At 29.7% G+C, this 72,089-nt stretch overlaps 1 protein-coding gene across 1 annotated transcript; it reads left to right on the top strand.

Moving 5' to 3' along the window:
- Window positions 1-28,211: 28,211 nt before the first annotated feature.
- LOC149515632 (uncharacterized) lies at window positions 28,212-59,086 on the top strand. The gene is made up of 5 exons (XM_089741763.1): window positions 28,212-28,245; window positions 28,418-28,522; window positions 56,866-57,785; window positions 57,916-58,051; window positions 58,971-59,086. The coding sequence occupies exons 1-5, from the start codon at window positions 28,212-28,214 to the stop codon at window positions 59,084-59,086; spliced, it is 1,311 nt and encodes a 436-aa protein (XP_089597889.1).
- The last annotated feature ends 13,003 nt before the right edge of the window (window positions 59,087-72,089 follow it).

The following is a 72,089-nucleotide window of genomic DNA, read 5'->3' as shown; positions in this document are numbered from 1 at the left end:
TCCATTATCAAGAAATTATGATCCCAATGGTAAATGTGCTTATCACATAAGGGCAATTGAAGAAAAAGGTTGATTATCTCATCGAGAAAGGTATTTTAACTTTGAAACTCATAAAGCAATGGAGATTAGTTTTGTTCAGTCAGAACTAGTGGCTATGATAAATTGAATAATAGGAGAGTCAAGGACCAAAATTCAAAGGATGGGGTAAGTTTTTTTTTTTTTTAAGTTTGTATATCTTTGAGAGTGTCAAAGGGGATTTGAATGTTTGCACTGAATAAATAGACTTTGAATTTCAGTTATGATGCATTGCATTATCTCATGAATTTTTGAATTATTGTCATTTAAAGGTTTTAGTTTCTTTTAAAATTTTGGATTTTTAGGATTTTTTCCAAAAATATATAAAAAGAAGAATTGTTGGACTTCAAATAAAACCCACATAATTAATTTCCAAAGTCATAAAAAAAAAAAAGAGAAGAGAAAGAAAATACATTGAAAAAAAAAAAGGAAAAAAATAAAAAAGAAAGAAGTTTTCATTTATAATAAAAGGTGAATGGAGTCTCAAAAAAGTTAACGATCTCTATTAGAAATAAACTTAACAAATACCTTCATACCTTTTTTAAATAACTCAATTGATTTCACTCGTTAGTCATAACCCTTCAAGAGATACGAGCTTGAATTCATGAACCTTGCTTTTGCGGAAAAATATTGTGATATAAAATAGTGGTATTTTTTTTCCAGGTAATAAACAATTAGACAACTAATTTCAAAAAGAAAAAAAATTAGGATTCCTAGAAAATCAGGTAAGCATGATATTTTTTTTCTTAAGAATTTGGATGTGGTAATTTGATAAATGTCAAGGCTACGTTAGAACTCCAAAAAAAAAAAAAAATTAAAGCCACCCAAACCCATTTAAATGACCACAAACATACCAATCTCCTAGTTCTCCACCCTGAAATTTATCCTTATCCAGTGTCTTGGGGCAAATTAGCCAAAAAGAAAAACTTCATTACCCTTAAGACAACCTGAATTGTGATCAACTCTTATAGTGGAGTAACATGGATTCCTTGACACCTTAAATGAGTTCACTTTACATGACCTTTTTTCTTACATTAACCTTCATCAAGGGTGGTTTGCCAAAACATGATACCTTTCTCAAACGGTGGTGAGGGCATGCAAAAAAAAAAAATAGAGGCAAAAAAAATAAAAAAAAGAAAAAATTTTGGTTATAACGTCATGTACTTGAGACATTCAAATAAATCAAAAAACAAAAAGGTTAAGGTTTTAACAAATTTATGAAAAAAACCAATGAGAGAAAACTAGAGAGTTCAAAATCAAGTTTAAAAAAAATGAAAAAAAACCTTCATTCAAACCTTTTTTTTTTTTTTAAGAATTACTTTCTAAATTTGGTAATTGTGCTTGAAATTATAAATGGCCATCTTTCATCATCCATTCACAAATGTAAAAATTTATCTCTTACTACCCCTTTAAGCTTGATGAAATTCTTCCAAAATGAACTTTAACCAAGGATCACCCTCCATAATAAGGGATAAAAAAGAATGCACCTAAAGGTTCAAGTATGACAAAATCCAAGAAAGTGACCTCATATTCTAAAGGTAAATGTCAGATAAAAAGCTTCTAAATTTTTGAATCCACTTAAAGGACAAGGAAAAAAAATTAAAAAAAAAAAGAAGAAGAAATGAATGATTGAATGAAAAATATAAAAAAATAAAAAGATATATGCCTTAAAGTGAATCCTTCAAATGAAAGAATGACCCTTGGTTTAAATTACCTTTAAAAACTCATTTTGGACCTATCTATCCCTTTCTTTGGCAACCTCTAACCTTAGCTTACGTTACGTCCTTAAAAAAGTTCATATTTGATCAAACATGGATACTTAAAGTTAAAGAATTTTTTTGAGGAATGGCCATAAAACCTATGAGCCTTTTTTGCTTTCCTTTGCTATTTAATTACTTGTTTGGACCTTTAATCCATTTTGGATAAGTTTGAATTATTAAGTGCATGGTATAAATAATAAAAAAAAAACAACAAAAAAATTGATAATAAATAATGAATGTGGCTTTAGGGTGAAAACCTTGCAAAAAAGTAGTTGAGAGCAAATCTTAAAGGCTTCAAAGCCAATCTTGATATTAACCAAATGTAACCCAAACCCCTTTAAAAGAACTAAAGATGCCAAGGTTCTTAAAGATATGAAATGCATAAAAATGTTGATTTTAAAATTTTGAACCTTCTTTTCTCATGACTTTCTAAAATTTTAAACCCACTACAACTGAACCTAACATTTATTAAAATGCCACATTCATATACTAAAGAAAGTACCTAACTTATTTGGTTTTCACATGATTCATGCTTTAAAGAAAATTTTGTGTCTCATTTGTGAGATTGGATGGAAATGTGTATACCCCTTCTATTTCCTTCAACTAGTGAAGTCTCTTTGAATAAACTGAAGCCTTCACATGCTAAACCATCCAATCCAGTTAAATAAAAAACTGCCACACTTTCATTGCTATTAGGGAATGCCAATTTTCAAGAGACTCCCAAAGGCACATTTATTCAGATATTTCACTTTCTTTTATTATGAAATTTAATTATGTAGGGAAAATTTTTATTGATCATTTTAAAAAATTTTGAATAACTAATCACATTTTGTGAAAAACAATAAAAAACATGTTTGGTATAAAAGAAAATCATTGAATTGTGAATCATTAGGCCAATTTAGATTTAAAGAAGAAAATTATTTTTCACTAAAAGAACCATGTTACTAAAAAGAAAAGAAAAAAAATGTCTTTTTTAAAAATGATGATGTGTTTTCTTGTTTTTATATCAAGTCCAAAATGCATGTTAATTATTGTGTGTTACATGTTGCATGTTGTACAAAAGGATGTTGAAAATGAGAGAAAACTCAAAAGAGTCTATTTAAAAGTAAAAAAGGTAGAAGTTGGTGAAGAAACAAGAAAGAATAAGCAAAGGAATAAAAGAGGATATGAAAAAAATGGAAGAGAGGACCTTTATGAGAATTAGTTAAAAAGCTAATTTGCTAAGTAAAGAGAAATTAGCAAAAATGATAATTGAAAAATGGAAAGAAAAAAGGAATCCTAGCACTTGCATCTTTATAAAGGCATTTCCATCATTAAAAAAGAATGTACATTTTCATCATGGTAAGGAATTTTGCATGCGCATTATCACATTTGCATCATGAAAAAGGTATTGACACTTGCAAAACATCTATATCACTAGGATTAGAAATTTGTATCACATGAAACATTTGCAACATAAAAAGGACATTTGCATGGTTAACAAGAATTTTTACACTGGCATTTATTTGCATTATCATTTTGAAAAAAAATGCATGCATCATGATTACACGTGACAATCTTGTAAATATTGAAGAAAAAAGGTAAAGAGAATTTGAATGGTTGGAATAAAAAAACAAAAAAATTGAGGAAAAGAAAAAAAGAAAAGGAAAAAGAAGAAAAATTGAGAAAATTAAGAATGGATACAAAAACAGTGAACAACATTTCTTAGAAAAATATGTCAAGATATGCTTATGATAATACCATTTTTTATTCAATCCCTCAGTGTTGATATCTGAGTTTTCTACATGTTTCATTCTATTAGTGGTGATATATAAGTTTTTGCATGTTTTATGATGATTTGTGGAATTTGTTCAAAACCCCTCGGTGGTGATATCCGAGCTTTTTCAAATCTTGGTGGTAATATCCAAGTTTCAAGCTTCAAGTTTTCAAATCTCAGTGGTTTCATCCAAATATTTAAAACTCCTCGATGGTGATATTTGAGCTTTTTCAAATCTCGGTGGTGATATTAAAGTGTTCAAATCCCAACTTTTTCAAATCTTGGTGGCAAAATCTAACTTTTCATTAAAACTTTCTTGATAATGATATCCAAGCATTCAAGTTTTAATTTTATCAAAATTTTCTTAGGGGTTAAATCTGACCTTTTATCAAAAATTTGTTGGTGGTGAAATCCAACTTTTCTCAAAATTCTCTCGGTGGAAAAATCTGACTTTTTTTGAAACTTTTTTGGTAGAGATATTCGAGCTTTTACAAAATTTTTTAGTAGTGATATCTGAGCTTTTCTCAAAACTTTCTCGATGGTGATACCCAAGCTTTTACAAAATTTCTCGATGGTGATATCCAAGTCCTTTTAGGTGGTGATATCATAAACTCCTTTTGTTTTCACTCGATAGTGATATTCGAAGTTGTTTGTTTTGCACTCGATGGTGATATCTGAGTTCTCTTCAGTGGTGATATCTAAAGCCATTTGTTTTTACTCAGTGGTAATATCCATGAATCTAAGTCTAAATTTACATCTTTTCTTCGATGGTGATATATGATTATATTTACATCTACTCGATGCTGATATCTAGGTCCCCTTCAGTAGTGATATCTAAAGTCATCTCATTTTTCGATGATATTATTCAAGTTTTCATTCATATTTCTTTAAAAAAAAAGTAACAAGAAAAATAAAAAAAAAATCTAAATTAGACTTTCAGAATTATTTCAAAATGAAAATTTTCTTTAAAAAGTCCATTGCCTATATTTATAAGAGCCTTTTTCAAAAAAAAAAAAAAAAAAAAACCTCCCCTAACATGAAAACAAACAAACAACACAAACAAAACCTTCTCAGCCCTTGCTCCCAGACAAGATTGATGTTTTTAGTATTTGTATTATTTTTTATTCTCAGAATTATGCAAAGAGGGGCAATTGTAGTACCTAATTTTGTCCAGATAAAATTCCAGTCATTTGTAAAACGCTTAGAATTTCAACATGTTAAAATCCAACATTCTTTTAATTTTGACAAGGTTCTAAAATTGACATTCAACCAATTTAACCAAAATGCCCCAATAGTTAACTTTGGTCAAATCGATCAAAATTGGTCAACAAAGTTAAAATTAGACAAACTTGGTCAAAAATGGATAGAATCCACATTAACCCCCAAATTCACAACCAAATTGAAATCAAAGTGGTTTTAAAATTGAAATTGTAATTTTTAAAACACTTTGTATTTAAAGAAGTGTAGAATTATCCAAATGCCTTTAGGTGTATTTTTGTAATTTAGCTTGCTTGATGTCAAATTTTTGTGAAAACGTTTAGATCATAATTGAATTTTTTTTAATGATCATTAATGCATTAAAATCCCAGATCACACCTTGGGAGGTGTGACATTACTAAAAAATACCTCGTAGGTGTACTTTTGTAATTTAAACTTTTCAAGGTTGAAGTTTCATGAAACACTCTAGATCAAGGTTTGATATTATTTGATGATTTTTAGAATTTTGAAAACCTTGATTGTATCTTGAGATGTGTGAAATTACAAAAATGCCCCATAATGGTATTTTCATAATTTGACCTTCTTGAGGTTGATTTTTTTCAAAACTATCCAAATCATGATTTTATAATACTTGATATTTTTTATGCATTAAAAATCATAACAATACCTTGGAATGTGTGAAATTACAAAAATACCATTTAAGGGTATTTTTGTAATTTTACCTTTTTTAGTTCAAATTTTTACAAAAATTTTTAGATCTTAATTTCATAATATTTCATGATTTTTGGTGCTTTAATATCCCAAAAATGGATATGAAAATATTGACTTTTAATAAAATAGCCTAAATACCAAAAACTTTGTCTTAAAGCAAAATGGTCTTTTCATTTGGTTTAGGGACTGTAAAAATCCAACATTTACAATGAACAATGTAGATAATTAGATCTTATAAGGAATCTTGATCCAATGGTTAAAGATTGCTCCTTGCATTAAAAATAAAGGAAAAATTTTGGTTCTTGAATAAGATTTGATCCTAAGGCCTTGATTTAATCTTGAATAGATATTTTGGTAGCTTTCTTCTTCACAAGAGAGAGGTCTTTAGCATAAAAAAACCAAAGGGGAATAATTTGAAAATTAGAGGAAAAAAGAATGAAAAAAATGTGAGGAAAAAAAACTTTGGTACTTTTGCTTGAAGGTATTCGTCTCAACATTTATCTTTTGCATTTTTAGCATTTCCATCTCATTTCAGATTACATTTTCATTATATCTCATTCATTTCTTACTAGATTTTCTTAAAGGTTTTTAATTTGAATCAATTTTCATCAAACTAATCAGTAGTTGGTTTAAAGTTGAAATCCAAACAAAAACAATAAAATCCACTATTGAGAAAACCAAGTTGGAAACCAAGTTGGAGGTTTAGCCATGGTGTCCCTCTTGTTGGTCGAACCTCCTCTTAGTTACTTTAAGAGTTTCTTTGTTTTTCAAACTTATTTGTGATGTGTAAATGAATAGTTTGCTTGATTTTTTGTATAAATTTTGTTTGGTTAATGAAATATGTTAGTGTTTGGTTCATGTTTAACTCTAACATATTTTCTTTAGTCTTTTTAGCTTACTTCATGTTAGATAAATGTTTCATTGTGATTCCAATTTGTTGTATGATGAATGAGTAAATAAATGGTGTTTGTTTGGAAAGAATTGAATGAAATCATGCTTAAGGTAACATCATAGGAGGTTCGATCCTTGTGCTTTTTTCCCTGGCCGAATCATATGCTTGGCTTGATGATCATCTCTTGTTTGATTCATGGTTAATAGATGATGTTTTAGTTATAAATTTCAAGTTTCCATTTCTAATGAATAATTTGTGTTGTTTGGTTTATGTTCTTGTTCATAAGATTTTCAAGTTATATTAGTTCGTTTTGCGTTTGATAGAATAGTTTCAATGATTTTCAAGTGAATCACGCATGTTTTGGGTGAAATGGGATAAAGAAAATGCTCAAGAAATAGATTAGATAGGTTTGGCCATAGTGTCTTTATGTTTGGCCAAGCCTTGCTTCTTGCTTGAATGAATATTTGATGCTTTGATTCATGCTTTACATTATGTTTTTATAATGTTTAGCAAGTTTCAAACATGTTTGAATAAAAGTTTCACAAAAAAAAGTGTTGTTTAAAGGTTGTTTTTAGTCAATTTTTGAAGTTTTTTTGTTGTGTTTAATGATGAACAATAGTAGAACACTCAAACTAAGATTTAAAGTTTTCTATATTTGATTCATTTTAGTCTTGAAATTTCATGCATTTCATATTTGTGATATTAAATTTGAAAATACCTTAATTTATAATTATTTTTTAAGGTCATATTTTTGGCACGTGCATTCATTATATTTTTGTAATTTCCATTCATTGAATGTCCATTTCCATAAAACCCAAAAAAGAAATTTGAAAACCTAAACTTGAAACCCCAAAGTTAAATCAATCTCAAACCCTAAACCCTAGCCCTAAATTTAAAACCCTAAATCGAAACCACAACCCTAACTTTAAACCCTAAAACCTAAGTTTAAAATCTTAAACGCTAACATATACCTCAAACCAACCCAAACTTTAAAATCATTCATACATTAAAAAAAATATTTTAAAATACAATAATATCTGAAGTAAATATAGTAATCACAATCTTGCCTAACTATAGGAGTACTCTCAATAATTATTATTTTATAAAAGGTGTTATCTTAATTTTTGTGAGACAATTTAAAAACCTTTAAATTATGAATATTTTTGAAGTTCTACCTAGTTATAGGAGAGTGAAAGAAGTGTGTTTGCTTTTTGATCAAAAAACTAAAAGAAAAAAAGAGTTTGGTTTTAAATTTGATTTGTTTTTGTTTCAAAAAAAAAAAAAAAAGAAAAGAAAAAAAGACTTAATTTTAAACATTAAGTAAAATAGAACCATTTAAAATTAAAGGATAACATGCAATTGGTATTGCTTTTGACGAGTGTTGTAGGGTAGTAATCATTCCTTATACATAACCAACTCTTGGATTCAACTCTGATTTCGTAGACCGCAAATTTATTCTTTTTTAAAAACATTTTAAATTTGTTTTAAAATGTTTTGTTAAAAAGATAAAAATTTTTAAGTGACCAATCACACCTTAAAAAAGATTGATAACGACTCTGTTTTGTTTTTATTAAAAATATTTTTAATCCCTGTTTTTCTAAATTTTTCCTATTCGTCCAACTTTTGAATCAACCTACCCCCAAGTCTAAGTTGTCGCCACAAAAGTGTGTCCCAAAACATGGTGATGAATCTCTAAAAGAAAAGAAGATGAATCGAGGTCTCAATGCACTCTCATAGAGAGGATATTGCTCAAGTCATTAATATACCATTTTATAGTGGCATAACTTTTAAATAAGTTACATCAAGAGCTAAGATAGTGTCATGTAGACAATAAGGATTATGCCGTGTGTTTTGATCTCAATAGTTGGAATTCAATCTTTAACACTTTTTTTTTAAAAAGTATCTTTTTAAAAAATTCATTTTCAAAGGTACTTTTATAAAAATTTCCATAAATTTTTCTTACTTAAAGATTGTTAAAGTCTATACTGCAATCAAATTATATGTATTGTAGAACAAAAGTTTCTCATTAAATTCCTACAAATAAATATAAAAATGTTAGAGTATTTGTAAAAGGTTCGTACTTGAGTAGCTCATTTTACATTTCGTCGTAGTATTTTTTTCAAAATAATTTTAATTAAAAAATCATAAATTTTGAAATTCATTATAAATAAATGATCCAAAAATAAATTTATTGCAAATAATTTATTGAAAAATATTTAAAAAATGCTTTATCAATTGTTAACTCAAATTTAAGGAAATTAATTTTTTATTTAGTATCATCATATATTTTTTTAAAATTCATTATTTCAAAATTAATATATATTTTTGTACTTTATATTCACTTGCGAAAAAGAATTTGAAAGGTTCTGTGAGTAGAACAAAAAAATCTTTTTTTTAATTATATATTTCCATCCATTATTAATTATTTACCATATTTCATTTATTTTTTTTATTCTTTATAAATTTAACTAATTTTCATATTGAAAATTTTAAGACTTTTTTAACATTTTGATAGAGTTAGTTAAAATCTACTAATCTTAAAATTTTATTTTAAAAAACTATGAATTTATTTAATTCTTATTTTGAAAATTTCTGAGACAGGATTCAATAAAATTCTTATCATTTGAAAATTTAATTTAGAAAATTGTTAATATTTTTAATCAACTTTCATCATTGGAAGTTTAAATAAACAACTTATTGTATATTTTAATATATTTTTAACTTGATTTTTCAAAATTTAATTCAATAAATTAAAATAATAGCAAAATAAATTAATAGAAAAATATAAAAAAATATAATTCAAAGAATTTTTTTTAAAAAAAATATTTTCCTTTGGTGGATTAATTTGGACTTATCTTGAACTTGGAGTTGATTGGGTTGAATGACATTTGAATGAGGCCTAAAATAGGAGACTCATTTATCTGATTACTTGTCTAAAAGGTAAAATGGTAATTCTTTATATTTGACATGTGTCAAACAAAGAACTATTAAGAGATTCTTTTAATATATAGTTATAGGTTATAGATATCACTTTTATAATTTTGTTGTTTATTTTATTTAGATGATTTTATCTTTTAACATTATTTTTATTCAATTCTTTTTTTATTGTCACAGATCTCTTAATCGATATTTTCTTTTTATTTTTTGAATATTTTGATCAAAATCATAATTTAGTAAGGTATATCAATACTTTTTTTATTATGTAATTGATCATTCAATAATATATTTTTATGTTCTTCGGCCTTTTTCTCTGTATCTAATATCTTTTAATTTTTTTCATATTTTTTAGCATTTTGATTAAGAGTATAAAAATCTATAATTATATCGAAAAAAAAGTCTCCAAATTCACTGTTCATAAATTTGTGCCATTTGTCATCTGTAAATTGGTTGTCTCATACATTTTAATTTATTTATTATATTTATAATAATATAAAATGAGCTACACTATCCACTGTTCATCTATTGCTATCTTTTACTTGACACTTGTCCAAGGAAGGCAAATGGATTTTATTAAATATCTAAAGTTATTTTGTCTAAATAATATATATATATATATATAGAGAGAGAGAGAGAGAGAATGAGAGAGAAGGAATAGAGAAAAGAGAAGGAGAGAGAATAGGGCCAACAATGAAAGAGGCTAACGTTGAAGGGATGAGGGTGAACACAAGATGATAGGTGGCACATGGATGAAAAACCATCAATAGAAATAGCAATGAACAAAGAGAGAGAAATAAAAAGCAAGAAGATAAGAAAGAAAGGGGCGTTGATCTGGCTTCTAACCACCATTACGTCGCTGCAAGAGATTAATACTCCTTTTCATTGGCCAAGCAACCTTTGTTGAACGAAAATGGAAGAAAGAAGAAGAAATGAAAAAGGCAAAAAATAGTTCTCAACTCTTTGGCTTAGTGGTTAAGAAGGTTTTAAGAGTACGTAGAAGGTTTAGTTTCGAACTAAAACTTCTTCGTCTTTTTTCATGGGCTATTCCTATCCTATGTACAAATAATAATAATAATAATAATAAAAGAGAAGCTAAAGACCAAAAAAAATAGAAAAAATAAAAATAAGTAAAAATATTAATATTTTTTTAAAAAAATATTAATATTTTTTTAAAAAAATAATACTAAAACTAACTATATAAATTAATAGGAAAAAGGAAAATAGAAAGAAAAAAAATTATATTGATAAAATTAATTAAAGATTAACAATATAACATCTCATTAAATTTAAAGAAAAAAAAAAAGAAAGACAAAAAAAAGTTGGAAAATAAAGAAAACAATGAGAGAAATAGAAAAAAAAAAGTTTAAAGGATAAAGAAATTAAACAATTAGCCATATACAAATAAGATAAAAATAATATGTTTGATACTAACAAATAATATAAAAAGGAAAATGAAAAATGAAAAATATAAGAAAAATAATTATAGTTGAATTTTTTAAAACAAATAAGTTTAATATAATATTGATGTATTATCTTATCAATTTAATTTAATTTTTTCCTCTATTCGCCGTATTCCCTTTTTCTAAATACTCTCTTGTATAATTTAAACATGTAACATATATGGTATTAATTTATACTTTTGAATTCACAAAATAAAAGAAAAGAAAAATAAATGAAGAAGAAAAGGTTTGAAAAAGATAAGAAAAAACACAAAATAATAAGTAGGCAAGTAGGGAAAAATCTTTAATATAAGATGCAATTCAAAAATAAAGAAAAAAAAGTAATTTTCCCTTTATTTTAAATGTCTTTTCATTTTTCAAATTTTAACTATTTATCTTTTTTAATAAAAGTTTTTAAAGGATTATGCTAAACATTGTTTTATGACATTTGAACAAATATTATACTTACTTAAAATACGGTAAAATTGTTAAATCATTTAATTTTTTTATGACAAGTTATGCAAACTATATAACTTTGAAAATATTATCAAATAATAAAAACATTAACAATCAACATGAATAATACTATAATTTTATTAAAAATTTATATTTTAGAATGGAAATAAAATGATGATTTTTCTAGCAAAGTTTAATTTGCTTATCCATAAGATAAATTTTATAAATGCACCAAGCATGTGACTTTTCATTGGAAGTGCCACGTAACTGTTTTATGGTTTTCCTCTTTTCTTTTCTTTTTTTGCTTTTTTCTTTTTTTTTAGCTCTCAACAATTGGTTTCTTTTTTTATAATTGATGTTTATAAAAACAAATTTACAAATACAGAGCACAAAACTTTGCATTGGGAGTGTCACGTGGCTATTTTACGGTTTTTCTTTTTCTTTTTTTTCTTTTTGGTTTTTTTAGCTCTCAGCAATTGGTTCCTTTTTGTATAGTTGATGTTTATAAAAAAATCAATTTACAAAAACTATGTTTATAAAAGAATAAACGTATTCATTGATTAAAAAATATACAAAAAATTAGGTTTTTCAAATTAAAAACGCAGTGTTTAGTTGGCAAACACTAAAGAATAAACGTATTCATTGATTAAAAAATATACAAAAAATTAGGTTTTCCAAATTAAAAATGCAGTGTTTAGTTGGCAAACACTAAAGAATAAAATTACAAACATAGTTTTTAGCTTTGCATGATGTGTTTACAGAAGGGTGAAGCTACTATTAATGGGTCCAAATAGTCATAAGGACGAGGGAAGCACACGTGAAGAACAACAAATGAAATGATTTAGATAGGACTAATGGGAGTAGGTGAACTATAAATCATTCCATTTTTAAAATTTTTTTTGTGTCATATAGGTCATATAAATTTTATAAATATTTATATAAAATCTTGTCTTAATTTTTAAAGAAATATATTAATTTATAATTAAGTTATAATTTTTATTAAAATGTAAATACACTTATAATATTTATATATTATCATTTATTAAAACTTGATATAAGAGTTTTTATTTTTTTTGTATTTAAAATATAATTTAAAAATAAATAAAAAAATACTCAAAACAAAGTATAGTTCTAATTTTAGTCCACCCATCTATTCAATAAATCTATCTATAAGATAAAATTTACAATACTTTTCAATAGGAGTGCCAAGCAGCGTTTTCATGATTTTTCTTTTTTTTTTTTGCTTTTCTTTTTTTTTTATTTGCAAGATGGAAAAATATTATATTAACAAGAATATGACGAAGGTAGGTGACTTAGTAAAAAAAATCTGCAACTCTTTTTTTTGTTTCTATAGACACATTTCTTCATGTGATTTTTTTATATAATTTACATCAACACTACCCTCTCTCCCATTATTTTTCATTCTCTTTCAACAAATTTCTCCCCTTTGATTTCTTCTATCACGCAACATTTTGATTTAAAATTAAAGAAAAAAAATAGTAGATGAAAGCTTTCATTTTTCTTTCCTTTTTCCCTGCTCTTTATCTCTTTTGCTCTTTGTTTCACTTCCAATTTTTTCCAATTCTTGCCAAACCACAACAATTTAGCTTGTTTTTTCAATAGCCACCATTATTGTAGCCAACAATATTGTCATTAGATGTTCTTCCTTTCTTTTTTTCTCCTTGGGTTTTGACAAAAAATTTTAAAATGTGAAAAAAGGAAGAGACTTGGTTAAAATATTGTAATTTTTAAAATTTTATTGCTGATTTTGTTAGATGTTAGCTTTTTTTTTTTTAATTTTAAAAAAAATTAGTTGAATCTTCGCTTGAGCATTGTATTTATGGGTTATTATTTGTTTTACAAAATATTTTTGTTTTTGCCAAAATCTATTTTTTTCACTTCAAATTTTTACAAAATTCATTGTTGTTCGATCATTTTTATGTTTTTTTAAATAATTTGTATTTTCATTTTTATTTCTTGATTCAACTAAGTCTTTAATTACTTGCATATTTTGGTTCTTCATTGAATATTAACATGTTATTTTCTTATTTATGTTTTTTTATAGATTAGGATATTTGGGAGCGAATTTTATAATTTTAATTACTTTCTTTTTCTATGCAAAATTCTTTCTTTGTGTTATTTTATGAAAATTTTTATTGTACGATTCTTTTATTGTATAATTTTAATCATATTGATTTATTTTTTCTTAATAAAAATATGTATTGATGTTGCTTTTAGGTCTTGCAGGTGTGATTTTATTTTGTTACTTCCTATTTCTAACTTTTGGGTTTTCTTGTTATTATTTCAAATTGTTGCTTAATTGTGTTTAGAGTTTTTCCTGATTGTTTCATTAGATTTGCATTTTTTTTCTTTTTAATTGTTGATACTATATAATTGATGGATTTTTCTTTCTTGGGATATATTTGTTAGGAAAATAGGGTCCAGCCTTATGTAAGTGGTTTTGGACCAAGTAAAGGCCATGGGCCTTGATCTTTCATTTTACACAGAGCCTTAGCTACTTAATAAAAAAGATGTGGATTATTTTAAGTGTGTGTCGAAAACCAAGTAGAGAAAGAAGAAAAGCCAAAACAAGTAGAGAGAAAAAGAGAATGGAAAGTTGGTTGTACGAAAGTTGATCCGTGGTCCGATTGAGTTAGAACTTTGTCAGGAGGTTTATGATTCAGAGTTTTACATTTTTGAACGGTAAAGATCGGATTTGAAGCTCTCTAGGAACAAATTCAGGGTGTATTTGTTGAGTCACTTATTTGGTGAGATTTCTCCAATTATTTTTCTAGTTGTTGATTAGCTCTAGTTTTAGCTAGAGAAGAACTTTGTATACCTATTATTTGATAGTGAAGATTTTTCTGATGGTCTGTGATTTTTTCCCTCTACACTGGAGGGTTTTTCACGTAAATCTTGACGTGTTTTATTTTTTTTACGTTTTTTATTATTGATTATTGTCTATTGTTTCTGTATTGTTGTGATTATTGATTTCGGTGTAACAAATGGTATCAGAGCGATGGTTATTTTGAGACATCGATACAGAAGTAACCTAGGATATAAGTAAATTCTGTTTGAGATCATAGAGGGTGATACAAGTTCCATGATAAAATCGACAGCACCGAATTATTCAATTTGAAAGCCTATGATAGAGGATCATCTATACTGCAAAGATTTGTATGAGCCAGTATTGGGTGATTCGACTAAGTCAATAGATATGAAAGATGAAAGCTAAAAGAAGCTGGCTGCAATAAAAAAATAGGTTGATATCAGCATGTTCCATCATGTAGCGCAGGAGTCAGATGCTCACATTATTTGAGAAAAATTGGCAGCATTGTATGAGAGAAAAATAGGTATGAATAAAGTTATGCTTGTTAAAAAGCTTGCAACTTTATAGTATAGGGATGGACGATCTGTTACAGAGCACTTGAGTGATTTTCAAGATATATTTAATCGGATAACTACTATAGAGCTTAAGATGGATGATGAAATAAAGGTATTATTTCTTTTGGATTCATTGCCAGACAGCTGAAATACTCTAGTTGTGATTGTTCTTAATTTAGCTCCTGATTATAAGGTGACATTAGAGATGGTAAAGGATAATATGCTTAATGAAGAAGCAAGGTGAAAAGATGTAGACCCTAGGAATCAAGCTTTGGTCACAAAGAACAGGGGTAGAAACATCGACAAAAATCAAGACTCAAAAGGCCGCAGTAAGTCTAAACATAGATCCAAGTTTAGAGGTAAAGTAAAGTGTTTCTATTGTGGTAAGGCGGGTCATATAAAACGAAACTGTAAAATCTTGAAGTAAGAGCAAAAAAATGAGAAAAGTAAGAGTTCAGATGATGGTAATGTTACAGTAGTGAATTCAGATAGTAATTCAGTTACTTTGATTTGTACACATGGTGATTGTAATCATGTTAGTGATCCCGAAATTGAGTGGATAGTTGATACATGAGCGACATATCATTGTGTTCCTAAGAGAGAGTTGTTTACAACTTACAAAGCAGAAGACTTTAGTTGTACCAAGATGAGAAACAAGAATGTGTCACAGATTATTGGGATTGGTGATATTATTATACAAACTAGTACAGACTGCATATTGACTTTGAGGGATGTCAAACACATTTCAGATATAAGAATAAACTTGCTTACTATTAATGTCCTTGATAAAGAAGGATATGAAAGTCGAAAAAAAAATGGACAGTGAAAGCTTCTCAAAAGATCTATGGTAGTTGTAAAAGGAAAACTATGCTGCACAATGTATAAGACATGGATGCAATTGAACGGTAACCATGTAAATGCCGTTAAAAATGATGCTTCAACAAACTTGTGACATAAGAGGCTGACACACATGAGTGAAAAGGGGTTACAGGTTTTGACAAGATAGTCCCTTATTCCCTTGACCAAAGGTATGTCTCTCATTCATGTGATTATTATTTGCTTGGTAAGCATCATAGAGTTTCTTTTCGTAAAAGTTCTCAGAGAAAAGAAAATAGATTGGAATTAATTTATTCTGACGTATGTGGTCCCATTGAGGTTGAGTCATTAGGTGGTAGCAGATATTTTGTTACTTTTATTGATGATGCTTCACATAAGACTTGGATGTATATGTTGAAATATAAAAGTCAGATACTACAGTATTTTTAAAAATTTTATGCCATGATTGAAAGGATGACAGGGTTACCTTTGAAGTGTATTCAAACTGATAATGGTGGGGAATACACATTTAAAGGCTTTGAAGAATATTGTTCAAAGCATGAGATCAAGCATAAGATAACAGAACCTAAAACACCGTAGCATAATGGTATAGCTGAAAGAATAAATCGTACAATTATGGAAAAAGTCAGATGTATGTTAAGGATGGTAAAATTACCAAAGCCATTCTAGGGTGAAGCAGTCAACACAGCTTGTCATTTACTTAACAGGTCAGCATCAGTTTCTTTGAGCTTTGACATTCCAGAAAGAGTGTGGACAAGGGAAGATACTTCATATTCTCACTTGAAAGTTTTTGGGTGTAAAGCATTCATGCATATGCTGAAATAACAGAGATCAAAGCTTGACAATAAAGCCACACAGTGTGTGTTTGTAAGATATGGTGATGAAGAGTTTGGTTACAGGGTATGGGATCCAGTAAAAAAAAAGACAATCAGAAGCAAAGATATGATCTTTCATAAAAAAAAAACCATAGCAGACCTTGAGAAAAATGAGAAGACTACACGAGTTACTATTGAGTGTGATGTTTCAACATCGATAGGGATTCCACAAGAAAAGAGCCACAGATGGTGGAAATGAGTAAAAAATAGAACTTGGGGATATGAATGAGCCAGCCACAGTAGGTAATGAGCCAAATGCAATTAGTTTTGAGCAGAGGGAGCAATTCTCTCTACCTGAAAATGTTGAGTAGGGGGAGCTATCTTCGGCATCAAGTGATGTAGAGTCTCAGCCTAGGAGATCTACTAGAGAGCGTAAGTCATCTACCAGGTATCAAAGTTTAGATTTTATTTTAGCTACCAGTGAAGGGGAGCCAAAAAGCTTTCAAGATGTACAGGCTACTCCGGATAGAGAGTACTGGTTAAAAGTAATAAAAAAAGAGATGGAGTCATTACGAAAGAATAGTACTTATGATCTTGTTAAACTTCCAACAGGAAAGAGGCCATTAAAGAATAAATGAGTGTTCAAGTTGAAAAAAGATGGTGACAAACTAGTGAGGTACAAAGCTCGATTGGTAGTAAAAGGTTTTTCTCAGAAACCAAGCATCGATTTTGATGAGATTTTTGCTCTAATTGTAAAGATGAGTTCTATTCGAGTGGTACTGGGATTGGCAGCTAGTTTGAATCTTGAGCTTGAGCAACTTGATGTTAAAACTGTATTTTTGCAAGGTGATTTATAGGAAGACATTGATATGAATCAGCCTGAGGGTTTTGAAGTGAAAGGGAAAGAGCACTTAGTTTGTAAATTGAAAAAAAAGTTGTATGGCTTGAAATAAGCTCCGCGATAGTGGTACAAGAAGTTTGATTCTTTTACGGTGAGTCATAACTATAAAAGAATAGCAGCAGATTCTTGTGTGTATGTTAAACAATTCCCTAATGGTAACTTCATTATCCTATTATTATATATTGACGATATATTGATTGTAGGACAAGATGCTAGTATGGTTTACAGATTGAAAGAACAATTATTTAAGTCATTTGATATGAAAGATTTAGGTCCAGCAAAGCAGATTCTTGGTATGGACATTATCTGGGATAGGAGAGCTGGAAAGCTGTGGTTGTCACAGGAAAAGTATGTTGAATGAGTGCTTGGTAGATTCAACATGTAACATGCTAAATCAGTTAGCAGTTCACTTGCCAACCATTTTCATCTAAGTAAAAAATCTTATCCAGTGTCTAAAGAAGAGTAACTAGCTATGTCTAGTATTCCTTATTCTTCTGTAGTCAATTTTTTAATGTATCTTATGGTTTGTACAAGGCTTAACATTGCTCATGCAGTTGGTGTAGTAAGCAGATTTCTTTCTAATCTGGGGAAGATTCACTAGGAAACAGTGAAATGGATTTTTAGATATTTGAGGGGTACCTAAAAAATATGCTTGACTTATGAAGTTTCATAACCAGTTCTAGAAGGGTTTACTGATGCTGACATGACAGGCGATCTTGATGGTATGAAATCTACTTTAGGGTATTTGTTCACTTTTACACGAGGAGCTGTATCTTAGCAATCTAAGTTACAAAAGTGTGTTGCTTTGTCAACTACAGAGGCTGAGTATATTGCAACAACCGAAGCATGTAAAAAAATGCTTTGAATGAAACGTTTTCTTTTTTAATTGGGGTTGAATCAGAAAGAGTATGTGATATTTTGTAATAGCCAGAGTACTTTAGATTTAAGTAAGAATGTCATGTACCATGCTAGAACAAAACACATTGATGTTAAATATCATTAGTTACGTTTGGTGATTGAAGAACAGCAGATGTTATTAAAGAAAGTTCATACTGATAAGAATGTAGTAGATATGTTGACTAAGAAACTTCTTAGGGAAAAGCTTGAGCTTTGTAGTAACTTGGTTGGAATGAGTTCCCTGGCCAAGGTAAATTCCAAATGAAACTGCTATGGTGATGAATCTCCTCCTAATGGGGTTGGAGGGAGAAATTGTTAGGAAAATAAGGTCCAACCTCATGTAAGTGGTTTTGGATCAAGTAAAGGCCATGGGCCTTGATCTTTCATTTTACACAGAGCCCTAGCTACTTAATAAAAAAGAGGTGGGGTTGTTTTAAGTGTGTGTCGAAAATCAAGTAGAGAAAGAAGAAAAGCCAAAAAAAGTAGAGAGAAAAAAGAGAAAGGAGAGTTGGTTGAACGAAAGTCAATCTGTGGTCCGATTGAGTTGGAACCTTGTCAGGAGGTTTATGATTCAGAGTTCTACATTCTGAACGGTGAAGATCGGGTTTGAAGCTCTCTAGGAACAAATCCATGGTGTATTTGTTGAGTCACTTATTTGGTGAGATTTCTCCAATTGTTTCTCTAGTTGTTGATTAGCTCTAGTTTTAGCTAGAGAAGAACTTTGTGTACCTATTATTTGATAGTGAAGATTTTTCTGGTGGTCCGTGGTTTTTTCCCTCTATACTGGAGGGTTTTTCACGTAAATCTTAACGTGTTTTATTTTTTCTACATTTTTTATTATTGATTATTATCTATTGCTTCTGTATTGTTGTGATTATTGATTCAGGCGCAACAATATTGACATCAACTTTTCATTTTTCTATTAAGTTGGCAAGTATTTCTTTTTCTTTTTTAGTTTATATATGCTTATTGTTTTTATGTTGATTTCTTTTTGTTTGGTTATACCATCTCTATTACTAGTCTTTTTATTATATATGTTTATTGCTTTTATATTTATTTTTTTATGTTTATCATTTTTTATTACTTTTTTAAATAATAAAATGTGAAAAGAAATTTTAGGGATTGGTAATGAAAAACAAAAAAAAAAAAGAGAAAAAAACCAAAACAATCTTTTTTACTTTGATAAGTGTTTCATTTACATGGTCATTTTCAGTTGACTGCATGAACTTCATGGGTTTATGAATGATTCTCTTAAGTAAAAACATAGCATACTAAGATTCTAAGTAGATTTTTTATGACATTATTAAATACATACATCATTTTGAGAAATTAGGTTACCAGTTTTACAAATTTATGCTACTCTGTTTGAAAACAATTATATAAATCTCTATCTTACTCACTGAAAGAGAAAAATATAACTTTCTTGAAAGTTACTTTGTCCAAAATGTTATACTCATTCAAAAATATAAACTTAATTACATATTTAGTATCTTATTATAGTGAATTTTTTATTTGGTTAATTACCTCATGATAACTCTATTGCATATCTTTTAAATTTGAAGTTAATATCTTTGAAATTTTAGATAATTTTTTACTTCCCTATCCAACATTGAATTGGTAAATAAGAGTCATTGGAAAGCATCATTTGTTTAGTTTCAAACAAATCAAATCATGTTGTCTTTGGACCATTTTACAAAAATTTAAGGGTGATTAAATAAAATTTAGTTAGCCAATTCAAAATTTTGTTTTAATGTAAGCTAGCATGATTTTCTAAAAGGTAGTAATTCTATCTTGGTTTAATTTATTTTCTTTTTATGCTATGACTCATGAAACTTATATCTTAGCTAATTGATCTTTTTGTTTACAAACATTAAAATTTTTATATGGTTACATATTTACATTAATAAAGAGTTATATAGTTTCTTATTCTAGATGTTTATGACTTGATATTTATCTTTTGATCATGGTTTGTTTTTATCCAATCAATATGAGTTACCATCTTTTTATGGAGTAAATCAAGATACATCTTTTTGTTTTTCTTTAAGTTTTTACTAAAATTATATTTTATGTCCATAATTACACCTTACATTTATATTATATATTAATAATTACACCTTAATTTGCTTGCTAAGCTATTAGCTTGTTTTGCTTATTTTTTAATCTTGGATGATTGATCTTTAGATTTATTGTGGTTGTAAGTAGTGTATGAATTGTGACTTGGGATTTGGTACAAATGATAACCTTATTTTTTTCATCTTATCATGGGTTATATGGGGTTTGAACTTTTTTTAAAATTTTTTACTATATTTTTTAGTTTTATATGGATTTTGAATTGGTGATTTATTATAGATTATCTATTTCTTCTTTTATTTAATAATAGTAATAGTAATAACAATTTCATGCTATGCATCTCATATGTAAGTTCAAAAACTTCATGCTATGATACAATTCTTAATAAACAATTCCCATTTGCTGTAGGTTAAGAGTTTGATTTTATAAGTCAAATTATGTGCATTGCACAAAATTTCTTAATAAATAATTAGAGCACTTCCTCTGTTATATAAATTTAAATATATATATATATATATATCCTAAACTTTGCTAGGCAGTTCATTTAGTGTTATATATATGATCTATTTCAATTTATGATAAGTTGATGCATTTTTGTAGTGCATCAGCCTATAGTGCTATGGTGTACATTATTTTAAAATCCATTGTTTTTACTTTTTTATCTATTGAAATTTTTATTTTTTTTGTTGGATTTATTTTATCACCCGTAGGAATAAAGGATTTCAAATAATTTATTTTCATTAAGATAGTTTATTATTGATGTTTGCTTTATTTGTATTATTTAACGGTTAATACTGAATACTAACTATTAGTATTTCCTTTTCCTAATATTATTGTTTGCAATTGGTGAATAGACACCAACGAACTTGAGAATCATTCACGTGTATATGTTTATATTTGTGCATCATATTTCTTTTTAATGCATCCATATATGTATGTGTGCAATATAAGTGCTTATGCAATTTTTTTTTAATCTAAATGCCTCTATTTTTATTTTTTTATTCTTTTTTACCCATTATTTTTAGAAGTTGGAGCATGAAAGTTATTTTACTTGCAAGAACAAATTAATCAAAGGTAACATTGTAATAATTTAATTGATTTTAGCAAATTAATAGATTATAAGAATTTTTATTTGTCTATTTCAAAATTGCCAATTATCTTCAATTGCTAATTGTATCCCTACAAGGTTGATAAATATCATAAATTTTGATTCTTCATTTTTTAATTGTTTAGGACTTTCTTAACTAATATGATCTGAATGATTTTGAAGATTAAAGGTAATAATGGCAAACTTGAACCAAGTTCTATGTTAATCCTAAACCTTTGAAATTAAACTAATTTGTGAAAACCTTTGAACTCTTTTATTAGCTGGAGAAAAATGGCAACTTGAGGTGATCAATTCTCCGCATCTATCATTCCTTTTTATTTTTCTCTATTGCATGTTCTAGATATCTAGCCATTCCAAATAAGTAACTTCTGGATTATTAGACTTTCATCTATTGTTTGTGAGTTTTAATGCACTAATAATTTGATTTCTTATTTTCAACTTACTTGAATTTTTATGCACAGATTTTCTTTTTCTTGATGCTAATTATTTTAATATAATTATTCCTGTGAATAGAAAGAAAAAAAGTAAAACTTATAGACACAAATGGTAAATGACTAACTTACTTATCTTTTATGGTTTAAATATTTAGATTCTTATGTTATAGAAATTGTTGCAATCATTAAAGTTGCACATCATCATGAAAATGTATGCTTAAGTTATGTATTACTTATAGTTTTAGTAAATTTTTTAACTTTTTATCTTATGCCTGTCCAGTGTTGATTACTATTTATTATTAAAAATAGTTAAGATACTTCCTATAAGTTGTAAGATTTTTGTTCAATTCTAATTATTAGAAAACATAGATTTGTTGACTTCACCTTTGATACACAATTTAAGATCACTTGATAGCTAATAAATACCAATATGTATATAAATTTAATAATTAGATTAGCTAAATTTAAACTAAAATTTTCAATATTGCAAGAAAAAATATTTACTTGTATAGAATTGCAAAAAAAATATAAACTTGGAGCAAAATGCAAGTATTTTTCTAATGACATATTAATTTGATATACTTATATTTTATATATCATAAAATTTTAAAGACTTAAATATAGTTGTGAGGAAAATATTAATTTATGAGTGAATACATAATTAAATAAATAAAATTAATCCATACATCTAATGGGTCATAAATTAGTTTTTTTTTTGTATATTTCATATTGCTTTTGGCCTTTGGCCAATTTTTTTCTTTATAATATTTTTCGTTTTACTTTTTTTTTTACATATTTATTTTGATTAGGGAATCAAAATTCCTTATACTTTCTCTTAATTGCTATAAGGCTATAATTAATTGATTAAAGTCAAATTATATGATCAATCCCTACCTTTTGATCAAATGGTGGAATTAGTCTCACTACTATAATCCATTCAAATTGAATCTTATAACATCAATATGTTGTCGAATTTAGTAAAATCATTAACGGGATTAACTTTTTTCATTTAAAATGCCAATGTGCCATTTTACTTTTCTTACGTTGCTTTTTTTTTTTCTTTTTGTATATGAAGTGATTGTTAACTTTACATATGTGATGAAACATTTTTGTCTATTATGTTAGAAAATGTTGATGTGTCACCTTGGCTTTTTTCTTTCTTTTTTTCATTTGCTTTTTTCGATTTCTTCTGACATTAGTAGAGTCAATAGCATTAAAATTTAATTTTGATGACAAAGAATTCTACCCATCTTAAACACTAAAAATATCAATGCCAATGGTAAATTAAACACTGAAAATTTTAGATGAGCAGAAATGTTTTTTCATTCAAGAGTCAATCCCAAATCTTTGTTAACAAATCAGAGCATGACCCTAAAATGGTTAATTTTTCACACACCATTAACAGAAGAAAGTTATACATATAATCAAATTCAATCTAACAAACGCAGTACACATTGCTTCACAGCATAGCTTGGTTTTTTTTTTTTCATCCCTTTTTTTTTTACAATTATTTGGCTTCATAATTGTATGGGAAATTCTCAGATTTAGATAGGTTTTGAGGGGAGCCTGGTTCAAGGAAAAGAAGAAAGGAAAAGTGGTTATCTTTTTATGTTGAAAACAATGACGGCGGCAATAGTGTTGAGAGGCGACGAAAGGTGACCAGGGGATTTTAGTAATTCGAACAATGAAAAAAACGAGCAAAGAGAGGGGAAAAACATATTTTAATTACAATCAATTTTGACAATGGCAAGGAGGTTTTCGGTGGCTTGCAGTTTTGGGTTAAAATTTTAGATTTAGCAAACTTCAAGGGTTTTCTATAAAATCCATTTTGGTAGGAGGATAAAAGAGGTGACGAGGAATCATTGGGTGAAATTTGGATTAATTTCGATGTCGACGAGGGATTGAGGGGACAGCAGTCAAAAGGCCACCTCAACAAGAAAAAAAAAAAACTTACTAGAAAAGTCAATGATCAAGTCATCATTTTAACGTTAAAAGTTTGATTTATTAATAATTTAACTAAATTTAACCATTAATTGATACGAAGAGACTCAGTTTGAACAAATTAAGGTAGGGGGACACCATTTGACAAAAGTACAAGGATGACAGTACAATTTGACCATTAATTAATTATTAAACAAAATAAAACAAGTAGGAAAGATCAAATGAAACAGCAGCACATAAAAAAGCAACAACACGTAAAGAAGCAACGATGAGCTACAGCAACTCCAACTCTCCCAATTTTCTCGTTTAGTTTTACTTTTTGTTAACTCTTTAAAGCTCTAAGAAATAGAGAGAGCGACCATACAATGTGCTGTAGAAAAAATAAACGTTATCTTTTCTTTGAAATCGAATTTCTTAACAACGAAACATACAATTTTTTCTTCCTTTTCTCTCTAATTTCTTAACTCTTTTTCCTTCTTTAGTTATGTTTTACATTATTTTTTGAATCCCTAGATTCTCTTACTTTTCTTTTTAATTTTTCTCTTGCTAAAAAATGATAGAAATGAAATTACTAATTTGATTGCCTCTCAATTTTTTCTTAACTTTCTTGATTTAATCTAAGTTTTTTCTTTTTTTTATTTTACTTTATTATTATTTTAAAATTTCAAAATAATTTTATTCTTTCTACAAATGGTTTTTTAAAAAATTGAAAATGTAAAAGAGGAAATAATCCTAAGGTTTTGGACCTTTTGGTTTGTTTATGAAAAAAATAATAATAAAAAAACCTATTAAAATCCTATTATTTAATGTTTGCCTAAAATTGAAATTCTAAGTTTAAGTCATTTAAAGATATAAATTGCTTTTGTATCTAAATATACTTTTTTTATTTTTTATTTTTGGAAGCAAAATATGCAGAACAAGTATTAACAAAGGGAAAAAATGTTTAAGTTGCTTAGAATAAATAATAAATATATGATAAATTTAAGAAATGTTAAGTACTCATATGCTCTTTCTACTATACACTTTTTATTAGTTTAGTATCTAAAGAAATAAAATTGTAAGTTTGATACTCTAACTTTTATTCTACCATCCACTTTACTCCCTCGGACTAATATCATTAGTTAACTTGCTAACGTTGTATGAATCTTACATAAATATGTAAAAGTCAAAGCTTCTGACAAAAATAGAAAAAATCCTATGCAGACGATTTAAAATGTTGATATGTGGACGGTCTTAAAAATTGTCACTTGATATCTAATAAATGTATTTTATTTTATTTAGTACATTTTTAATTTAAAAATAATTTAAAAAATTAAATTGATTTATATTTATATTTATATTATTAACTTTAAATCACTCTCAATTCAATTCATATTAAAATATTAAAAATTTAAAAATTTCTTAATTTGACAAATTAAATCAATCACTATATAATTAATAAATTAATCAATACTATAATTATAATTATATAATAGTTGATTCTCTAAGCAATTATTTGATACATTTATATTTGATTAAATATAGTATCCAGTAATTGATGTATTTCATGTATAAATATTTAAAGCAAATATAATTCAAAAAATTAAATTGATTATATTTATGCTTTTATTATTGATTTTAAATCACTCTCAATTCAATTCATATTAAAAATATTAGAATTTTAAAAATTTCTCAATTTAACAAATTAAATCAATCAATATATAATTAATAAATTAATAAATATAACAATTACAATTATAAAATAGTTGATTCTCTAATTAATTATTTGATACATTTATATTTGACTAAATATAATATCCATTTGAGTAATTGATGTATTTCATGATATATTTCATGTGTAAATATATAAAGTAAATATATCAAATTAATTCTCCATAATTAAATTAATGGAATAAAATATTTTTTTAATTTATATTTGATTGATAGATTTATATTTTATTAAATATGGTTTCATTTGATTTCATTTGGTAAAACATTAATGCACATTTGATTAAATATTAATACACTTGGATTTCAGTTGTAATGTTTTATAATTTTAAAATCTAGATATTCATGCATGTTGATTTAATTAAAATTTAATTTGATTTATTTCTATTATTAAATACAATAAATTTAATTTGTTTTATTATTTTAAATTAAGGGATTTTTAAATGTTAATTGTAGAATAGAATATTTCAATATCAATCAACTTGCCATTTTAGACCATTATTCACTCACAATTTTTATTATTTCAATATTAACTTTCATAATTTAAAATTATCTTATTAATTAACCTACAATACACCTTTTTGTATAAGTAACTCTAGATTAAACATAATGTATCTTTAATCACTTTCATTAATTTTATATCTTTTGATCATTAATCAACTCTACTCTAATTTTCTCTCTAATTTTCACTTTGCATCGTTTCTTGGTTTGTATTGCTCAAAGGTTATTCTCCTTTTATACTTATATTTTTATATTTCTTTAACTATGATATTAGCTTTCTTTTTTTAATATTTTTTGTTGATGATTGATTTAAAAATGGTTGGTTATATACAGGGAAACTCTTTCATCAATACAGTCACTATCATGAAAGTTGTACCACTTTTGTTTGATATTATATATCATGTGGGTTTAATAAAAAACTATCTAAAATTGATGAAAAATTTCAACGTTGTTCCTGCAATATTGATGTCTCTAATCCAACTCAAAAGTAATTAGTATTTATATTTTATATTTGATATATACAAAATTATTATTCCATGATGATAATAAAAGTATTTTAATATTATTTAATATTAAAATTAATTGAATGATATATTTATCTCATGATTTAGGAAAATGGAGATTATAAAATTCAAGAGATATTTGAAGATCTTAAAGGTAAAATTTATGTGTTCGAGACGAGGACAGCTAAGTATAATCTTGGAATAAGTAGTATTAAACTTACAGTGAATAAGGTATATTATTTTGATGCTAAGTTTGAATGTCAAAAATTATTAGAAGAGGTATGTATAAGCTTATTATAATAATTATGTTTGTTATAAGTTATCTAATTTAGATTATAACTTAACTGTTGTTAAATTACAAATTACTATTTTATCTATCTCTTCACTTCTATCTGTGAAATCTATTAGCTTATCTAGTAAAATAACACATACTTCAAAGATAACAAGAAATACTAGAGAATCAATTGCTGCATCTTCACTTCAATAACAATTGATGGAAGAATCTTTCATGAAAAAAGTTTGTACGTGAAATTGATTTTAAGGATGAATTTTTTAATTTCTTGAAATAAAAAATATTATTGTCTTTTGTTTAGAGATTATTTGGATTTAATAAATTATAATTGAGTTTTCTTTAGAGCTGATGATAATTGCATAAGTATATTTAACATGTAATTAATTTATTTTATTATATTAAAATACATAAATTTAAGTAAAACTGATTTATATAAGTTATGAATTGTTCATAAACTTCATAACTTATATTATCGTTTAAAAAAATTTATATTTATATATATGATTTTATTGATATATGAATATATTTTCATACATTACATGAGTTTAAAACTAGTATCCAATAAAATGTTGATACAGGTCAAAAAAGTTTAGTCAACGTCACATTATCAAATGTCATGTTAGTATTAAAAGAATATTTAAAAAATTATAAAAATTAAGAAAATTAAAAAAATCTAAAAATTTTAATAGAAAATCTAAAAAAATTCAAAAAAATAAAAATTTTAATAAACATAAGAATTTCTTAAATTAAAAAAAAATTCACAAAACCTTAAATGCTGAAAATTAAAAAAGAATAAAATTTTTTGAAAAAAATCTTTGAAAAATTAAAAATTGCAAAAAAACTTTGAAACATTATAAAGAAATTATAAAAGATTATAAAATTTTCTAAAAAATAAAAAATCCAAAAAATTCAAAAAATATATAAAAAATAAAAATAAAAAATTTTCAGAATTTTAAAAAATTTTTTAGAATTTTTTAGAAATTTTAGATTTTTTCAAAAATTTTAAACTTTTTAATTTTCAATTTTTAAAGCTTTTGCAAATTTTTTTGAATTTTAAAAAAATTATTTTTTTATTTTTCAGAATTGTTTTTGAATTTTTTTCATTTAAATTAATATTTTCAAATTTTGAAAATTTCCAGTTGTTTAAAAATTTTAGAATTTAAAAATATTTCAATATTTTATAATATTTTATATATTTTTTAAATATTTAATGTTTTTTCAAAATTTTTTATAATTATTTTAGAAAATTTCTTTTAATATTAACTGACTAAATGATAATGCAATATTAATTAAAATTTTAACATATGCAAATATTTTACTTGATGTTATGTTATTGATGATATTAGTTTCGATTTTAATTAATGAAAATTGAAGAATTACACTAAATTTTAATTTAATAATGGAAGTGACAAAAAAAAAATGGAAGAAAGATTAAAGAATGACAGTAGCTAAGGAATCTCGTCTTGAGTTGGGGCAGAGATAAATTGACGCTTAACTATGAACTGAATTTTTATTTATAGCTTTCATCCCCGAAGTACGCAGATATTTGTTTGCTTGATTAGACAATTTTCACTCTGATGGCTGGCTACCAGTGGAGAGTTGGGAGTGCTGGCGATAAGTAGTTTTCTTTTGCTGAGTTTAGGAATCTTCATTTATTTATTTTTCAAATTTAAGTTTATATGATTGGAATTTGGAAGTCTTAACGTTCAAGTGATTTTTCTAATTTTGAATTACTATCTTCTTATGCTCTCTTATGTTTACATAATATATTATCTCAGGTAAGAGGCTTCATGGGCTCAAAAAGCAGCATTTCGTAAGCCTTCTATTGATGCATCTAACCGACAGTATCGTTGCCGTTCTCCTGTCAGCAGGTTATCTTCATCTGAAGGTTGGTTTTGTGTAAGTACTTGGTGGTTCTTCTTGAACCTAATTCTTTGTTTAATTTGCGCCTTTCCACTCTCTCAAAATCCTACTCTTTCATAAGTGGAAGGAAAACACATTTAGCCAAAATTAATACCATCTCTTTTACAAAAAGGAGGGAAAACCAAATTTCATTCCTTTCCTTATTTTTTTCTTCCTTCCCACCAAACAAAGTTTATATTTTTTGTTTAATGGGAGAAATAAGTAGGGCTTCTTGGTTGGTTTAGAAAGGAAAAGACTCAGTTTCAAGGGTAAATATAAAATTAAGAAAAAGAAAAGAAAATGGACAGTAATTCAAGGTTAGTTTGAAGCTTGAAGGATGCTTTCTTATGGATTTGGTTTGGGTTTGCTGACTGTTCTAGGGTTTTTAAAAGGGAATGAATGGTTATAATACCCCAATACTCCTCACACAAACATAAACTAAGTCCTAATATGTGGCCAAAAAAAACCTAAGACTTGATAAGAAGAATTATCAAACACCTCTATGAAATTTAGACTTAATAAGATTTACCATAATACGCTCGACCCAATCATAAAATTTGGACTTAACAATGTGCCTTATAGCTTCAATAATGACCTAATTAATGAAGACCGCATTTCCTATTCTGCTAGGAAATTTATCGTGACTTCCTCAACCACTTTGTTTTATGCCTCATATCATTTCTGTTCTAATGGTTCTCTTCCTTTCCATGTTGTTCCACACATTTCTCTACGCATGTGGTAAATTCACATCAGTACACTTCTGCTGTCAATTTATCACTCTGATGTTTGTTCATTTTGCAAAAGCAGTTGATTTGATATGGTTTTTTATAGTTCATAAGAATATAATTATTGTTCTTTCAAGGGTGCTGTCGATATTGAGCGGCCTTTGCTGCTGATTATATATGGGTTGAGTCAGAATTTGAGATAAACAAATCTGTCTGTACTGTTTGGTTGTCGCGCTTTAGTATTTTGGCTAGTATATTTAAGTGTAATGATACAAACCTTAAAAATTTAGATATATTCAAAGCTGTAGATATTCATTTGTGTTCGGATCCAATTAAATCTATTTGTGTTCGGACTCAATTAGGTTCATTTGTGTTCAGATAATCGGACCGATTTTATTTATATTTTTATTATTACAATATATGGTATCATTATTAATGTCACTATTATTACTATATGATTGTAAAATAATAATAAGAATTATAATAATAATAATAATTATTATTATTATTATTATTTTCCTTTTCTTTTTTTAGTATTTTTGTATATAGTATTGATGCCATTATTATATATTATAATATATTATATTATATTTTATTTTTATTTTTATTTTTCCCGTTCTTTTACTTTCTTTTCTCCTTTTCTTTTCTGTTCCAATTCACACGTGCACAAAAAATGGAATCGGAATCAGAATCCCATGGTCAATGCCTTTAATGCAAAATGAACCAGAATCGAATCAAAGACCTAGGATTATGCCCTGATAGAATCAATCCCAAGATTCAAGCCGGACTAATTCTATTCGTTTCCTAAAAATCATCCTAAGACTACCTATAAATTGGATTGAAAATCAAAAGACAGACACAGAAAAATTATTGGAAAAAAAAGTTTGAGAAATGTTGGATAGAAAGGGTTCTGGGAGTTTAATTCTAGGATTTTGGGTTCAATTTGAAATTGTGAGTTTGATTTTAGCTTTCTGGGTTAGAATTAAGGTTTAAGACGAGTAATTAGGATAAAATTTAGGAAAATTTTGAAAATATTTGAAGAAACCTAGATTTTTCTGAAAATTTTTGGGTTTTTCTAGGTTTGGATGAACTTTTCGGTGAAAGTTTGAATTTTACGGTGAAGTTTCTGGTGATTGGTTGAATTTTTCAACCATATTCTGACCAACTTTCCAGAAACCGATGGGTTTCTAGATTCCGATTGAATTTTTCGGTGACTTTTTTAGAAACTAGTGGAATTCCTAGTTTTTAGTTAAAGTTTTTGGTGGATTTCTAGGAGAATTCTAGCGAGAAGGTAGAGCTTCTCGATCTAGAGAAAGAGGGAGTAGGGGAAATTCTAAAGCAAAAATGCTGAAGGTGGCTTATATAGTGGCCTCGAAACGATGTTGTTTTGAATAACTCAGGATCCATGCATTGACCCATTGACTCGCGTACTGACCAACGCTCTAACTTGACCCAATCGTAAGTTTTCCCTTTTTCATTTTATTTTTACTTTCTGATTTTATTTTATTTTATTTTACTTTTTAACCCATTTTTTAATTATTTTCTAGTTTTATTTTTTTAAAAAAAGAAAAAAGTTATTTCTGCCACTTTTATTTCTAAAAGTAAAAAAAATGGTTTAGTAAAAAAGAACTTTTCAAAGAAAAATAAAAAATATTTTTTTCAAATAAGAAATTAAAAAAATAAAAAAATAAAAAAAAATCTTTTTCAAACAAAAAAATCTTTATAAAATAAATTTGTGGAATCTTCCAAACTATTGAAAATTTTCATAAATTAGTTTTCAGAAACAATAATAATAAAATAAAAATAATTTTTATCCTATAAACTATAGGATGATTGCTTCAAAATAAGTCTTACCAAACTATTAGGAGATTTATTAACTTTTTTGAAATATGATAAATTAATAAATTCGACAATGAAACCTCTTTAGAATGGGACACTAGTCTCTATGAATATTCCTGAGGTGAAAAAATTATCTTAAATTGCTACCAAACTATTGGGATAATTTTAAGATACATTTTCAATATTAAATTATTTGGTAAATCATAAAATGATCAAGGCTTGGATAATTCAAAATCTAATCGGTATTGTCCTTCGAATGGCATTGTGGGGGTGCTATAACCTTTTCCACGCATAACCAACTTTCGAGCCTAAATTTTGATTTCGCAGATCAAAAGCTAATAAGGTGGCCAAATCACACCTATAGAAAAAAAGATTGGTGGTAACTTCTTTTCATCCATGTCTAGCAGTAGGTCCACGAATTTATACGTTATGATAATTTGGAGACTCCATTGGGGAAATTGAAAGTCAAGCTAGTAAATGACTTTTTATTGTCCAAGCCTTGCTTAATAAATTTGGAATTATTCCCTTTCATTGCTTATATCTGCTTTATTATTTATTTTCCTTTTCATTGTGTATACTTGTCTAATTATTCATTTGTTTTTCTTCATTGCTTATATTTGCTTAATTGTCTATTTATTGTATATATATCTGTCATTCATTTACATATGCATAACATAAACCTTTCACCCGGGCTCTACCTTTAAGAGTGAGTGAAGTACCTATGCCCTTGTGAGATTTCATGTCTCCGCATGAGCCTACGAAACACTCCCACTCAGATTGAACCTTTTTAACTTAAAACCTATGATAGGTAAGGATTGGGATGCCTTACTAGTCTATAATGGATCATGATGTAGGAAACAATTTGGAAACTTTTTAGAATTAACCTAAACCGCATATAGTCAACCTTAACAGCCTAACCATAGAGAGAGCCTTGTATTCTCACCATTTGTAGATAATCCAAAATTCAAGGTTATGTTGTTATCTTACTTGCTATGTGATGTTTACTCTATGTTTTATTGAAGTGACTAACTAATCTCTTTGTCTTCTTTTATTTCTTTTTATGCACATTCATAAACATCTTTATAGATTGCATAGTGTTTTAACCTCAAAGTTGTTTCAACAAAAGCTCTTATGGATTCCACAAAACATCAGGTTTGCGTCTCATCTATGCTTTTCAAATGTGATTCACCTACAGATATGAAGTTAGAATAAAAAAAAAGGCAGCGAGAAGAGGGAGATTACTTACCATCTGGTCATGTATTTACACTATCAGAAAAAGTTTGCCTACTCCTTAACAAAATGATCTGAAAGACCTATAAGATATATGGCATAGTATGACTCCCTCAAGGCAGGAGATTTTTTGTGAGAAGTTTAGATAAATTGCATATCTCTTATCAGTGGAGGTTGACTGTTCACTTATCAAGGCGATGCTATAGTTTTGGGATCCTTCCTAACGATATTTCATCTTTAATGAGGTTGATCTAGTACTAATATTAGAAGAGTACTCAACTCTAGTAGGTATGCATCTACTGTATCCAGATAAAATATACACAAGAAACATAAATCAAAAAGTTACAAGAAACTGGGTCAAATTCTAGGAGTGGGAAAGGAGGTCATAAATTCATATTGTCATAACGTATAGATTCGAAAATCTATAGCTAGATTTAATAAATGAATGGAGTCGCCACCAATCTTTTTTACTAGGTGTGATTGGTCACCTAAAGAATCTATCCTCTTAGGGAACTCCTAAGCTTGACTAAGGGTCCTTAAAAAGATTAGTTTTAGGTCTACTAACCCAAAACAAGGTTCGAGAGTTGGTTAAATATGAGGAAGGTTATAGCACCCCCACATGCCCATCCAAATGATGGTACCATATTATTTCGAATTTATCCTAAGATCTTAAGTCTAATGGTTTCAAATTTTAACGTCAAATATTGGAAATAATTCATAAGATTTTTCCATCAATCTGGTAGATCTCTTAAAAAATATTTTCTCACCTTAAGAGTATTCAAGAATTCAATTTGGGTATCTTGAAGAGGCTCCGTCGTTAGAAAAAAATTTATTTATTATTTTTTATTATTACCATTTTTGTTGAAAATAAATCTAATTATTCCACCATTTGGGCCAAATTAGAAATATTTTCTCTTTTGAATTTCTAAAATTTTCACCATTTGGGTCTATTTAGAAATTTCCTTTTTCTCTTTTTTCCTTGGAAAGAAAATAATATGACAATTATTTTTATTGAAATTTCATCTAAATTATTCCACCATTTAGGTCAAATTTAGAAAAAATTTCTCACCTAGAGATTTCTTCAAAATTTACCATTTGAAATTTCTAAGAATCTCATCTTTAGATAATTATCAAATATTTTCAATCCAAATTTGTATTTGGAAAAGAATTCAATTACTTGTATTGAAATTTCATCTAAATCATTCCACCATTTGGGCCAAATTTAGAGGAAATTTCTCACATAGAGATTTCTTAGAAATTTACCATTTGAAATTTCTAAGAATCTCATCCTTGGGTAATTTGTATTTAATTCCAAAAATTTTATATTTTTATGCTTTTTATGTTTTTATTTTTTTATTTGAAAATAAATATTAATTATTGTTATTGAAAATTTATCTATGTTATTCCACCATTTGAGACAAATTTAGATAAAATTTCTCACTTAGGAATTTTATAAAAATTTACCATTTCAAATTTTTATAAATTCCATCATTGAATAATTAATATTCATTCCTAAAATTTTTATTTTTACTTTATTTTACTTTATTTTAATTTAATAATTAAAAAAAAACAAAAAAATAAAATACTTAAATAAAATAAATAAGAAAATACTAAAAAAATTTTGAAAACGGCTCGGCTCAAGACATAAATCACGACTCAAACACGCGGCTCGGAGTCTCGACTCGGTTGGAACCCAGGCGAAGAAGCGGTTCGTTGGTTTGCGTGCACTACGGGTCGGGTCAGATCTTGGCAAAATGCGTTAATCCTCTGGGTTTACAAACGCAAAAATGACGTCATTTTAGCAAGGTATAAAAGACTCCAACCTTTGTTTTTTGCAAATTGCCTCCTTCTCCCTCTCTCTCCTTTCCTTATTTTCTCTTTCTTCTCTTTCAACAATCCCAGATTCTGGTTGAATTTCTACCAGAATCTGAAAAAAGCTATCAAAATCTTCAAATCTGATAAAAAAACTAGTTGAAAAATTCAAAGTTCGTCGAAAAATTTTGTCGAATTCTGAAAAATTTTCAAAAATTTTTCAAAAAAAAACTCCAAAAATTCAAAAAAAACTTCTAAAAATCCTATACTACCTCTAAACATTTTTTGCTTCTATTTCACCTCTTTGTTTCTTTTCCCTCTGATCCCTTTCTAATTTTTTCTCTTTTATGATTCCTGTTTGAGTCTCTATTTATAAGCATTGATCAGAAACAATTTCTGATCAATTCCTACTCTTTTTCTGACTGGGATTCAATCTTTGAATCCTAGTCCAACTTTACCAGAAACTACTCTAGAAAGAACAAAAATTAAAGCATAATTTTCGGATCAAGACACCAAAATAAAAATAAAAAATAAAAATGATGAAAATAATAAAATTAAAAATTAAAAACTAAAATTGGGCCAGAGCTGAACTAAGCCCAATGGGCTTAAGCCCCTATTGAATCAGGCCCAATAGGCCCGACCTAGGCCCGAACAAATTAAGGTGTCTACAACTTCCCCTCTTTACACATTTTCTATGAAACAGAAATTGTGTAAAGAGGTAGACACCCATTCAAGACTCCACTCAACATTTTTTTTTTAAAAAAAGTAAGCAAAGCTCTTCTAAATTGAGTCAACAAAACTTTGGAAAAATGAATGGCTCCTCTGAATAAAGACAACAGAACTTTGAGAAAATAAATGGCTCTTCTAAATAGAGGCAATGGACTTTGAAAAATAAATTGCTCCTTTGAATAGAGGCAACGAACTTTGAGAAAATAAATAAATTGCTCATTAACAATCATGTCCAAAGGAGTTATAGATCATGACTGAAGGAATTTTGTAATAAGAACTCAAAGATTCACAATTTGAGTTCAACATTCAGAGGTTCAGATTCGTAAAAACCTTTCAACTTCGTAAGAATTTATTGAAATTTGATTTTCTAAATTTCAGTTTCATTCAAATTTGCAAGATCTCAAGATTTGCATTTGCAACTTGCAAGACTCGCATCCAACATTTAAAGATCCTCATTTGAATTTTGGAGATTCACATCCAAAAGTTCAAGGCTTTTCAAAGGTTCTCATTTGGCAAACTTGGGATTCACATCGAAAAATCTAAAGCTTTTCATTTGAATTTTGGAGATTCACATCCAAAAGTTCAAAACTTTTCATTTGTTCGAAGATTTACATTCGACAAATTTTAGGGTTTCACTTCTCAAAGATTCTCATTTTGAAACTAAAAAATTCTCATTTGAGTTCTCAAAAATTCTCATCAAAATATTCATAATTTATGTTTCAAGTGACTCAAAATTTTGCATGAATGAATGTCAAGACCAAAGATGCAATGCCTTCTTAATGATGCAAATGCAATAACCTAGATTCTCTAGCACCATGTATGTCCAAACAAAGTTTAATTCATCAAATTATATGCATGTACTATTCAAGCAGCGATGTCAACATGATACATGTAATACGGATGTCAATAATGTCATGAAATCCTAAATAATTGTGGTAATATGGCTCTCAAAACTCCACCATTTCACATTTTTTCCTTGTTTAGTTTCTCAATAATTTGGAATAAGTTTCATCAATTGATCATCACTTGACCACCATTCATGGACTTCTCAGCACTAACAAATTTCAGAACAAGTTTCATTTACCATCATTAGGTCATTACTCATAGGTGTCTTAGCATTAACCATTCCGAACAAATTTCATCATCCGTCACTAGGTTACACACGTAGGTTTCTCAACCCTAACCATTCCAAATCAAACTTTATCCACTGATTATTTTTATCATTCAATCATAACTCGTAGGTCTTATCAACCAATTCATCATTGTATTCATCACTTGGTCATAACACCTTTTCAAGTTTTTGCACTCTCTTCATTTGTTGACCAATCCATCACCATTTTCATCAGTGGATCACACCTCGTGTTATCTTAAATCATCCTTCTCAGGATTCTATAATCTCTTCATTTTTCTTTATCATCTTGGATTTTTTTTCAAAAGAATGCAAGACTCCTTTAAACACATATTCATTCATTCATTATCATTTCAATTCTTGACAAACATAATGCAATCAAACATTTCCTCGATTCACTTTAGGGATGTGAGAACAAAAAAGCAAATAGTGCATTGGGAGAAAAGCAATCAATGAGAAGTGAGTCTTAGTGCAAAAGTGAATGGGGAAAGAAACAAGTTGGCTGTATGTCACTGGGACAAATGAATATTCAAACAATTTTAAACATTAATTCAAGATTCTTTTTCAAAAACTCATTCTATTGATTATCAAAATCATTTTGAGTTCATCAAACTTTACCCCAGCTTTAGAAGATCTTTAGATGCCTTGATCTTCTATATATTTGAGCTGTTCATCCAACTTTCATTTCAGAGATTTGGTTTACCCAAATTACCTTTTTGGGTTTTTAATTTGAGTATTCCTTTTTTCTTCTTTCATATTTTTTTTATTCTCTTTTTTCTTTCTTTTTTTTTTCACCTTTTTTTTTCTCTCTTTTTTTTTTTCATCCATTTTCTCTTTTTTTTTTCTCATCTTTTATCCATTGTTGATATCTCTCACACATTAATCTTTAAGGCAATAACATAATTCCATCATAAGCATGTTTTTGCCCAATATATGATTATTCAATTCGAGCATTCACACTTGATCCAAATAAACTTTTTAAGGTTGTAATGTAGGCCATGGTATGAGATCATGAAAAAAATGGATAAAATAGGCTTAATATATATGTTTAAAGGGTTTAAAACCAAAGGATCATCATTTGATATAACTTGGCATTTTGCCCCACTCTACATCATTTTACTACTTTTCTTTTCATCTCATTCCCTACACAAAGGATTCTCATTACTTTACCCTAATTTGCTTGTGGTATTTTTCTTTTCTCTCTTTTTTTCATTTTGCTTTGCTTTCTCTCTTTGAGACCTTTTACGATCTTTTGTCTCTTTTTTCTTTTTTCAAAAATACCTCCAATGTAGAGGATGATCCTTGGTCAGGGTTTTTTTTTTTTTTTTAAAAATAATAGGCTCAAAGGGGTAGCAATGAATGATTTTTCAAATGGTAAAAGAAAGATGGCCATTTTTCATCTCAATTATGAATACTTTCCTCGAACATCATCTATTGAACAAAAATAAGCTCATGGATCTGTATAAAAGATTGCACATCTTCAAGACATATCTATTTCACCTCTAGCAACATCTTACTTTTTTTTTTGCTTAAACCATCTCTTCATATTAGTGTGAATGAGTTCTCAAAATTAAATCCCAAAATTATTGTTATCATTGTCTAAATATTCATCATATGAAATTTGAGAATGGGAATGAAAAGTTATAAAATGTGACAAAGCATGGAACAATGGTTAAGTGAAAAAAAAAATGTAATGAAATGCATTAAATTACCTTTTATTGAAATGATAACAAATGAAATCCTATTGCCTAAAAGAAACCTAACATTACTCTAAAAGAAATCTTAAAATGATAAAAAAAAACTTTCAACCAGCCTTATCTTCATTCTCTAAAAGTGTGCCCCTATGCGATCAGGTGAATGATCTTTATTGATATCTTGCCCCTCGATTCATTGTAGCTCTTTAAGCCTTTTCTGATTAATGTGTTCTTGATTTTCACTCAAAGCATTGACATTATGATTTGGCAGTGGATTGCCACTAACATTAAGTGTTGTTGGTTTTTCTTAATCAAAACTTACCATTCCATCCTTAATTAACCGTTACACCTTATGCTTTAAAGTAGTGCAATTTTTAGTAGAATGGCCAGCAATTCCATAATGGTAGTCACAGTGGGCTGTAGAATCATACCACTTAAGATAGGGTGGCTTAAGTGGCTCCACATGACTGGGGGCAATCAAGTGGCTATTATAAAACTTTCGGTATAACTTCGTATAAGTCATGGGGATTGAATCAAATACAGATTTTTCTCAGATAGTCCGTTGCTTTCGTAAACCACTTACTGGGTTAGTAGGGTGAATTTGGGGTTTTGCAGGAGTTTGAATGTTAAGGCTGTATGTAGGATCTTGAAGGCTAAATTTGGCTGGTATGTGAATGAATAAGGTGATTGTGAAGCTAGCTGGTATGGGTAAGATGTTGTATTATTCACAGTAGGATAGTATAGAGAATAATCTTGGGATGGATAGGGTTGATAACCCCTAAATTATTGCTTATCAAAACTCACAGCCTAAGCTTCAGTCTCCTTATTCTTTGGGGCTTTTTTACTGGATGCCTCCCCTCCTTTTAGCTTACCATGCTTGATGGCACTTTCAATAATTTCTCCTGAAATCACCATGTCAGCGAAATTCTTAATCGCATTATCTATCATCTTTTCATAATAGAGAGATTTTAGAGTGCTAACAAACAGCATTATAGTTTCCTTTTCGGTTAGAGAAGGTTGCACTTGAGAAGCTACATCCCTTCATCTTTGAGCATATTCTTTGAATGACTCATTTACCTTTTACTTCATATTTTACAAAGATACACGATCAAGGGCCAAATCCATGATATGTTGGTATTGACTGATAAAATCATGGGCCATGTCGCTCCAGAAACAGATGCGAGTTCTGTCTAACTGGACATACCACCTAACAGTAGAACCAATAAGGCTGTCTTGGAAAACATGCATTAGTAGCTTTTCATTATGAGCATGAGTTGCCATCTTCCGACAATATATAGTAATATGAGTTTTCGGGCACTTTGTACCATCATATTTTTCAAACTCTGGTACTTTGAACTTAGGAAAAATGACCACATCAGGAATTAAGCAAAGCCCAACAGCATCAATTGAACCATAAAAACCAATTCCTTCCACAACCCATAGCCTTTGTTCTAGCATACTGATTTTAGAGTATTCCTAAGCTTCTACTTTTATCTTTTTCTTGTCTTTTTCTTTCAGTTCATTCAGATCAGGGACTTGAATTGGTTCTACTACCTTTTCAGTAAAGACAGGATTCACATAGCTATGAAAATGCCTTGAATTAGAGGCTGATGACATTTCAAGATATGTAGGGTATGCGAATTGTTGTAGTGGAACCTTTTGTGTGGACTGAGCTTGAGGTGGACTAAAACCAGGTGGATATAAGGGATCAGTCACTTCTTGTGATGGAGGGCCTTGTTGGCTTGTGTTCTTTTCTACCCCTTTCCCCTTATTCAACTTGTTAAGAGCATCCAGAATCTTAGCCAACTCACTCTCAATCTTTTCTTGAGCATTTTCTAATTTTTCAAATTAGTGAGAGTTTTCTTGCTCCATTTGTCTAGCTTTGGCTCTGGTGTTATATCGATGGGTAAGGTTTCTGTTGGATGAAGCTATCCTTAAACCTTGAGTACCATAATTGTAGGATTATTAGAACTATGCATGATATGCAAATGTATGCATGAAATATACTAATATTTGCCACATCACCAATATTGATAAAAGAAATCTCCATTTGAAACTTTATTAAATAAAATTTTAAAATTACATCATAATAAAGTTAAAGAAATATTCTAAAGTCCTAAACATCATCATTTGTTTCTAATGCCTCTTTATAAACTTCCTAGCTTACTGATAATGATTTTGTGCCTCATCTAGGAAATCAAGCAGTTGTTGTCCATGGACTCCCACTGGTTGCACCACAACATTTAAATTTTTCACTTTTTCTTCCATTTCTTATGCTTTATTTGCAGCAACTGATAACTGATCAAACAAATGCCTTAGATGCACTTGTTTTTCTGTGCACATGTCCTTCCATCGCCTACTCTATTGAGTTTGTCTCTTGCACTCATCAGACAAGGCTTTTACTTTTGCTGTGCATTGATCCACTATCTCTTGAACATCTGGCTATGTCTATGTGCTCTAGTGGTGGCCTTTTGTTCTTCTTCCACCCTTGCTTTTAGCAATTCATTTTCTTTTAACAGTCGAGCAAGCTGAGGTGTGACTGATGAATGTGTCATATTTAGATCATTAAATAAGGCTCTCCATTGATCTTTCTACTCTGTCAAGCTTTGGATTTTCAGTTCTTGAAGTCATAGACTTTCTTTCATTTCTAATTTCAATCGCTTATTTTCTTCTTTTAACTCATATTTCTCGGATTAGAGTTTTCTCTTAGCTATTTCCATTTTAAGCAAAGAATCCTGAAAAATGGGTTTTGGGGAATGCCCTATTTGTTCACTAGGAAGCACAATATCCTTTCCCCTCCTTGCATGCCATACATTATATTCTGGGATGACGTCGTAAGTAAACCTCCCTTGGTTAACCTTGGTGGTTTGCTTCCATGCCTTCTTGATCTTTTCAACCATTCCATATGCCCCTTTATCAATGAATGAGAACTCTCACCGGTTAAGTCCATAAGTTTTCGAAATGAATTGCTCACATCCAGATTGTCTTCTCACCAAAGTTTAGGCATAAGTAACAGCACCCCATAAGCCTAATAAGAACACCCATGGCTGATTTTCACAACTATCTAATATTGTATCATGACACATCTAAGGTGCTTTCCAAACTATCTTTGGACTATCAAAGGCTCACAAATAGGAAATGCATTCTTCTTTTAATTTTGCTTGAAACCATGTACTGGAACAGAATTTCTTGATGGGGATGCTGGAATGAATGTATGGTTTATGAAATTGACTTTCTCTGCATTTCATGTGACTCTTGATCCATACATAAAGCAACTGTAAACATCTATTAAATCGACCTTTACCATTTATGCGACAAAAGTTTAGAGATTGAATAGTTTCTGCCAAAATGGTTGGTGCTGCATTGAACTGATATGCTAATTGATCAACAAAATCTACCATTACGACATCAACATATCTGATGACTTTCAAAAAGATCACCAATCCATATAAAGCTATAGCTATAGCCACTAATCCCTGTTCATCATCTATGGGCCCCTGGATGAAATCTCACAGAAAAACTCCATGGAATAGCCTTACTTTCACATTTTATCACACATGAATCAACTTAAGGCAAACTAAGTCCAAGCATTTGCACTAGCTTTTTACTATAGCCCATCTTGTTGGACCAATAAATCTTGTCTAGGTTTGCTAGATTGAAGTGAAGTAGAACCATATACTCTTCGATTGTTAGCACCATGTTTGCTTCATTAAAGATGAAACATCTATAAGAAGGATCCTAAAATTGGATGATAGCCCTAATCAAATTATTGTCCAATTCCACCTGAAGCAGTGAAGCTATATCTCCATATCTATTCTTAAATGCCTCATGCCTTATCCTATTCATACATCCCCAAACACTACTTAAGTCAGCTAGATCATTTTGTTGTAGCTCGAGATGAACTTTCTCAGGTAATGATTAAATAAAGCCCTCAGGCAAGCAATTTCCTTATTTTTTTGACCTACCTCTGATTGATTTTCAGTTGCTAGGCAGACTCATGATGTACTGATGTAGACTTTAGTTGCATTTGACTTTCCATTGATGTAAATAGAAGATTTAATTTATCAAAAACTGATATGTGGCAAATATTTCCTATATGCAAATGATGGTGTTAGATATGATTATGAAAATGATGCATAAAATGATATGATATAATAATGCTTAAAACATGAGGATGGAAATGATGCATAGAATGATGTAACATGATAATGCTTAAAACATGAGGATGCATGTTATGATGCACAAAAACAAACAAAAATGGTTAGATAATGAACTGTTCCTTCTTGTGTCTTAATCTTAGGTTATATCTATTGATAAGTAGAAAGGACTCTATCTTAAGGTTGGCTTTTTTGGGGTAAACTATATATAGGGTTAGGTGGTTTTAACCACTAGAGGTTTCCAAATTATTCCTTACATCATTGTCCATCACAGACTAGTAAGGCAGTCCAATCTTCACTCATCACAGGCTACCAATGAAAAGGATTTAATTTGAGTGGGAGTATTTTGCTAGCTATTGCGAAGATTATCATCTCACGAGAGTGTAGGTACTTTACTCCCTCCTAAGAGGGATAGAGCCTGGGTTTAGAGCTCATGTAATGCAAATGCATGTGATAGTGTGTGCGAAGGAACATATGGTTATCGTCCCTATAAATTAGACAAAAACAAGAGAAAAAATGTTAGTAAACAAATAACTTAAAACCATTAGTTCAAAGGATAAGATAAATTCAAAAATTATGGCTTGACTCTTTAGCAGTCCCCAATGAAGTCGCCAAACTGTCATAACATATAGATTCAAAAATCTATAGCTAGATTTAACAAATGAATGGAGTCTCCACCAATCTTTTTTACTAGGTGTGATTAACCACATAAAGAATCTATCCTCTTAGGGAACTCTTAAGCTTGACTAAGGGTCCCTAAAAGAATAGGTTCAAGTCTACTAACCCAAAACAAGGTTCAAGAGTCAGTCACATATGAGGAAGGTTATAGCACCCCCACATGCCCATCTAAATGATGGTACCATATTATTTCGAATTTATCCTAAGATCTTGAGTCTAATGGTTTCAAATTTTAACGTCAAATATTGGAAATAATTCATAAGATTCTTCCATCAATCTAGTAGATCTCTTAAAAAATATTTCTTCACTTTAAGAGTATTTAAGAATCCTATTTAGGTATCTTGAAAAGGCTTCATCGTCAGAAAAAAATTTATTTATTATTTTTTATTATTACCATTTTTGTTGAAAATAAATCTAATTATTCCACCATTTGGACTAAATTAGAAATATTTTCTCTTTTGAATTTCTAAAATTTCCACAATTTGGGTCTATTTAGAAATTTTCTTTTTCTCTTTTTTCCTTGGAAAGAAAATAATATGACAATTATTTTTATTGAAATTTCATCTAAATTATTCCACCATTTAGGTCAAATTTAGAGAAAATTTCTCACCTAGAGATTTCTTCAAAATTTACCAGTTGAACTTTCCAAGAATCTCATCTTTAAATAATTATCAAATATTTTCAATCCAAATTTTTATTTGGAAAAAAATGCAATTACTTGTATTGAAATTTCATCTAAATCATTCCACCATTTCAACCAAATTTAGAAGAAATTTCTCACCAAGAGATTTCTTAGAAATTTATCATTTGAAATTTCTAAGAATCTCATCATTGAGTAATTTGTATTTAATTCCAAAAATTATATATTTTTATGCTTTTTATGTTTCTAATTTTTTGTTTGAAAATAAATATTAATTATTGTTATTAAAATTTTATCTATATTATTCCACCATTTGGGACAAATTTAGATAAAATTTCTCACTTAGGAATTTTATAAAAATATACCATTTGAAATTTTTATAAATTCCATCATTGGATAATTAATATTAATTCCCAAAAGTTTTATTTTTACTTTGTTTTAATTTAATAATTAAAAAATAATAAATAAATAAATAAAATACTTAAATAAAATAAATAAGAAAATACCAAAAAAATTCGAAAACGGCTCGGCTCAAGCTGGGAAACGGCTCGGCTCAAGATAGAAATCACGGCTCAAATGCGCTCGGAGTCTCAGCTCGGCTTGATTGGAACCCAGGCGGAGAAATAGGTCGCTGGTTCAGGTGTGCTATGGGTCGGGTCAGATCTTGGCAAAACGTGTGGATCTCTGGGTTTACTAAAGCAAAAATGACGTCGATTTAGCAGGGTATAAAAGACTCCCCCCTTCATTTTTCGCAGATTGCCTCTTTCCCTCTCTCTCTCCTTTCTCTTTTTTCTCATCCATCTCTTTAAATAATCTCAGATTCTGGTTGAATTTCTATCGAAATCTGAAAAAAGCCATCGAAATCTTCAAATCTAATCGAAAAACTCATCGAAAAATTCAAAGTTCACTGAAAAATTTCGTTAGATTCTGGAAAATTTTCAAAAAAAAAACTAAAAAAATTCAAAAAAAATCTTCTAAAAATCCTATAATGCCTCTAAACACTTTTTGCTTTTGTTTCACCTCTTTGTTTCTTTTCACTCTGATCCCTCTCTGATTTTTTCTCCTTTTTTATTTATATTTGAGTCTCTATTTATAGGCATTGATCAGAAACAATTTTTGATCAATTCTTACTCTTTTTTTTACTGGGATTCAATCCTTGAATCCCAGTCCAACTTTACCAGAAACTATTCCAGAAAAAACAAAAATTAAAGCTTAATTTTTGGATCAAGACATCAAAATAAAAATAAAAAAAATAAAAAAATAAAAATGACAAAAATGACAAAAATGACAAAAATGAAAAAAATAAAAAAAATTAAATTAAAAATTAAAAACTAAAATTAGGCCAGAGTTGAACTAAGCCCAATGGGCTTAGGCCTCTATTGAATCAGGCCCAATAGGCTCGAGCCTAGGCCTAGACAAATTAGGGTGTCTACACATACATCCGAGAGAAAAGAGATCATAAGGGTATTCAATGAGAGGTTCACTGAGATTTCATTATCAAACATCCAAATGATGATAGAGGGATGAACATATTTACTTTTGCAATATATGGGCTGGTCATTTTTCTCAAAGTCTTAGGTCACATTGAGATAAAAGTGATGGATTTATTTAAGCAAATTAAAAGAGGGTGTAATCTTTCACTAACTATCTTAGCAGAAATCATCAGATCTCTGAATTTTTGTAGGCATAATGACAAAGCACATTTTATGGGTTGTATGCCCTTATTATATATATAGATGAAAAGCCATTTCGAATGCAAGAAAAGTGTTTTTACCTAACTTTATTTCTACACTTGGAGTCTGATTAGGGAGTTTTGTCAGAGCATTTAGCAAGAAGCAAAGACTCAGAAAGAGTGAAAGTGTCTGCTGTAAGGGCTCACAGTTGGTTAGGTAAAATGGTTAGCTCAATGGATAATAGGGAACCTATGTTGTATCAATGTGGAGATGAGACAGGGATTCCACTTTTAAGTCTATGGAAGTCAACGAGTTATGCACCATTGATGGTAAGGAGACAGCATGGAGTTGAGCAGTTTACTTTTATGACCTGCAAGCTCAGCTAGTTTGACTATTTATATGGAGAGCTCGAAACTTTTCAGAAGATTAATAGCATGATTAAGGCCTGGAAGAAGCTCAAGAGAGTAATCCTAGGGCCATTCGCCAATAGAGTCACTCGGTGGTATATGATTTAGAGAAATAAGAAAGATTAGGAGATTACATTTATGCCTCAAGATTATCACTTGCGAGTGAGCCAAAAGTTAGACAATAAGCTTTCAAAGTTAGAGCATGAAATGGAGAAGAAAAAACTAAATCAAGAAATTTAGAAGCTGCAAGAAGAAAAGGACCAGTGTTAAAATAAAGCAAAAAAATTAGAAATTCAAGTCCATAAGATTTCCAAGAAATACAACAAAGCCTAGAAAGTTGTTAGCGAATGGGATGATGCCCTTAAAAAGTTCAAAAAGCTATGACAAGAACATAAAAGGTTGCACATATAGGTGCAAGCTAAAGAAATAAACAACACAGATCTGGCTTGTGAGAATGAATAATTGAAAAAAGAGCATGCCTAAATAAAAGATGACTTTAGAAAGGTTGAGTAAGAGAATCAAATGCTTTTAGATTACATTTTGACTTTAACATTGAAGTTGAATAAACAAAATGATCGTGTTAGAACACTCACGAAAAAGTACAAAGAGTTATCCTATCAGGTTGGGTACAACAAAAAAGAAAAGTTGGAAAGACAAAGATACATAGAGCGTCTCACAGCTCAAATAGACAAAGTTGTGATCAAAGCAGGTAGGATGGCAGAAAAGGTTGAGGCACTAAGAGCTTTGGTTACACCAATAGGGGAGCATGGACAAAAACTGTTAACTTCATTGAGGAGGCTAAAGGCCAGATGAGCAAGTTAGGTATTTTTATAAAGGGACAGTATTAGATTTGATGTAAAATAGACTTTTATGGAATAAATGAAAGTTTTTTTTGGTTAAATTTTAAGGGGCAAATACTATCTTTTCTTTTCTTTTCTTTCTCATACATTAACATTCATTCATTCATTATCATAACATCATCATTGACCCTTAATTATGGTACTAAGGTGTAAGAAAAACTATACATCCATACAATACTTAGGCTAAAGCCAAGAAAATAGAGCAAGATAATGCAAGTTATCTTAAAAAGATAGAAAAGGCTCAAAAGGCACTGAAAGAAAGTTTAGAAAGATTTTAGAAGCCTTGGAAAAAGCAAACAGAGGAAAAGAAATAAAGGGGAATGTCTCACTAGAAGCTATTGAATCAATATATCCTTTAGGTTTTGATTCACAACAGACTAAAATGGTCCCGATATTTCAACCTCAATAGGTAGCTTTTTCAAAGTACAATTATCCGAGGATGACTTATGCATCCGATCATGAGAACATCCAAAGTTATGACAATCCTATTTATACTGAAAAGATAGCTGAACCCATTTAACTCCTTACTGCAGATAAAGCAAAGGAAAAAGATAAGCTACAAACAACTATGCCTTTAGAGAATTTTAAAACTAATCAGGCCATGAATAGGCTTAAGGAAAGATTGAGGGCTATAAAAAGAATTAATTTTTATGGATCCATGAATGCAATAAAACTTTGCCTAATACCAAACATGATGATGCCACATAAATTCAAAGTATCAGAGTTTGAAAAGTATGATGGTACTAAGTGCCCCATCACGTATATCACCATGTACTGTCGTAAAATGATAGCACATGCTAGTAATAAGAAGCTACTAATGCATGTGTTTCAAGACAGCTTGATTGGGTCTGCAGCAAGATGGTACATTTAATCAGATGAGACTTACATAAAGACATGAAAAGATTTGACTAGATCTTTTATTAATCAATGCCGTCACATTATTGATATGGCTCTTAACCACCTTTTTTTTGCAATGAATGGAAAAGAAAGCTTCCAAATCCTTCAAGCAATATGCTCAAAGGTGGCAGGATGTAATTGCTTAGGCACAACGCCCTTAATAGAGAAGAAAACTACCATGTTGTTTGTGAGTACTCTAAAGTCGCCATACTATGAAAGAATGATTGAAAATGCAAGTAAAAACTTTACTGATATGGTGATTTTCAAAGAGATCATAAAAAATGCCATAAAAATGGTAAGCTTGAAAAAAGTGAGTCTTTCAAAAGAGCACCTAAGAAGAAAGAGAGTGAGACTCAAGCTATGAATTTTTAAATGCAGTAATTTAGAAACTACTCTTGGTCTACCTACCCTACATACCACCACACAATGAACTATACTTTTGCATCTTTTTACCAATCAACCACTTGACCATCTTATCCATTTTCACCAAGATCCTTTACTCACTTAGTCGACACTACAAGTAATGCCAAAAAACCATGAATAAGGGAAAGACCTACCTTTGATCCTATACCAATAAGCTATATGGAGCTATATCAAGAGCTTTACAAAAATTATTTAATTACTCATGTTTTAGCTAAGCAGCCTAAACCTCCCTACCCTAAATAGTATGAGTTCAATGCTCATTGTGATTATCATTTTGGAGTAACAGGACATTCTACTAAAAATTATGCCCCTTTCAAGCATAGGGTATAAAATCTTATCAAGAAAGGGTTTATAAGCTTTGACAATAGTGGAAATTCAGTACCCAATGTTAGCGAGAATCCCCTACCCAGTCATACAGTCAATGCTTTAGATACAAGTAGAAAACATGTGAAAAAGAGAGTAAATGAGCTTAAAATACCATTTAACCAGCTATATGAAGTCTTATATAAAGTTGGGATGATATAACTAGTAGCTCAATGCATTTATGTAGGAAGATGTATCCCAAATCAGAGATGTAAGCATCATAGTGGGGTTTCAAGGCACTCGATTGATGTCTATAGGCAATTCCATGGTAAAGTTCAGAAGCTGATGGACTCTTACCAAATAAAGTTATATAAAGAGTCCAAGGCTTTAGAAGACATTAGGGTGGCTATGACAGACAGGTGGGTACCAAAACCTATCACTATACATTGTAAGGAAAAGCCACAATTAGCTGGGAATAAGTTTGTTCCCAAACCAATAGCTTTCAGAGTCCCACGTCTATTTTTCTAAATAGATAAAAAAAAATGGTACCTTGAAGATATGAGTGTGAAATAATGACTAAAATGTAGCAAATGTTGAAAGCTAAAACTACCAATATAACGAGTGTAGGAAGCATAACTAGAAGTGAAAGATGTTATATTCTAAAAACTTTGGAGAAAACAAGAAAAGAGAAGGAAAAACAAATTAAAACAAAAATCCCTGAGAAGGATACTCCAAAGTTTGTGCCCGAAAAAGAGGCTTATGAGTTTTTAAAAATAGTCAAACACAGTGAATATTTTATGGTGAAACTAAATAAGATGCCAACCAAAATTTTTTTATTATCATTTTTCCTAAATTCTGAACCACATCACAATGGCTTGCTAAAGGTATTGAATTAGGAATATGTGACCCATAACATGTTTATGGAGTATGTAAATAATTTAGCAGTTAACTTAGTGGTGCCACACCATATCTCTTTTAGTGATGATGAGATTTTGCCCTGAAGGTAGAAAAAGCACCAAGGCATTACACATCACTGTTAAAGGCCATATAGTAGTTAAGGTCTTTATTGATAATGGATCAGCTATTAATGTCATGCTTGTGTCCATTTTAGTCAAGCTGCCCTTTGATATGTCCTATATCCAAAATAATCAGATAGTGGTCCAAGCATTTGATAGGGCTAGATGAGAAGTCTTATGGGATGTTGAGTTGCCTATACAGATTAGGTCATATGTCTTCAACATATAATTTCAAGTCATGGATATCTCCTTATCATATAGCTATTTATTGGGAAAACCATAGATCCAAAAGGCGGGTGCCATCCCTTTTCATTACATCAAAAGATCAAAATCAATATGGAAAGACAATTGGTGATTATGGTTGTGGAAAAAGATTTATTGGTGACCCAACCCATAAATGCCCCATATATAAAAGTGGCAGAAGAATCATTGGAGTGCTCTTACCGATCTTTTGAACCTATAAATACAGTGGAAAAAGGATTTAAATTTAACCAGATTGTGATTAATCAATTGGTTAAGAAGGGTTGGAGTATCGAGTTCAGCCTAAGCAAAAGCCTTTAAGAGATTAGGGAGATTCTTAAGATTTAAGCTTATAGTTACAGATTAGGATTGGGTTATGAGATGGAGAAGTGGTAGAATAACAACAAAAGGGTAAAGAAAGAACTAATGATCTTTCCCTATATGAATGAAATTTTCATTCCTGAAGGATACATACACTAGGGAGTTGAAGAGGACACAAAAGAAGAACCAAAATGGAAAAAAAATTTTGCCAAGCTATCTATTCATATGCTGGATAATGGAAGTCAAAATGAGGAAGTTTTGGTCTACCCCTACCCATCTGGATATGAATTGCAGAATTAAAAGGTCATCCAAATGCCTATTATTTTTAATTTTTTTTTAATGTAATCACATCTCCTAATTACTTATGCCCAAAAACATTGGGATGAACTCTTATGTTTGGGCCTTTTATTTTTCATTATGTCAATAAAAATAGGAGCATGCATTTTGTTTATTTCTTCCATTCCATTCATTACCTTATCAAAATTCTAATCAATATTTCCTATTCTATTAACTTTCAGGTCCCCAAATGAATGCAAAGGTAATCATGATAATGATCTAGGGTTTAACTTTGAAAATTCAATTAATATCGATGAATTTTATATTAAAAAAAATTTTGAAGAATACACTTTGTCTTCGACTTTAATGAGGCTAATTTAACAGGAAGATAAATCTATTGAGCCTTATCAAAAAGTTATTAAATTGATCAATTTAGGTGATGACAAAAACAAGAAAGAAGTTAAGATTGGTACTTTACTCTCAACAATTGATTGGCAATAGTTAGAGGATTTGCTTCGGGAGTTTGTGAATGTATTTGCTTAGTCCTACCAAGATATGCTTGCACTTAGTACTAAAATAGTGGAGCATAGGCTACCATTAAAGCTAGAATGCAAACCAGTGCAGCAAAAGCTAAGATGAATGAAACCAAATATGCTGTTGAAAATCCAAAAAAAAGTTAAAAAGCAATTTGATGCAGGCTTTCTGTAAATAGCTAAATATCTTAAATGGGTAGCTAATATAGTACGTGTTCCCAAGAAGGATGGAAAGGTACAAATATGTGTAAACTATCAAGATCTGAATAGAGCTAGTCTAAAAGATAATTTTCTTTTGCCTCATATAGATACACTGGTGGACAATACAACCTGACATTTAATGTTTTCATTTATGGATGAATTTTTTTATTACAATAAGATAAAGATAGCCCAAGATGATATGAAAAAAACCATATTTATCACTATGTGGGAACATTTTGCTACAAGTTCATGCCTTTGGGCTAAAGAATGCTAGGGTAACCTATTAAAGAGCTATGGTAATCCTCTTCCATGATATGATACATAAGGAGATTGAAGTGTATATGGATAATATGATTACCAAGTCTCAAAAGGAGAGGATCATGTAGTCAATCTCAAAAAATTATTTGAGAGATTGAGAAAGTTTTAGCTTAAACTGAATTTGGCTAAATGTACATTCAGAGCCAGGTTAAGAAAGTTACTGGGATTTATGTCAGTGAAAGAGGAATAGAAGTTGACCCAAACAAAATTCGGGCCATTCAAAATTTATCCTCTCTAAGCACACAAAAGGAGGTTCAAGGTTTCTTAGGTAGATTAAACTATATTTCTCGATTCATTTCTTAACTCACTCTTAAATGTGACCCTATTTTCAAACTTCTTCGAAAGAATAATCTTGGATAGTGGAATGAATAATGTCAAGAAACTTTTCATAAAATTAAATAGTACTTATCAAATCATCCAATATTAGCACCCCCTGTTTCGAAAAAACCATTGATTCTATACATAGTGGTATATGAAGGATCAATGGGATGTGTGCTAGGCCAATAAGATGAATTTGATAGGAAAGAGAGGGTTATTTATTACATGAGCAAAAAATTCACAGAGTATGAGTCCAAGTATTCATCACTAGAGAAAATATGTTGTACTTTGGCTTGAACAACTAAAAGACTCAAGCAATACATGCTCTATTATACAACTTGTCTCATAGCTAAATTAAATCCCATCAAATACATCTTCGAGAAGCCATCACTATCAAAAAAAATTGTAAGATGGCAAGTGATGCTTTAAGAATATGATATAGTATATGTGAGCCAAAAAGCAATAAAAGGAAGTATCATTGCTAAATTCCTAGCAGATAGAGTTGTTGATGATTATGAACCTATGAAGTTGGATTTTTCAATATGAAGAATTAATGGCCAACTCAGGGATAGAAAAGATAATGGCAAAGAAGAGACATAAAGAATGTACTTCGATAGGGTCACCAATGCCATAAGGCATAGGATTAGAGCAGTCTTAATATTTCCAACAGAGCACTACTATCCTGTTATAGCAAGATTGAATTTTAATTACACCAATAATGTAACTAAGTATGGGACTTGTGTTATGAGGCTGCATGCTGCTTTAGATAGAGAAATTGAAATGTTAAAGTGTTTGGAGATTCAGCTCTAGTCATTTATCAATTAAAAAGTGAATGAGAAACAAGGGATTCAAAACCTATCCCATATCACAAATACATCTTAGAGTTGTGTAAACACTTTAAACTAATTCAGTTTAAACACTTACCTTGTGAAAAAAATTAAATTACAGATGCCTTCGCTATCTTGGCCATAATGATATAGATTGGTGATACTGCTAAAATTCAACCTATCAAATCAAATATCAAAGATGTGCCAGCCCATTATGCTAACTTGAAAGGGGAAAAGAATGGCCATCCCTGGTACCATGATATTATGCGATATCTAAAGAATCGGTAGTACCTAGATTAAGCAACAAAAAATGATAAAAGAATCTTGAGAAGGTTAGCTATGGGATTTTTTTTTTTTTTGGATGAAGAAATTCTATACAAATGAGGTAAGAACCAAGTATTATTACATTGTATAGGTGCCTTTGAGGCCAAAAAGATTATCAAGGAAGTTTATAATGTCATATGTGGAACACATGTAAATGGATATATGATGGCAAGATAGGTCATACGAGCTGGATATTACTGGTTGATAATGAAAAAAGATTGCATTGATTACGCTCGAAAATATCATAAATGCCATATTTATGCTGATAAGATCCATGCTCCACCTAGTGCTTTACATGTTATAGCACTACCTTAGCCATTCTCTATGTGGAATATGAATGTCATTGATCCTATCACATTAAAGGCCTCAAATGGAAATAGATTCATTTTTGTGATGATTAATTACTTCACTAAATGGGTCGAAGCTACCTCTTTCACAACTATGACAAGATCAGTGGTTTGCAAATTCATCAAAAGAGAAATAATTTACAAATATAGGCTCCTAAAATGAATCATTTCAGACAATGCAAAGAATTTAAATAGTAAGATGATGCAAAAGGTATGTATTCAGTTATAGATCAAATACCACAATTCAACTTCATATCGTCCAAAGATGAATAGGGCAGTGAAAACTACAAATAAAAATATCAAAAAGATTTTGGAAAAGAGGACTGAAACATACAAGGATTGGCATAAAAAATTATCTTTTGCTTGACATGTGTATCAAACTTTAGTGTGCACTTCTACTAGGGTAACTTTTTTTTCTTTAGTTTATGGGATGGAAGCTATATTGCCAATAAAAGTACAGATCCCATCCCTAAAAGTCCTAAGGGAAATGGGATTAAAATAAGCTAAATGGGTCCAAAAGCATTATGAACAATTAAACTTCATTGAAGAAAAAAAATTAATGGCACTCTGTCATGGCCAATTATACTAAAAAAGAACGATGAGGACTCATGATAAAAAGGTCAGACCTCATTAATTTTGAGAAAAAAAGTTAGTATTGAAAAGAATTCTTCCAAGTTAGTATGATGATAGGGAAAAATGGATTCCGCATTGAGAATGACCATATATAGTAAAATCGAAAGGAGCCTTAATTTGTCAGAAATGGAAAGGGATGAACTTTCTAGTCCTGTTAATTGTAATGCAGTAAAGAAGTACTTTGCTTGATTTGAAAAAAAAAAAAAAAAGAGTTCAAGTTAAAAACCTGAAAGGATGACTTGAACCAAAAAAACATAAAAAAAGTTCAAGTTGAAAACCTTGAGAGGCAAGTTGTATTGAATAAAAGCAAACTCGAGTGAATAGAAAATGGCATCATTTGGAAGGCATACCAAGGATAATGAATTTCAAAGAGCTTTGAGGTGTTAGGGCATTGTATTTTGATTGAGTTTTTGAAAGAGATCCGAGATTTGTTATCATGGTTATCTGATTATTTGTCTGAGGGCATTGCTACTTCAAATAGCCATTCTTGTACATTCTTTTTTTTTATCTCTATACCATCATTTATAATTTATTGTTTATCCAAATAAATGAAGGTCATCTTATTATTCTCTCTTAGTTCTATACATTGCCAATATATTTGTCCTTTCTCTTAATACCTTACCAGGAATGGAAGAAGTACATAACTTGCATCCCCCCACTTTGAAATTGGGATAATGATTTATAATTGAACAAAGTCATAAGAAGTTGTGTGTTACCTTGAAGAATTAAAAGAGACAAGGACTAAATATGAATTCCTCCAAGTAAGAGAAAAACAGCTTCCACAATTTTTCTTGGGATAAGTATTCAGGCTAACGAATGAAGGTTTCTTTGCCAATAGTGTACAAAAATGAGAATACAGAAGCCTTAGTACCACAATTGATGTTTCATTTGCATTCTAGATAGGACATGCACTTACATTATCCACTAATCGGATCTTGGTTCAGTCTAGATTATTTCTTACAATTCGTGATTTCATTTCGATCATTTATTTTTGACCTTGACTTGATCCTAGTCATTTTATTTTGACTCGTGGTTTTCATCTCAGTCACTTGATCTTAGCTCAGATCAGATCATTTCTTATGATTCATGGTTTTGTCCTGATCATTTATTTTCAACCTAAACTCGGTCCTGGTCACTTTATTTTGACTCGTGATTTCGTCTCAGTCACTTGATCTGGGCTCAATCCATATCATTTCTTATGATTCGTAGTTTCATCCCGATCACTTATTTTTTACCTCGACTTGGTCTTAGTCACTTCATTTTAACTCATGATTTTGTCCCAATCTTCCGATCTTGGTTCAATCTAAGTCATTTTTCAGATTCGAAGATCGTTCCTAATTCGACTCGAACAGAGTGGGTGTCTAAGTTTTTGTAACATCTCTATCTAACAAAATATGCAAATAGAGGTAGCTGTAGACATCCATCTGTATCTAGACCCAATTAGGCCTATTTGTGTTTTTATTATTATAGTATATATGGTGTCATTATTAATGTCACTGTTATTACTATAGGATTATATTATTATTATTATTATTATTATTATTATTATCCTTTTCTTTCTTTAGTATTTTTGTATATAGTATTGATGCCATTATTATTATATTATATTATATTATATTTTTGTTTTTATTTTTATTTTTCCCATTCTTTTATTTTATTTTCTCTTTTCCTTTTCTGTTCCAATCCACACATGCACAAAAAGATGGGATCGAAATTAGAATCTTATAGTCAATGCCTTTAATGCAAAATCAACTAGAATCGAATTAAAGACCTAGGATTATGCCTGGATATAATCAATCCTAGGATTCAAGCCTAGACTGATTCGATCCATTTCCTAAAAATCATCCTAAGACTGTCTATAAATTGGATTGAAAATCAGAGGACAAACATAAAAAATTTGTTGGAAAAAAAGTATGAGAAATTTTGAACAGAAAGGGTTTTGGGAGTTTAATGCTGAGATTTTGGGTTTAATTTGAAATTATGGGTTTGATTTTAGGTTTTTGGGTTAGAATTAGGGTTCATGACGATTCTAGGAGTAATCGGGATAAAATTTAGAAAAAATTCGAAAAGATTTGAAGAAATCTGGGTTTTTCTAAAAATTTTTGGGTTTTTCTAGGTTTGGATGAATTTTTCGATGAAAGTTTGAATTTTTTAATAAAGTTTTCAGTGATCGGTTGAATTTTTCAACCATATTTCAACCAATTTTCCAGAAACTAGTGGGTTTCCAGATTTCGATTGAATTTTTCAATGACTTTTTCAGAAACCAATGGAATTTTTAGTTTTCAGTTAAAGTTTTTAATGGATTTTTTAAAGAATTCTAGAAAGAAGGCAGAGCTTTTTGGTCTAGAGAAAGAGGAAGCATGGGAAATTCTGAACTAGAAATGCTGAAGATGGCTTATATAGTGGCCCAGAACGATATCGTTTTGAACAACCCAAGATCCGTGTGTTGACCTAATGACTCGCATGCTGACCCGCGCTCCAATTCAACTTGATCATAGGTTTTCCCTTTTCAATTTTATTTTTATTTTTATTTTTTGATTTGATTTTATTTTATTTTACTTTTAACCCATTTTTTTTATAATTTTTTGGTTTTATTTTTTTAAAAAAAGAAAAGAGTTATTTCTACCATTTTTATTTCTAAAAATAAAAAAAATGGTTTAGCAAAAAAAATATATTTTCAAACAAAAATAAAAAATATTTTTTCAAATAAGAATTTTCAAAAAAACAAAAAAAATCTTTTTCAAACAAAAAAAGTCTTTATAAAATAAATCTGTGGAATCTACCAAACTATTAGGAAATTTCATAAATTAGTTTTCCAAAAAGTAATAAAATAAAAAATAATTTTTATCCTCTAAACTATTGGAGGATTGCTTCAAAGTAAGTCATACCAAACTATTAGGAGATTTATTAACTTTTTTGGAATAAGATAAATCAATAAATTTGATAACAGAATCTCTTCAAAATGGGACACTAGTCTCTATAAATACTCTTGAAATGAGAAAATTATCTTAAATTGCTACCAAACTATTGTGACAATTTTAAGATACATTTTCAATATTAAATTATTTGGTAAATCATTAAATAATCAAGGCTTGAATAATTCAAAATCTAACTGATACCGTCTTTTGGATGGGTATTGTGGGGGGTACTATAACCTTTCCCACGTGTAACTGACTCCCGAACCTAAAATTTGATTTCATAAATCAAAAGCTACATCAGGTGGCCAACCACACCTAAACAAAAAAAATTAGTGGTGACTCCTTTTTATCCATATCTAGTGGTAGGTTTACAGATCTATACGTTATAACAGAAGTTTCAATCAAAATTGGATTGAGAAGGGATTGTAAGTTAGCTTAAAGTGGGAAAAGCTGTCTGGATTGGACAAAGATGGCTAAAATTCTTTAATCACACTATTTCGATTGATTTTGCCCCTCTCAAATATATTCATTCATGATTGATAATTGTATGTAAGTAATAACTTTTAACTCGTCAAAACAACAATAGAACCTTGTCCAATTTACACGTCTTGACTAATGTATGGTGTATAGAACTTGTCGGACCATTGGACTAACTAATTAATATTTAACACGTGAAGCTTCACCTTTAATAAGCCCAAATATCTTTCTTCTTTTAAGAAATTACTGTTACTACTATTAGCTTGACACAAAAATTTGCAAGTTTCTCTGCTCTTCCAATCTTGAACCTTGAAAGTTAGAATCATCTCCACAAAAAGTGACTCACATTTCAAAAATCTCATTTCTGAATGTGTATATTTACAGGAAGTTCTCCTCAGCATGACCGTAGCATTAGTCCCTTGGTTTCGAAGGATGACCTGGCAAAAAGTGTTGATAGTCAACCAGGAAGAGATGGAAGAGAAATAGATAGGGATTCTAGTAGGAATCAATATAGTAGAAATGATGATTCTTATAGATATGTTGATCAGCAGTCTTCTAGGAGTTCTCATGGTTACTCCAGGCATGATGATTATGTCAGAAATGACAAACGCTCGGATGAATGTCACAAGTACAATAGATTGTCCTCACATTCTGGTCGACAATCAAGAGTTAGCACTCACTCTGATCATCCAAGACCAGAAAGCAACCTTACTAAGTCAAAAGACAATTCACGAAATTGTGACAAATATTATCGTGATAGATATGATGGTTCAGGAAATAGGAGCAAGGACAAGGAGAAAGAATCACCTTCTCTAGAGCATCAGAAATATAAAGACAAGGATTCATCTTCTGACAGTCTTGGGTCTGGTAGGAGACATGTTATTTATATTTCTGAAGAGACAGATATAGATCGAAGAAGGCAGGAAAGAGACGGTCAAGATGAAAAAGTGGACTATCATAGAAGCTTGGGAGATAGAAAAGTCGATTACACAACATCTTATGAAGAATCCAGGGGCTACTTGAATGACTCAACTTCTGAGATGAAGAGGGACAATGATAAATGTCGCCTCAAAGAAGGTTACAAGAGTGGGCTGAAGGATATAGATGTTCCAAAGCCTGCAAAGAAAGAAAGGGTGAAATATGATAAAGGGGAAACTAATGGGGAAAAGGACAGGAACGATAGAGTTCTGCAGTTCGGAAAGAAGTCTATATTTGATAGTAAAAATCAGAAGTCTCCGGCTAAGAAACCGAAACTCTTTAGCTCAAGCAAGGGCATTGATTATGATAAAGATGGTAATTGTTTTGTGGCTTTTTTGTTCTTGATTTTACATTTTAGAAGCAGTTAAATTCATATCTGTTCTCCGCTAGATTAGTGTTTATTAGACCATTGTTTTATAACTGTGTGATTAGTTTCTAAGCCTTCTTCTATTATAGCTGATGAAAAGCGGTCAAGAGCAAGCTGAGGAGACTGGTGGAAGAGTGACCATGGGACAGGTCTATGGCAATGATGTTGACATCAGTAATGACTTAAATGCTGCTAATATTGCTGCAATGAAAGCTGCTGAATTAGGTATTCTTTAGATTTGGCTTTGAGGGGCATCTGTCTCTTCTCTCTCATTCAAACTTAGAACTCAAGTGCCTTATGAAAGCAATGCAACATTTGTTTCAAATTGTTGTATCTTTTGAATTTTGATAGCTGGAACTAAAGCGCGGAAATAGTTGTAGTCTCACTTGGAAATGTAGTTAGTGTGCTTTTGTCATGAATTACTTTCAGGCTGTTCGGTTTACATAGAAAATATGCTATCAAATGTTGCATTGGTCTAATAGCTGTCTTCAGTACTCATCTTATGTACAAGATGAAGCCTCAAAATTCACGACATTTTTGTCTCTAATAATCATGGCCTCTATTAAAAGGGAATCCCTTTTGTCATTTTCAACCATTGGAAAATTTGTTTCTTGGAGACTCTGTAAGTTCTTTAGCATTCGATCATGTTGTGTCCTCACTCTATTCCTTATCCTATCTAATAGGCTCCAAATTTGTTCTCCTTTTGGTCTGACAAATAGTTTTTGTATCTGGTATGGATATAGAGAAGCAGGTTTTGAACTTGAAAATGCGACTTAGATAACATACACTTCAAGAAAGGTGTTTAACTGGTCTCTTACTGATAAGGCTGCCACACTGTATTTCTGCATTATGGCTGTTATAGAAAATTTCTTGATTAGTGGAAAGATGGATTCAGGTTAAAGGTGTTCTTCTCTGTATGGTACTTTTATTGCATTGGTATTCCCGTAATTATTTTTGTTCATATGATTGAAAGAGTGATCCACCTCGTAGCTCTATTTCATATTTGTTGTCAAACTCATTGATTAAGTCATTATCTTTTCTATTTTGTTGCTGTTGTTGGAACATTGTAGACTGGCAACTGGGTTTCCACGAAAGGTTTTGTTCTATTGCATTCACATGGTATGTGAATTGATTATAAATGCAGTTAATAGGAACCTCTTTGGGGCGGGCCATAGTAATATGACTAATGAGCAAAAGAAGAAGTTGCTGTGGGGTAGTAAGAAAAGCACTCCTGCAGAAGAGGTATTTCTGCTGGATTAGCTAAAGTTTCAGGTTTTTGGACATTTATTACATTTAACCTAAATTGCTACTTGTATCTATGCATTTGGTTGATGTCAGTCTGGTTATCACTGGGATATTGAAGAATTAGAATACGATAATTTTATTTATTAGTTAAAATTATTTTTTTCAAAATTTATGTAATGTTAAATTATTGATGTAATTTTTAAAGATATAATATGATATATAAATTCAATCTTATGAATAAAAATAATTTTATTTACTTTGAAATGATTGAATCATCTAAGATTATGAATAATTCTCCTTGTAATCTTATTTTTTTTAGATATAAATCAAATATAATTATAAAATAATTATCATCTTATTCTATTTATTATTTTAAATATCAAACATGATCTTAAAGTAGTACATTCAATATTAACATTAATAAGATAATGAGACCTTGACTTAATAGTAAGAAAGAGATTTTTGAGCCTCTGCATATTAGGTTCATTATGTGTAAATTTAATTATTTAATTAAATTATAATTTATTAATTAATTATTAAATAATATAATAATTAATTATATGGATAATTAAAAGTGTAACTTCAAAAAAATATACTAACGTGCAACCGTATGAGATCAACAAATTTACTAGTTGAATCAATATTTTATTATTATTTTTTAATTTTTTATCCTTTAAGTAAGTTAGAATTTTAAATTTGAATTTGAATGTTTTGGGTAAAATTGCACTAGTTACTGTCATTGCTGCTGCACATATGCCCATAAAGCTAAGTTATATCAATTTTCCTTTCTGCAGGAGTCAATTTAAATCTTTGCTTCTTGTTGTCTGTCTGCACCTTGTTCTCCTGCACTTATTCCCAAGGCAAACTCCAGTTTTACTCCACCAGAATTTATTAATAATTCAGCATAGGAGCACTAGATCAGCCGAGATAAGCTTACAAGATTTAAATACAAGATATTTATATTTAAATAATAATTTATCTTAATTAATTTATGTAATCATTTTTAAAAAATGATAATTGATAGGATTAAAATTAAAATTTCAATACTTATTAACATATAAACTGCAATTATAATTATAAACTTATAATTATTTCTCTTACGACCTTCTTTATATCAAAAAATAAAAATCTTAGCTATTATCCTATTATATATGTAGTATTTTTAGAATTCAAATATGAGTTCCCACAATTAGCATATAACCTAATAAAAAAATAAATAAAATATTGATAGCTATTAAACTGCAATTAGAACTCACTATTTGCTTGTAAAATTAATTGATTGTATAATCAGTAAATTTAGAAAGTACAAGCCGGAAGCAAGGTGCTGGGACTTAGGAGAGCATGGCTAATTTTACTGAAAAACATAAAAGAAGCATCCTACAATATTAGGAAAGAGATTTGTTAATTAACAACTATAGAAATTGATATTCTAATTTAGAGATATTGAATTTAAATGTTGAGAATGAAAAGATAGAGTTAATATGATAGGAAGTGGCTTATTACTCTATAGGTGTAATCAAATTAAGTCGATACAGTGAAAAATTTAAACTTGAGATTAATTCAAAATTTATTATTTGAAATTCAGTTTGAATTCAATTAAGTTTTAATTTTTAAGTTCAAATCCAAAATAAAAATTGTGTTACTTGAATTTGTTCAATTAAACTCATTTATCGAATAAAAAAGAAACTCAATTCTTATGTTTAACTTTAAACTCGATTATTTAGGTTTGAACTCAAACTTAAGATTAGATGGATATATAAGAGTAAAATAGTAATTTTTAATTAAACTAATGATTTAAAATTTTAACTAATAATTATAATAAATAATAAACAAATATATAATTTTCAATCTAATAATTTAGATTTATTAAAAGAACGATCATGCATCTAATAACCAAATATTGGATTACAATGCTTTATAAGTCAAGATCACTATTTTCCTTTTGAGGTACCTTTTTTCAAAGGATGAAATTATGAGGTTAAGCTTATAAGCTCTTAAAGCGAACAATATTTTACAACGGGTGCAATTTAACAATTTTTACAACAATAATTTTGATATTTTACATCAACAATGATCTGTGAAAAATCATACTGTCCTTAAGTAAACATAGTTCACACCTTTTGACATTGTTAAGTGGGGGAAACTATCCAAAAACTAATAGCCAAGGATTGGATCATAGCTTTATAAGTAAGGGTCACATTTTCATATTAATATGCCTTTTCTCAAAAACCAAAATCATGAGGCAAGTCTTCAAACTTTCAGAATAGATAAGACCTCATAATGTGCACAATCCAACAATCTTAATTTCAACAATATTGATTAATAGCATCGCATGTGGAAATCTGTACTTTCCCTTAGCGAACACGCAATCCACACCCTTAATAGGAGGGTTAGTGTTGAAGGGGAAATGATTTCATGTTCAATGTTATAATATATAAATTTGAAAATCTATAGCTAGATTTAACAAATGGATGGAGTTGCCACAAATCTTTTTTATCTAAGTGTGACTGATTACCTAAAAAATCTATTCCTTTAAGAAGCTTCTAAGCTTGATGAAGGGTCCCTAAAAGAATAAGTTCAGGTCAACTAACCAGAACAGGATTCGAAAGTTTGATTACATATGAGGAAGGTTATAGCACTCCCATATGCCAATCCTAAAGATGGTACCATATTATTTTAAATTTATCCTAAAGTTGTGGTTTTAATGGTTTCAAAATTGTTATGTTGATTATTGAAAATAATTTATAAGATTTTTCTATCAATCTGGTAGAACTATTAAAAATATTTATTTACCTTAAGAGTATTCAAGGATCCTATTTGTTTCCTAAAAAAGGCTCTATCGTCGAAAAGATTTTTGATGGTTTTATTTTTTTGTTAAAAATATATCTAATTATTCCACCATTTGGGCCAAATTAAAAATATTTTCTCTTTTTGAATTTCTAAAATTTTCACCATTTGAGCCTATTTAGAATTTTTTTTTCTTGAAAAGAAAATAATATGACAATTATTTTTATTAAAATTTCATCTAAATTATTCCACAATTTGGGCCAAATTTAGAGAAAATTTCTCACCTAGAGATTTCTTAGGAATTTACCATTTGAAATTTCTAATAATCTCATCCTTGGGTAATTATCACATATTTTCAATCAAAATTTTATTTGGAAAAGAATACAATTACTTGTATTAAAATTTCATCTAAATTATTCCACAATTTGGGCCAAATTTAGAGAAAATTTCTTAAAAATTTACCAATTAAAATTTCTAAAAATCTCATCCTTGGGTAATTTATATTTAATTCCAAAATTTTTATATATTTTTTTTTTTGGTTTGAAAATAAATATTAATTATTATTATTAAAACTTTATCTAAATTATTCCACCATTTGGGACAAATTTAGATAAAATTTCTCACCTAAAAATTTTATAAAGATTTACCATTTTAAATTTCTATAAATTCCATCATTGGATAATTAATATTTATTCCTAAAATTTATTTTTTTTACCTTTTTTATTAAAATTTAATCATGCAAAAATACTCCTAAAAATAAAAAACACACAAAAAAACAAATAAATAAAATACCAAAAAAAAAAATGAACGGCTCCGCTCAAGGGATTCAGCGTGGCTTAACTCTAGGCACAAAAAACGGCTCAAGGGATGCGGCTTGGCAGCTCAGCTCGGCTCAGCTCCAAGGATTGATGGGTAAGCAGATCAAACACAGGTTAAAAAGTGGGTTGGTGCTCGGGTCAGGTCCCTTGATGGCAAAACGCGCGGATCTTTTGGGATTAGTAAGGCCAAAACAACATCATTTTATAGCAGTATAAGAGGCAAAAATCTCAGCCTTTTCAGCAGATCCCCATTCTTCCCTTTCTCTCTTCTCCCTTTTTTCTCTTTTCCTCTCTCTAAAAACTCAGAATCCGATTGAATGTTCTACCGAAAACTAGGAAAAATGATCGAAAACTGGAAAAACATACCGAAAAATATGAATTTTGCCAAAAAAATCACCAGAATCTAGAATTTCTAGAAATTTCCCAGAAAAAAAGCCAAAAATCCTAAAAAAATCTTTAAAATTTTAAAAATCCTAAAATTTGCTCCTAACAGCCTCCAATTTTTTTTTTATTTTTACGTTCTATTTTCTGCTTTCTGTTTTTCTCTCTATTTTATGGATTAATCTGTGTCCAAGCTTATATTTATAGGTATTGATCAGAAGAGTTTCTGATTAATGCCAATTTCTTCTGTAATTAGATTCAATCTTTGAGTCCAATTTCAAGTTTACTAACCCCCGATTCATAGCAAAAATTTTTTCTTCTAGAAAGAAAATTATATTAAAAAAATAATTAAAATAAAATTCAAAACAAATAATCCCAAAAAAATTGAAAATAAAAATCAAAATGGGCCAATCTTACCCCATTTAGACCAAGCCCAATTGATCTGGGCTTGGACCAAATTGGGTGTCTACAGCTGCCCCTCTTTGCACATTTCTTGTGCAACAGAAAATACGCAAAGACGTAGACACCCTGCATGTGATCATCCAAACACATTCACATTTTTTTTAAGTAAACAAAGCTCCACTAAATAGAGGTGAAACAACTTTGAAAAAATAAATTGTTGCTCTAAACAGAGGCAACACAACTTTAAAAAAATAAATTGTTGCTCTAAACAGAGGCAACACAACTTTGAAAAAAATAAATTACTCCTCTAAATAAAAGTAACACAATTTTGAAAAAAATAAATTGCTCATCTAAATAAAAGCAACACAACTTTGGAAAAATAAATTACTCCTTGACAATCATAATCAGATGAGTCATAGATCATGTTTGATGGAATTTGTAATGGAAATTCAAAGATTCATAATTTGAGTTCAACATTCAAAAGCTTAAATTCGCAATAACCTTTCAGCTTCGTAGGAATTCCCTAAAATTTGATTCTTAAAATTTCAGTTCAAATCTGCAAGATCTCAAGATTTACATTTGCAAGTTGCCAAGCTCATACTCAACATTTAAAGACTTTCATTTGAATCTTGGAGATTCACATCCAAAAATTCAAAGTTTATCATTTAGATTTAAAAGTTCTCATTCAATAAATCTCAAAATTTCATATCTCAAATATTCTCATTTGAAACTTAAAACTCAAAGATTTTTCTTTGAAATTCAAAGATTTTCATTTGAAATTCAAAGTCAAAGACTCTTATAAAAAAAATTCACAAATTCCTTTCAGGTGACCCAAAATTTTGCATGAATGAATGTCTTGATCAAAGATGCAAATGCAACAACCTAGATTCTCATAATGCCATATTCTTAACCATAATTTAAATGTTTACTAACTAATGCTTGTCTGAACAAAATTTTAACTCATTAAATTATGTGCATGTACTATTCAAACAACGATGCCAATTTGATGCATGAAATGTGGACGTTTATAATGTCATGAAATCTTAAATAACTGTGGTACCAAGTTTCACAAGCCCTTTTTTTTTATTCATTGGGCCCCAAACCCTTCAATCTTCAGATACTAAGACCAAATGATGTAATTCTCAATCATTTCTCTCCTTTAACTCTCATCTTCTCCATTTTAAGAAATCTTTTTCCAAATTTAATGTTCTTATCAGGAATTGAACATTTCAAATTTGTCTTTATCACTCTCAACCTTTCCAATGTAATGTAAAAATCTTTCATGCTATTATTTATTTATCAATTATTATTTCAATATCAAAAAGTAAGAATGCATTCACACATTTCCTCCATTGTAAGGTATTAAAAAGAAAAGAGTAAAAATGGCTACGAAATAATCAACAGCAAAGACACACGAAGAATAAAATGGAATGTCTTTTATTAGCAAAGATTATGGCAAACTTTGGCTAGTTGGAAAAGAAATAAATTACAAAAATAGCTATGGGAACAAAACCTAAAATAAACAATCAGGCAATCATGATAACATATCTTAAAATCTTTTTGAAAAACTCAACCACCTAATGCACTCAACAACTTAGAGCTCTTCAAAACATGCTAGCCTTTTTTCCACTGAATTTTTAAATTCGATGCTTTATCCTCCTTACCTAAGCTACCTCTTCAAGTTTTTCACTTAGATAAACCCCTTTTTAACTCAAACTGCCCTTTTGGGGTTTTCGTCTTGAGTCTTTTTTTTTCATTTTTTTTCTTTTTTCAAGCATAATACAGCATCAAAATTTATAGGATGAGGTAGATCATTTCCATCCATCTCAGCCAATATCAATGCTCCGTCAAAGAAAGCTCATTTCACGACATATGGTCATTCCTAATTCGAAATCCATTTTTCTCTATTATCACGCTAACTTGAAAGAATTTTTTTCAAGACCAACTCCATTTCTCGAAAACAACAAGGTCACACTTTTTTATCATGAGCCCTCATCATTCTTCTTTGATATAGTTAACCAAGGCCTAATGCTGTCAATCTCTTTTTCTCGATGAAATTTAATTGTTCATAATGTTTTTCTAATCGATTTAGCCTTTTTTAGTTTAACTTCTTTTAAAATCTTCAGGGATGAGATCTCCACTTCCACTAGCAGTATAGCTTCCAACCCATAAATCAAAGAAAATGAGTTTGCCCTAGTAAAGGTATGCACCGATGTTCGATATGCATACAGTGCAAATGGTAACTTCTCATGCCAATCTTTATAGGTTTTGATCATCTTTTCAAGAATTCTTTTTATACTTTGTTTGTCGCCTCAACTATTCCATTCATTTTCGGACGGTATGGCACCGAATTATGATGCTTGATCTTGTACTGGGTATATATTTCTTGCATAATCTTACTATTCAGATTCTTAACATTATCTAAAATGATTCTCTTTGAAAGTTTATATCTGCAAATGATCTCTCTTTTTATGAACTTACACTTCCAAATGATGTTGCCTCCACCCATTTTGTGAATTAATCTATCATCACAAAAATAAACCTATGCCCATTAGAAGCTTTTGGGGTAATAGGACCAATGACATCCATGCCCCATATAAAAAATGATCAGAGTGGTGCCAAAACATGTAAAGTAGATGGTAGAGCATGCATCTTATTAGCATAGTTTGGTACTTGTGACATTTTTTAGCATAGTCAATGCAATCGCTCTTCCTTGTCAACCAATAGTACCCTACTCTCATGATCTGTCTTGCCATCATATGTCCATTGGCATATGCCCCACATATCTTATCATGTACCTCTTCGATAATTTTTTTTATCTCATCCTTATTTACACACTTCAACAATACTTGGTCATGGCTTCTTTTGTAGAGAAAATCTCTATCCAAGAAGAAACTCATAACTAGTATTTGGATAACCCTTTTATCATTCTCAGTTGTCTAGGTAAGGTATTACTGGTTCTTAATGTACTATAAGATATCATAATACGATGGCTTCCTATTATTTTTCTCTTCTATATTAGAGCAGTGAACCAGCATATCCTTGACATCTAACTTGATAGGCTAAATGTCAGCGCTATCATTAATTCAAACTATTACTACTAAAGTAGCCAAGGCATTAGCAATCAAATTCTTCTTTCGAGGTAAATGATCAAATTGAACATCTTCAAACTGCTTGATTAACTCTAGGATATACTTGCGATATAGAATGAGTTTCGAATCTCTCGTCTCCCATTCTCTTTTCAATTGATATATAACTAGAGCTGAGTCTTCAAACATTTTTAATACTTTAACTTTTCTGTATATAGCAGCTTGCAAACTCATGACACATGTCACATATTCAACGATGTTATTTGTGCAATTAAAACTCAACCTCGTTGTTATAAGATAATATTGTTTTTCTTGAAAAATCAAGATTGCCCTAATTTCATGTTCCAAGGCATTGGTAACTCCATCAAAATATATTTTCCAATGGTTCTCTTCATGCTCTTTTTTTTTTAGCTGGAAAATAATCATAAATCTTCATCAGAGAATTCCAATGTCATCGGCTTATAATATTTAGTAGCATTATTTATGAGAAACTCAGCTATGGTAGTCCTTTTTATTACCTTTTGGCTTACATATATGATATCATATTCTTAAAGCATTACTTGCTATCTAGCAATTTTTCTAAACAAATAAGTTTCTCGAATATGTATTTAATTAGATCCAATTTTACTATGAGCTATGTGATATGATAGAGCATGTATTGTTTAAGTCTTTTAACGGTCTAAGCTAATGCACAACATATTTTCTCTAAAGAAGAATACTTTGACTTATATTCTATGAATTTTTTACTCAGATAGTAAATATCTCTTTCTTTTCAGCTAAACTCATCTTGCTGCCCCAACACACATTCCATTGAATTCTCGTATACAGTCAGATATAAAATTAAGGGTCTTCTTAAAATATGAGGCACCAATACTGAAAGATTGGATCAATATTGCTTAATTTTATCAAAAGCCATTTGACATTTTTTATTCTATTTTTTAGGGTTATTTTTACGAAAAAGTTTAAATATGGGATCACATTTATAGGTAAGCTCAAGAAATATAGTTCAATCTACCTAAAAAACCTCGAACTTCTTTTGGTATGCTTGGATGTGATAAATTTTGAATGGCCTGTATTTTATCTGGATTGATCTCAATCCCTCTTTCACTTACCATAAAGCCTAGCAACTTCTTTGACCTTGCCTCAAATGTGCATTTGGCTAGGTTCAACTTGAGTTAAAATTTTTTCAACCTTTCAAATAGCTTTCTGAGGTTGGTGACATGATCTTCACCTTCTTGAGATTTTACAATCATATCATCTACATACACCTCAACCTCTTTGTGCATCATGTCATGAAAAAGCATCACCATGACTTTTTGGTATGTTGCCCGAGCATTCTTTAGACAAAAGACATGACTTTATAGCAAAACGTTCCCCACATGGTCACGAAAGTGATTTTTTTATGTCATCTTCAGCCATCTTTATTTGGTTATACCCTGAGAACCCATCCATAAAAGAGAAAATCAAATGCTTGGCTATATTGTCTACCAACGTATCAATATGAGGCAAAAAAAGTTATCCTTTGGGCTAGCCTTATTCAAATCATAATAATCTATGCACATTCACACCTTTCCATCCTTTTTAGGAACTAATGCAATATTGGCTACCCATTCTGAGTATGTGGCTACTTGTAAGAAACCTGTATCAAACTATTTTTTTACCTTTTCTTTGATCTTGAGCAATATCTTAGGTCTCATTCAACTTAATTTTTGCTGAACAGGCTTACATTCTAGCTTTAAAAGTAGTCTATATTTTATTATTTCTATACTGAGCCCATGTATATCCTGATAAGACCAAGCAAACACATCTATGAATTTTTTAAGTGGATTTTCCAATCGTTGTTTGTTTGTTGATGAGAGTGTCATGCCAATTTTAATTTCTTTCTTATTCTCCCCATCTTTTAGATTCACCAATTCAGTTGTCTCTTGATGAGGCTCAATTGATTTACTTTCTTACTCAATCAATCTCATTAGGTCTAAAGGAATAGCATATTCTTCAGAATTATCTTCATTATCAAGTGCATCAGTGTTAATTGATTTTTTAAAATTAACCCATTGATCATTATCATGAATATTTTTCTATTCATTTAAGGACTTGAAATTAAATGAAATGGGATATGTTGGCAAAATGTATAGAAAAAATGAAAAAATAAAAGTACTAAAAAAAAATAAATGAAAATGCATCTTTCTTAATTTTATTAAAATAATAATAGATAAATGGCCCAAACAAGAAAGACCACATCAAGGCTTTGGGCATAAGCTATTGAGATGTTCAATTACATTGAATCGGTATCAAAGATAATAAGCATTTTGATAATACTCCAATTGTTTAGCTCATAATTTGGTGGACAAAGACGAACCCATGTTTCGTTCTCATACCCACTTTCATCTTCGATCGCATAGATGGATAATTCAACAAATGTCTTTTCCATGCTTTGTTTTAAGTTTTCTTCTACATCTGAGTACATGAATCCTCCAGGCTTAAAGGTCTCATATAAGTGTAGGATGATCATTGTTGTCTTATTGGCTTATCTTCTTCTAATTTCTTAATCTTTAATTTCATAACCAAGACCCAATCTCTCTCTGTTATCCATCATTATCGGAGGCTCTCTTATCCTCTATAAGTTTTTACCCAGTCTTACTCTAGAATACCAGCCTTTATTGATAACTTGGCACATCACTATCTTTGAACATTATTGGCTTTTGGGTCCCTCACCCACAGAATTGACTAACTCAAAGGACTGGTAAAAACATTCCATCACTTCTTCAGTAGCTTCCACATACAGAGTATTCAACGATTAGATTACCAGCATGTCTTCTTCCCTAAACACTACTACCAACTGACCCTTCACATTGAACTTGATCTTTTGGTGCAAGGTAGAAGAAACAATCCTTGCCATGTGAATCTATGGCTTTCTTAGCAAACAACTATAAAATGGTGAGATATCCATTACTTGGAATCTTACATTAAAAGTACATGGCCTAATTTACAAAGGCATATCTATGTCTCTTAAAACTTTTCACCTAGTCCTATGAAATGCTTAAACAACCATTTGGCACGTAACCTTGTTAGTAATCAACAGGTAGCCTTGTCAAAGTTGACATAGGCATGATGTTAGTAGCAAAACCATTGTCGATGAGGACTTTGGCTATAATATGGCTCTTGCACTTGATAATGATATGCAAAGCCTTGGTGCTTCCTCTTTTTTCTGGAGGAATCTCATCATCACTAAATGATATGTAATTTGGCATGACTAGGTTTTTAGTCAAGTGATTCACATATTCAACAGACATGTTGTGTGCCACATATGCCTGGTTTAGCACCTTCAACAAGGCATTTCGATGTGGTTTTGAATTTAATAGTAGTGATAATAATGAGATTAGTGCCAGTATTTTATTTAACTATTCCACCACTAAGTATTCACTATGTTTTATTAGCTTTAGGAATTCACAAGCTTTTGTTTTCTGACATCGACTTTGGGTAATTCTCTTCAAGTACCACTTCTAGGTTCTTTTATTTTTCGTACCTTGGCTTTTTTTTTCTAGCATTCTCTAGTATTTTTATAGTATAGCATCTTTCACTTCGGGTGATGCCCTCCACACCGATTATATTAGTAGATCAGGCTTGGAGACATTCTTTTCTTACCTCTAGACTATTATGTCACAGTCGTATTTCCATGGCACAGCCCTATTGCTCTTATAAGAGAATGAAACAGGGACTTTAAAGGTTACTAGTCTGGGAGTGAACCTGTTTATAGTCAATTTTGGCCTATCTCTATAAAAAATTATTAACGACCTTAGAAATAGTTTGGGCAACTGGTCGGTCATGGACACTTTAGCATTCTTTGAATTATACTTTTCCTAATAAAATTTAATCTGGTATGAATCCATGAGCTTTTGTGCTTATTGGTAAAATTGCTCACATGTTTTAATAGAGTGACCAGATGCCCCACTATGATATTTACAGCTTTCACTTGCTATGTATGCTTCATAATATATATATATGGATTGATTGGTTATATCATATCGACTTCTCATAAAGCATCAAATAGTTGGCTGAAAGGGGTCTAGATTTCTGCCACTTTCTTTTTCAGTTGACAATCCCGCTTCTCACTTAGAGTATTCACATTGTGATTTAGCAAAAAATTGCCACTAATGTTTGGTATAGTTACCCCTTCTGTATCAAAATTGATTATTCTGTCCTTGATTAGTTGTTGCACTTTATATTTTAGGGCAGTGTAATTCTCTGTGAAATGACCAGCACTCTCATAATGATAATCACAATGGGCTATAGGATCATACCATTTAGGGTATGGTGACTTAGGTGACTCTACTCGATTAGAAGTAATTAGACGATTATTGTAGAGCTCTCGATACAATTCCATATATATCATGAGAATTGGATTGAATATGAGTTTTTCACGAGTAGTTCGATTTTCATGTGAACCACTCATAGGGTTAGTCGGATGGGTTTGAGGTCTCAAGAAAGGTTGAACATTAAGACCATATGTGGCAGTCTACGATCTAAAAAAAGATTGATAAGTCTAAGGGTAGGATGGCTGTAAGTTTGATTGGTACTGGTAAGGAGATGCATTATTCATAATAGAATAATTTGAAGAGTAACCATGTGGTATGTAAGGTTGATAACCCTTGAACTGTTGTCTATCAAAGCTCACAGCTCGAGCTTCAGTCTTTTTCTTCTTTGGGGCTCTTTTAGTGGATGCCTCCCCTCATTCTAACTTACCATTCTTGATAGCACTCTCAATGATTTTACTAGAGATCACCATATAGATGAAATTTTTGGTTGTATTTCCTATCATTTTTTCACAATAGAAAGATTTCAAAGTGCTGATGAATAATACAGTAGTTTCCTTTTCAGTTAGAAGATGTTGCACTTGAGAAGCTACATCTCTCCACCTCTAAGCATATTCTTTAAAGGACTCATTTACGTTTTTTTGCATGTTCTGCAAGGATAAATGATCAAGAGCTAAATTCATGAAATGCCGGTACTGACTGATAAAATCATAGGCTATATCGCTCTAAAAACAGATGCAAGTTCTATTCAATTGGATATACCACCTAGCAACGGAGCTTGTAAGGCTATCTTAAAAAACATGCATTAGTAATTTTTCATTGTGGGCATGGGCCACCATCTTTCGACAATACATGGTAATATGGGTCTTTGGGTATTTTGTACCATCGTACTTCTCAAATTCTAATACTTTGAACTTTAGAGGAATAACCACATCCAATACTAAGCAAAGCATAACAACATCGACAAAACCATAAAAACCAATTCCCTCAATAACCCGTAACCTTTGTTCTAGCATATTAATCTTTGAGTCTTCTTGAGATTCAACTACTTTTACCTTTTCTTTTTCTTTTTCTTTTAGTTCATCTAGATCAAAAACTTGAATCAGTTCTACTACCTTTTTAGTAAAAATAAGATTTACATAGCTGTGGTAATGCATTGGATTAGAGGTTGATGGCATTTCAAGATATGTAGGATATGTAAATTGTTGTGGTGGGACCTCTTGTGTAG

The sequence above is a fragment of the Durio zibethinus genome, chromosome 12 (genome assembly GCF_047325235.1).
Source record: "Durio zibethinus cultivar Kanyao isolate XHJ-2024 chromosome 12, ASM4732523v1, whole genome shotgun sequence".
Lineage (NCBI taxonomy): Eukaryota > Viridiplantae > Streptophyta > Magnoliopsida > Malvales > Malvaceae > Durio > Durio zibethinus.
The sequence above is the reverse complement of the archived record's forward strand: the minus strand, read 5'-3'. Positions and strand labels throughout refer to the sequence as shown.

Excerpts from the sequence above, each read along its gene's own strand:
- LOC149515632 (XM_089741763.1), top strand. The coding sequence starts at position 28,212 with ATGGCTGGCTACCAGTGGAGAGTTGGGAGTGCTG. Across the intron at positions 57,786-57,915 it reads ATAAAGATGGTAATTGTTTT|CTGATGAAAAGCGGTCAAGA; the intron begins GTGGCTTTTTTG and ends CTTCTATTATAG. Across the intron at positions 58,052-58,970 it reads AATGAAAGCTGCTGAATTAG|TTAATAGGAACCTCTTTGGG; the intron begins GTATTCTTTAGA and ends TTATAAATGCAG.